Source organism: Lycium barbarum, chromosome 9 (genome assembly GCF_019175385.1).
Source record: "Lycium barbarum isolate Lr01 chromosome 9, ASM1917538v2, whole genome shotgun sequence".
Taxonomy (NCBI): domain Eukaryota; kingdom Viridiplantae; phylum Streptophyta; class Magnoliopsida; order Solanales; family Solanaceae; genus Lycium; species Lycium barbarum.
The window spans coordinates 31,435,949-31,490,458 of NC_083345.1; the positions used below are offsets into that span (position 1 = coordinate 31,435,949).

The following is a 54,510-nucleotide window of genomic DNA, read 5'->3' on the forward strand; positions in this document are numbered from 1 at the left end:
TCTTTGGATTTGAGTGGTCGACTCGAGCTCGGCTTTGAGAAGGTCATTAGCCTCGGCCGTCTCCTCGAGTTCGGTTTTCAGCTCGTCACATATCCGGGCCCTGTCCTCGGCTTTTTGCTCGAACACCCTCATCCTTTCCTTGTACTTAGCACTCTCAGATTCAAGCAGCCGATGCCTCTCGACCATGTTCACGGCATCAGACTTGATCGAGTCAAGCTCCTCCCAGAGTTGAGAGATAGTGGTTTCGAGCTCACCAAGCCTCAAAGAAAAACGAGCGTTGTCTTGGCTAAGGCCGACCTTGTCCGCTTCTAGAAGCCGGTTCTTCTCGACCATCTCGGCCAACTCATTCTTTAACCGAAAGTTTTCGACCTTCGCCGCTTTGAACTATGGTTGAAGGTTGGAAAGGGCAACAGCTCGGTTCAATTCATCCTCATTCACCTGCAAAAGGTGCTGGAACTTCTCCGTTTCTCGACCCTGGGCATCCAGCTGGCCCTTAAGGTCGTCAACTTCTTGCTGAGCGCGAACGAAGGCTTCATTAACGAGCACCACACTCTGTAAAAGAAACAGGAAGTTAAAACTTGGATAAACAAGAAGCTAAAATTCCCATTGAATTATGCAAGGATAAGCTGATAAGCTTACTCGATTGCCCGCGTGCATTCCCTCGTTAATGAGACTCTGACAGGGGACTCCGTTTATCCGAGTCCGAGACGAGGGGCCTCAGGTAACTTGCTACTCCCACCGGATGAGACAAAAAGCTGCAGTCCTCGCGGACGGTAATCACGGCCGACCTTGTCCTCCTAGGTTCCACGCTTGGGGCCGGGAAGATGCGCACCAGACTATCCCTTGCACCAGTCTCGGTGGACCGGCTAGCTGCCCTCGTGACTCGAGGGATAGGGAGATGTCCGAAACCGGCAGCTTCCCCGGTAGTAGGAGGAGTATCCGAGAACATGTCATCAAAAGTATCCGACCTTGAAGCTAGAGTTGGAGAATTCGGAGCAGCCTCAGCAGCCTCGGTAGAGCCAGGGATCTCGGAAGTTGCAGCAGTCTCGCAGCCGGGCAGTGGACCAACATCTATTGGAGCCTTGGTCTCGGGGACCGTCTTAGCCCTCTGATCGGCTTCGGCAGCTGGTGCATGCCCGGATCTTCTGGTCCTTTGCAGGGGGGGGGGGGTCTCCTTGGATGAAGCATCACCTGAAATATCAACAAATTCAATCGACCTTAGAGGAGTCGGGTAATGGACTTCTTCCCCACTTATGTGCAATGCCGGAGCAGACGGTCCTTCCCCGGCTGAAGGAAGTGATGAAATTGTGGTATCCTCCTCCGGAATAGAAACAACGGAAGGGGTCACACCGATCCTCCGGACGAGGAAATTGGGCTCTGTTTCGTCTGTTAGAGTCCGAACAACGCTCCTTGCCCTCTTTTTCGGTTTCTGCCCTTTGTCGTTTCTCCTCCTCTTGTTGGCAGCAGCAATAATACGGGACGTACCCGCTGAATCAAATTCGGGTGCTGGAGCAGCGGGTTCGGCCGCTGGCTCCGGTCTTGGGTCCACCGAGCCCTTAGGTAAACCTGAATACCGAAGATGTTATGAAAAGGAAAGGTAGAAAAAGCAATAAATTCCGACCCAAGCATAGTATTACCATGATTTTGAGCGACCCATCGGCCATGCGACAGGAGTCCCCATGTCCGTGCTTCATGGCTGTGTTGGATAAGGAGAGCACCAACCCATTCGTTCATGTTCCGGACAGCCAGAGGTATCCATGCCACGGCTGGTATAAAGAAGGGGACAAAATAGTGATAATATGGAAGTGTTTGACAAAACATTCGAAGGTAACTATTAAAAGAACTGAGACACTTACGATTATCATTCCACCTCTCCGGAAAGGGCATATAGTTGGCCGGAATAATGTCCGCGGTCCTCACCCGGACGTAGCGCTCTAGCCAACCTCAGTCTCTATCTTCATCCATCTTCGAAAAGATTGGGTTCCAGCTTCGCTTGGAAAGCTTTATTACACCCCCTCGGAACAACCTCGGAGAATATAATCGGATGAAGTGAGCCATCGTAAACTCCTGCAAGTTGTTGGCCAACAACTGGAGGCAGGCCACGGTCCTCCAGACTATCAGACCAATCTGGGCTAGGGTTACATTATATGTCTGGCACATATCCAAAATAACCGGGTCGATTGGGGGGTCGAGCTTGAGTGTAAAAGGATAGGTGTAAACGTATAGGAAGCCCTCCCGGTGATCAATGATCGATTCATCAGGTCCGGCGGCAAACACTTGTACCGAACGGTTATCCCATCCGCAATCAGCCCAGACTTGATCAAGTTTGTCCTCGGTAATAGACGACGGGTACCGTCTTACATCAAACCCTCTATCAACAACCGGAGAAGGCTTCTTAACTTCAAAATCCTTGTTATAGTTGGGTTTGGACGGTACAATGTCCAAAGCAGTGGGCTCAAAGGCGATCTTTCCCTTGGGTTGTGAAGTTGGCTCGGTTCCTTGAGAAGAAACCGAGGGAACATCAAGGGAGGTGGTTTCGGTGTTGGCAGACATTTAGAAGTTATGGAAAAGGAGATTGGCGAATTCGAAAAGGGAGAAGTTAAAAAATAGAAGTGAAGGAACAGTTGAAAAAATTCAAAATGGCAAAGTGAGAAGAAACAAAGCAGCACTTTCGATAGGAAAACAACAAATGAAGAAGTTAGCAGAGTTGGTTTTCTTTCACACAATATAAGCAATGAATCAAGGGGAGAAAACGGTTGAATCAACAAGAAATATGAGATGGAAAATGATTAGAAGTGGAGAAGAAGTGAAGTAAAATGGAGAAATGAAGGGGTTAAAGGCCTTATATAGGCATGGGAACCGAGACGGTTACAGATCCCAGCCAACCGAGGATGCCACGTGTCCCACAATCAATGAGACGTGATTTGAAACGACGTGCGTTACGGCAGTTGCCAAAGTTGGCTGCTCGGGATGAGACACGTGGCTGATGGCAGAGGGACGGGACACAACTGTTCCCGCCAAAATGAAAAGATGAGAACGAGCTTATGGAACTACCGGTTTCGTGACTCATCCACTTCCCGTTACTCCGGTAAAACTACGGTCCGGAAAGTGTGGGGACTATCTGTATACGGTAAAAATCGAATTTATACTAGACCGGTGAGACCGGGAATCGAGGGAAGAAAAAAACAAGCACGAGCATGAAGAATTTCTTTCGGACCGGAGGTATCGCACTAGAAGTGGTTGATCAGAAGAAAGCGAAGGAAATCGTTTGATCCGGTTTCTCCATAGCCGAGTTGATCGTGGCCGTTAGTCCGGTTGACCGTGGCCGTTAGTCCGGGTGATCGGCCGTTAGTCCGGGTGATCGTGGCCGTTAGTCCGGGTGTTCAGTTACACGATTGCCACGCGTCAAGACCGTTCTGCCACATTGTACTGCCAATCGTACGGGTGTTAGACCGTACGACCCAACCTTATCCTTTTAGGGTTTTCTTTATTCAAAAGGGCTCTATGTTGTATAGAAGACTCATAAGGCAAAACTATAAATATGAGGCATTTTCCTACTTTCTGGGGTTAGCCTTTCAAGATCAAGAACTTTGTAATAGCAAAATATATAAAATCTCTCTCTCTCTCTTTGATATTGGTCCGGATTTGTGTGTTCTTTAGTTTTATTTACTCATCCAATATTTACATACTACTTAATACACATATTTGATATAAATCATCAAATATCGATTCATTTGCTCACGGCAATCACACATATAGACACATATCTATTGCAGCGAATCCGTATACATTTCCTACCAATCAAATAGATTAAAATTCACCCACATATCCTATACCTCACTTACAAATTCAATTGATTATCTAAATTCGGGATAAACAGATTCTGGTATTGGTTTGCGAATGTTCTTGGCAATCTTACTTTTCAGAATCATAAGGCTTAAGCAGTTACAGCATTCCAAAGCAGCATATTTAGCACTTTCCTCCGATGGTTTAACAGTTCTGAAACATAAATCTAAATCCAAACATCCCATAGTAATTTCTAATTGTTCCTTTCATTCACCAAAGTTGGAACCATCGAACTCAATCTAAAAGTGATGGTTTTCTTTTATTCACTTTCAATATTTATAAGTGAGAAAACAATACTAAAACTCACTCTTAGTACTTTTATCAACATGTTAACACCTTTGGTTACTAAGCAATATCATATTTTTTAAATATGTCTTGGAAAAATTAATTTTTTCTTTGGGTAATAAATTATTTCATAGATAATTCTTCACTGTTTGTTTATTTTTTTTTAATACGCCATATGAGATGATTCGCTATTTGTTTATATTTTTTAATACGCCGTATGAGATGATTCGCTTATGTGAGAAACAATCGGCCAAAAGTTTTAAACAAATAACTGTTAGAAGAAAAAAAACACAACGGATCTTGGGTGTGCTATAATTCACTTGAACAAAATATATTGAGAATACATAGATATGGAAAGCAACACAAAGAGTGAACATTCTTGTACCTTAAATTTCATAAGAAATCGTCCCAAGTGATGTTACTACACAATTCAAGATACAAAAAGATTACCTTGGGCCATGAAGTATGTAACCAAACACTAGCACCTTGATCTTCCCTCTCCTTACTCTAACACTTATGTTTGCAAGATGATGGAGACTTACAAGCTAGAACTTCTAATCTGTGTATGAGTGGGGAGATGGACCAAAAGCCCTCCTATTTATGGTGTCAAGTATATATATTATTACATCAACAAGATATTTGGCTCTTTATCTTTCTCCATTAAGAATTCATAACCCACATTCACATACATTGACTATGGTTAATACACCTTTATGCCTTGAGAGTTACATAAGTTACAACAGTTACAATTCGTGTAATTCCACATAATGAATATACAAATAAAAGATATTTAATGGATAATTTATATGGAAATCATGTCAGAAAGTGAGATAACTAATGTAGAGGTTATGATTATGACACTTTAACGTGGTCATGAAGGCAACAAATTCTTACACTTAGTTCAAGTTGATGCTAAAAAGTTGTGGTTTTGCATTAGTTGTTTGTTATGGTAACACATGCTAATGTGAAAGTTGATGAAAATTAATTTGGTTTAGAGGTTACCATTGTTGAAGAAAGTGCATATTAACAAATGAAAATAAGAAGGGAAAAAATATCTAGAGGAGTAGGTTGGTCGATGGCCCCTATAAGACATTTTCTTATCGGTTAAATCGATACCGAACCGTTAAGGACAGTTAACCAATTATATAATCGATAACGATTTGAACCGATAACATATCCGACTGATAAGCAGCCCTAGAGCTAACAATCCATCCCTAGCAGCCCTAGAGCTAAGTCAGCTAACAATCCATTCCTATATGTCTTTCAAGATTTAAATAGCTTAATTTTCTCCCATAAACTATTTTATAGTAAAATCTTCATTATTGTAATTTATAATTGTCGGTTCAAGTTATTTCATCGATATGAGTATTCTGTATTTACAATGTGCCCCCATGTAAATTTTAAAGGTTGGAAAAGTGCAAGTTGCTACTACTACTTAATTATCAGAAGGGAGGCAATTTACATGAGTTTCCATAATTGTTCAAGTTGCATAAGCAATGACACTTCAATTGACCTAACAGTCTAAAAGCTCAAATCTTAGTGTGCTGTTAAGGTCCTTGACGAGTCATGCTTCTTCTCTTAATTAATTAATGTTTGCCTTTCATTAGTTCATATATATAAATGTGCTATACACATTTGTTTAATTATTCAAAAGCAGGGGCCGATCAAGCTTGTCCATACAGTTTTGTTCAAATATTTTAAAATTATTTTATTAGTTTATCAAATTGATTTATTTTTTGAACTTCAAAATAATAGAAAATTTGAAGTTTGAAAGTGTAACAACCTGATGAGTGCACCTCGAGGGTTTAACTTTGTTATATTTCATGTGGTTGGTAGTCATTATATGAGTAATATTAGTGATATTATTATTAGAAAATTCGCTTTTATATTTTGTGATGTGCAAGCATGTCCGGAAAGTAAAAACTGAAGAAAAAGGTGAAAGAATTCAAGAATATATGCTAAACATAGCAAAAGGAGATATTAAATATGATTTCTTTGAAGTCAAAGACGATATCTAATAAAGGTTCAAGCAATAGATAATGAGGAGTTAGTGTTTGGAGCCAATAATTTCTTTCTTAAAATATATGACTCAAATTTATTAAATGGTATCTCCCAATCTACCTAATTGGTCACGCATCTTGAAGGAAAATATTAGAGCATGGAGACTATATTTTAATAATTTAAAACAATTTGTTATTTGAATCCTTCTGCACAAAGTTGTGATCTTTTTAAAGCTTGCGTGGCCTTAAACTATTAGTTTCGACATTTTAATTTCTAAGCTATATAATATTTGAAATTTTCACCATAGCCCAACCTATATAAGACTTGAGCTCAACCTAATCAAGTGAATAGTGATCTTGAGTTTTAGAGCTACACATCTCAGTTTTAAACATTTTTTACTGTAGTTTTTAGTCAAGGAACAACGGGGAGTAGATTTCATTAATCGGGTTGTAATAATATCTAACTATTTTTTGAAGAATATTTCAAGCAAAACAATAATTGGAAAAAAACTTTGTAGTTGTGTAAATGGAGTATTTTTGCATCGATGTAATTAACTTTTGGGACCAAAAGAGTAGTACTCCTTTTGTCACAATTTATATGACACACTTATCTTTTTATATTTAGAAACAATCTAACTTTATAAAATAATTTACAATCAAATAATTATTTAAGACTTATTTTTTAACCATAAATTTCAAAAGTATTCATCTTTTTTTAACATTATGTGCCGAATAAAATGATATCAATTTGCTGGAATTGCAATTTGCTTCTTTGAGTCAAACAACTTTCTTATTTTGTCGCCACACTCAAGATTTTCGTAGTCCTTTTCCAGTAGATACCCCTTTGTTTGTATATCTCCCATGAATAAAGCTGAATTTCCGTGGTCCCATTTACTGATTCTCATCCAAAGCACACACTCCTATTTATACCTCCGGATTCTCGCCAGAACCATTTTAGTACTCACCCTATTTTAGGTGGTATATTTTGAGTTTTCGAAATTCATATCATATGAATTTAAATTAATATTTTAAAATGTATTTTTTAGTAAATTGATAGTGCGAGAAGATTCATAGTCTCTCCGTCCTAATTTATGTGTAAACTTTTTTTCTAGTCCTCCAAAAAGAATACATTTATGTATTTTGAAATAATTGAACTTAAAACTTCCCCTATATACTTAACGAAATGATTTTTGAACTACACAAATATCTATAGGTTATTTTAGATCATAAGTTTCAAAAGTATTTATTTCTTTCTTAAACTCTGTATCTAGGCAAATTATATCAAATAAATTGAGACGGGGAGAGTAATACTTTTCATTTTCGAGATTTTAAGATGTATTTTTTCATGAAGTTGATACATGAAAAATTGTAACTCATAGAACTTTTATGGTAGTTTTCAATTATGTTAATTATAATTTTAAAATATTAAGTTAATCTAATACTATTTAGCTTCAAGATTTAGTTAAATTGACTCCTAAAAAACGAAAAATATTACATAAATTGAGATGAGGGAGTAATGAAAATAAAAAGTGATACTTTTAGTAATATACAATCCAACATAAAATATTACACCCGCATAGTCATATTTTTAATTTACATCCGCATAGTCAATTTTATTTTTACAACATTATTTATACACACGATATACAACATTATATTAGTTGTAATCTTGTAGACAATAAATAAATCTTGTATAAAAATGTATAAAAGGGTTATTTCAGGTAATATTAAAAACATGGGCCATTTGGGACAAATATATCCTCCAAATAGACAGATTATTATTTTTCCCAAATAAAAACCAATTGAAGTAACGTAAGACTATTTAGTTGATAATTACTATTTTTACTTATATTCTGACATTAACTCCATCACTGTATTTATAATATGTTTTTGTCTCTTTCTTGCCGTTTGTCATCAGCTCGGTTTCTCTTTTTTTAGTATATAACAATTTTTGCTGTCACTTGCACACAAACAGCAACTCCACCAAAAAAAAAAAAAAAAAAAAAACTTTCAATGGGTTTGCTAATGAATGTGTTAGCAATAGCCCTAGCTGCTGGACACAAAACAAAGATACCATTTTGTATAGATGATCAAGACATTGAATTTGGAAACCCATGGTGGTTTGTTTATGCTGGTGTTTCTTGTTTCCTCGTACTATTCGCTGGAATTATGTCGGGTCTTACGTTGGGGTTGATGTCTATGGGACTTGTTGAGCTTGAAATTCTTCAAAGGAGTGGTACTAATTCAGAGAAGAAACAAGCAGGTTCTTTTTTTTTTTTTAAAATCCATTGATTTTAATTTGAATGAAATCTTGAATCTTTTTTACGTGGGGTTATTGATTAAGAAATTAATTGTAATTGTTTGTTTTTTTCAGCTACTATTTTGCCTGTTGTTCAAAAGCAGCATCAACTTCTTGTGACTTTGCTTTTGTGTAATGCGGCTGCAATGGAGGTGAGGAGTTGTTGACTTTAGCAGTTGTAAAAGGGCTAAAGTCTTAATCATAGCAAGGACATGCACGGGTTTCTGATAAATTTTTTTTTTTAAAAAAAGTTTGTTGCAACTTGATCAACTTTCTTTTATCAACTTCACTGTTTACTACTGTTTAAATGTTTCTATTGGCTCCTCAGTCTTAAACAAGTTTAGTCAGATATATGAATCCTCACTGATCTTATTTCTCCATTTAAGCTCAATTCATGTCATCGTCATATACCAATACCAAATAAAAATAAAAGTAAAAAAATAAGTTGGGTATATATAAAAAGTAATATTAAAAATGCTCTTTATTTGTACTGGCATATAAATTTACAGTAAGGTAAAAATACTCTTGGAGAAGAAATAGGTTCAGAATCAACGTACTAGCATGACTAAAACGTATTTACAAAATATAAGGCATGTTTATTTTGGCTCTTGCCTGCAATGCGTAGTGTTGCAGTTTTGATCAATTACATTTATAAGTGATACAATTTTATGAATGTGGACTTTGCAGGCTCTTCCAATATACTTGGATAAAATTTTCCATCCTGTTGTTGCTGTCATTCTCTCTGTGACTTTTGTTTTAGCTTTTGGTGAGGTAATAGACTTCCATCCACTGTATAACTGCAATACATGTATTCTTGAACTGGGAACTGCAATAATTTCATTACTTTTGCTTTGCTAATTCAGATTATTCCACAAGCGATATGCTCCCGATATGGGCTTGCTGTAGGTGCAAACTTAGTCTGGCTTGTTCGTGTTCTTATGATCATTTGCTATCCCATTTCTTACCCAATTGGAAAGGTATTTTGTTTCTCTTGTGCCACTAATAGCATTTGGTGTGTGGTCTATCCCTATTTGATCTTGTTGCAACATATTTTGGACAGGGCCATCTGTGGTAACATCTAAGGTCATAGTGGTCAAAGTACTGTAAAGGAAATGAAATGCAATTCTTTTGTTGTGGGTATCAAGAATTTGTTTGGTCCGCACGTCAGAACAATGTTATTTCATATTTCTATCCTTCCAACTCTGGTGTGTTCGGTATGAAGGAAAATGTTTTCTTGGAAAAATAAGTGGGTTTCTTACGTATTTATTGTGTTCGGTACGCAAGCGAAAAATATTATTCTAAAAGTACTACAACAACAACAGCAACAACAACATGCCTAGGATGTTCCCACAAGTGGGCTCTGGGGAGGGTAGAGTGTACGTAGACCTTACCCCTACCTTGGGAGGTAGAGAGGTTGTTTCCGATAGACCTCATCTCAAAAAATATTATTCTAAAAGTGTTTGTATATAATTTAGACAAATACTATGGGAGGTGTGAAGTGAGGATAAGGTTGTGGGTGGTGGGGGTGAAGATGAGGTGTGTTGGAGGGGGGGTGGACACAATCAATGTAGAATGCCACTTGTGGAACTTGTTTTCCCTACTTTCATTAGGGAAGTCATTTTTCACATTATTAAGGAACTTGTTTTCTTAAAGAAAATCTTTTCCAGAAATTTTGACCAACCGGACATGGGAAAATTCGAAAATGTTTTCCTCCATACTGAACACACCCTCTGTGTTTTTTATTTGTATTGCATGTGGATCTCATCCTTCATAGTCAGTAGTGTACTGATTCATAACTGTGACTAATTTTTACATGGCAGACTTGAAATCCTATACTACTGTGGCTAGAAAACTATCAGGGTTTTCTTCTACACTTGACATACGGTCTCCATTCGAGGATTTCATGCAGTCGATACTGTTGTTTACAATTTAAAGAACTTCTTTGTGAAGTTATCACATTTAAATGTTTAAATTAACATGGCTTAGGTTCTTGATGCTGTATTGGGACATCATGATGCTTTGTTCAGGCGAGCTCAGTTGAAAGCCCTTGTTTCTATCCACAGTATAGAGGTAATCCCTCTGAATTGGTGTCCATTTGCAGAAGACTGAAGTTGATTTAGCTGCCGGTCATGACCATAGTGTCATCTTCTAAAAGCTCACTATTATGCGGCAGTTTTCTCTAATATGCTACAATAATAAGTGGCTTAATATTGTTATAATAACACTATATTTTTTCTAAGTTTAGGCTGGTAAAGGTGGCGAACTCACACACGATGAAACTACTATTATTAGCGGAGCACTGGATTTGACAGAAAAGGTTTGCAGCATTCTGCTTTCACTTTTTTCCTTGTTTTTCTTTTTCTTTGGATCTGGATAGCTTTTGATAGAGCATCCGCTTCAGGCAAAATAAGGCTTAGCAGAACTTTTTAATAGTAGTTTTGCTTAAAAATGCTACATTATACACATCTTTAATTTAAGTCTTCCTTACTTTCTTAAACTCCGTTCTCAGTCAAACTAAGACACGTAAATAAAACGAGACAGAGGGAGTAATAAATAGATAGCGAGCAAGTTCATATAGGCTGCCGATATCATGTTACCTACCAAACTAGTGCTTTCTTCTGTCTTTTAGTAACTAAAGTCAGGCATATTTTTGCACAACTTATAAGAACAATTGTCTAAGTTTTCTCAGACTTGTGCAGACTGCAGAAGAGGCTATGACGCCTATTGAATCAACCTTTTCCCTGGATGTCAATTCAAAGTTGGACTGGTGAGTTTATGATAGAGTGGTCCATTTTCTTTGTTCTTCCCTTTTTAAAATTGGTATGAATACCCATCTCTGTAACTTGAATGATAAAAAGAACACCTTCCAGTTGATTTTTAAGCTTTAGAGTCTTTCCAACAAAGGCCAGCCACAGTGATCTGGCTTCTATTCTCATGCAACAATCAAAAGAATGCAATTACTTACTAATCATATTGGGGTGAGAATGAATTTCTTATATGAAATGACTCTTGTTCACACAAGTTTCATTTGTGATATCTCTATACCTCATCGTTCGTAAAAAATTCTTTTCCGTATTTGAATGGTACATGGAGAAGGAATACAAGAATTCTGTTCTACCTCCTTTGTTGCTAAGTTCTGCATTTTTCATGGGTTATTCATCTGATTTCTTTAAAGCAAGTGCTAAGATATATTAGCAGTTTTAATCTTCTAGAGATTGAGGGACTGAATTTTTTTTCTGTTGCATGAACTCCAAAGATATAACTGAAGTTTCAAGAGAGCCATATATCTTTCATAGATATCAGCTTAAGAACCTGTCATCACTTTCTCAGAGGAAACAAATTTGAAGCTTGAGCCACTATTTCTCTTTTTGGTCCTTGACAACCCAAAGCAGATTTCTTTCTTTAACAAGCTCCTTTATTCAGGGAAGCGATTGGGAAAATCCTAGCACGAGGTCATAGCCGTGTTCCTGTTTATTCTGGACATCCAAAGAATATTATCGGACTTCTACTGGTTTGTGTGAAATTTTGATCTCAAAATATTTCATTATCTATTTCCTCATTGGTGATTGAGTAAAGAATCAGCTGCGCTTTTGCTTCTACACGGGACAGGTAAAGAGTCTTCTTACAGTACGAGCAGAAACAGAGACTCCCGTTAGTGCTGTTTCCATCAGGAGAATGCCTAGGTACGTTATGTGTTGACTTTTGACATGGAGTACACTGAGAAATATAACACATAGTGTTTCAGGGTACCAGCGGATATGCCTTTGTATGATATTCTCAATGAATTTCAAAAGGGAAGCAGTCACATGGCAGCTGTAGAGAAAGTAAGCAAAAAAGGCTACAACCTTGCTTCTGATCTAGCAGGTGTCAATGGTGGAGAAAACAAATTCTGGAATGGGGACTCGCAGTTAACTACACCACTCCTGTGCACGCATGATGAAAAATCAGACACTGTTATCATAAATGTTGATAAGGTCTCGATGCAGAATCAAGAAATTAAGTTCCCGTCATTGCATCAAAATGGTGTAACGACAAATAACTCAACATTTTTAGTGGAAGATATTGAAGAGGAGGAAGTCATTGGCATCATTACTTTGGAAGATGTTTTTGAAGAACTCCTGCAGGTAATATGTTTCTTCACTGTCTTTCCCAAGGGTACCTTATGGATCAATAATATGGATTTTATCTTAGTGCTTGCAACTCATTGCAAGTTTCCAAGTGGGGCTTTTGAACATTCATTATCCAATTAGACTTCTCTTCCTTTTACTGAATGCCTTTTACTCCAGCTTTTATCATTTTCAATAACTTAAATTACATTCTACTTTTGACCGGATTCATATGGATGCAGGAGGAAATCGTGGACGAGACTGACGTATATGTAGACGTTCATAAAAGGTCTTAAGAACCGGACTTTACTTCTAAATTGCCAGTTTTTGGGTGATAATCATGGCTTGCTATTATAATTATCCCTAGTGGCATTGCTGTATGATTCTAAGTTGTTGATTTTCATTCTGGTACAATCTGTACTTCAGAATACGTGTAGCTGCTGCTGCTGCTGCTTCATCAGTTGCTCGAGCACCTGCTGCTAGGAAAGTGACAGGTCAAAAGGCTTCAGTGAGTCTCGTACAATTCCTTCTGATATTTCCTATGTAGAAAAGAAGTTTTATTGCATGTGCTAATCTCTATCATACTCGTGCTTGTGTCCTGTTGTTTATTTAGCAAATTCGAGGATAAAACTATGCCGCTGTGCAGTCACAAGTCAAATTCTCAGTGTTCCATTCTTTGATATGAAAACAAGATTTTTTTTTAATTAAAATTGTATTTATTTCTGTTTCTTTGGACTAAGCTGGTTGCTGCTGGTAAGATTTCATGCTTTTGTAAGTTATGATGGTGTGGAACAAAATTTGTCTCCCATTAATCTTGGTAGTTTGGCAGCCAATTTGCTTGGTACACGAGTGTCTTTCTTTCACTATTTGATAATTGCCTGGCCAAAAGGGCTTCGCAGTCCTGCCTTTACAGTTTTCTAGGGTATGAAAAAGCTTGATCTCAAAAAGGATTTCATATTTGAGGCCTACAAACTTTTCTGGATCTTTGACCTTCGAGCCAATTTTGACTCTATTTCGCTAACATAAAGTAGTGCATTGGTGACTTATCAACATTTTTATTCCAGCATGAGCTTCATTCTAGTGCATGTGCATGGTGTAATTGTCACAAGAACCTTCTTTCCTTTCTTTTCGAAGGATAATTTCTTATTTACGCATTATTTAAGCGGCATTTTGTTAGTTCTTCTCATTTTTTTTGAGCATAAGGAATATCGGAGAAGGTAAAAACTTTTACTTCTTTGGCACAGTGTTCAAGCATATATGTGCTGGAAGATGCTAATTTGCCATTTTTCTTTTGTTCTATAAATGAATAGATACTAGCTTTCGTTTGATGACTAAATTGATTATCATTCTGTATGTTGATAGAAGCTGGTAAGGACAGGGTATTTTGTCAGATATTGTATAATTTCAAGGATGCTAGGTAATAGATTTCTATGTTAACCCAGTGAAAAGGAGATATTTCTGATTCAGCACATTCCATGCTTGGATTATATATCATCAGAATATGTTGATTTTTTGTTTTATAGAAGAAATCCAATGACAAAATAGGAATAGATAGTAGAAGTGACGTTGGCCATTTGTATAAGGATATAGGCTTCCAAATAGAGTAACCAAATGCTGGTTGAGCGCCTAATTTGGAGAAGAACTGCAATTTTGGATTCTTCTTGAATGGAATAGTAACTTAGAAGCTCTTCAACAAGGGAGGAGCCTACATGATCTGGAAGAGGGTGAAATTGAATCGCCTTCATTGGAAAAATCATACTGTGCAAATAGGGTAAAACAATACTTTTTGTGCATATATTGTTTAATTTCCTTGACGTAAGCGAAGCTTCTAGTTTAGCGACGAAGGTGGCTAATAGTTATTTTAAGTTGCAGGTTTTGAATCCTAGCCCAGGTTTATTTGAATCTCCTTGTTAGAATTCTTGCTCCACCGTGGTTAACCAGAACTGGTCCATTGTGTCTGATTAATAATCGACATGATTATTCAGTATTTACATTATATCATCATCTGCCGTGTCTGATTTTTTGTTACAGCTAACTGGTCATAAAATTTATCCAACTTGTAATGTAGGGCAAGGAAAGCAAGGACGGAAGCCAGAGAAGTCAGTTGAGGGATAATTGCAGTAGATAATGGGGAGAGCGACCTTTCCTGGCATGAGGCTTATTAAGCGTAAACCGGACCATGCAGCTGCAGTCTGTATAAAAATTTTGTAGTCGTGTTCAGTTAATCAGGCAATGTAAATTTTTACAGTTCCTCTTGTAGTATGCGACTCTCAATAGGACCTTGTATTTAGCTCAGAGTATAGTGGCTTCTTAGACGAACTGTAACAACATTATTCTTTTCTTTTTTCTCCTAAAGATAACTTTCCCCCTACTCTTTTTTTCTTTTTTTTTATCCAGCAAGGACTTCACCTTGCCCCAGTTTGTGTAAAATGACATCTTCTTCAATATAGAAGGAATGCAACTGCGTATGAGGTTGTTGCAACGTACTAAAACATTTCATCTCCTCATTGAGTTCTTTTCCTTTTGCAAAAGTAGTTTTATCCTTAGAATCTCCATAGTAGGCGAAATTCTTCCGGAAGAGTAGTGATTTATCATTTCTTGCAACTTTCATGACTTTGCTGTTACATTGACTTGGTATTCTTGCAAATTGGTTTCATCCTTAACTTTTACTTGAGCCTATCTTGAATGGAGCTTTAGAGCAACACTAAACGTGTTTCTATAGATTACGGGTTCGAGCTATGAAATTCGCGCCTGATGCTTCCGTTAGGGTAGACTACCTACATTATCACCCCTTTTGAATGTGGCCATTCCTTGAATCCTGTATGAACGTGAGATGTTTTATCACCTAGCTGTCCTTAACGTGACCCTATCTTAGTGCGCCTTTATTACTCTTCAGGGTGTATCTTAGTGAACTGTTCAGATTAATATGCAGAAAGACGTGCAGATCACAGGTAAAAGACGAAAAGATTGTTTGAGGCAGAATAGGATGCACTGTAAATTAGAAAATTGAATTACGCACAAATGCATCCAGACACACTTTCCATTAAGAATATTTCAAAAAGGTTTGAGATTATTCACCTCTTTAGGTGTTGCGCAGTTAGTGGTTGATGAAGCGGGTGCAAATCTTGAAAATATGGTTAAAATTTCAGCACAGACGGAAAACATAAGGTAATTTATTCCAATCTATTTAAATATTAATGGTTGGAATTATCCGGTATCTTTATTGGTGAAAAATAGCTGTTACCAGCTGACTTGAATACTGAAATTACCAAATTCTTTTGACATTATTCAACTAATAATATTATTCTTACTACTTTCATTATTTAAAAAAATTCAAATTCATTAGTTTATCAACCGCTACCTTAATATTTTTCCATATATCACTAAGGCCTCTTTTGCTTTCATTAACATTAAGACGTTTGAGTTTGAATGCACATCTGAATGATTAAGATGTTGTCTCTAAATCTGAACACTGAATGTTTAAGATTGTTTTTTTTTTCAACAACTGAATGTGCAGAATGTATTTTTGTAAACATAATAAATATACAATTCAAATAAAAAAGTAACTAAATTTTAGAAAATAAATACAAATTTAATAAAATAAAAATATTATTTGATAAAAAAATGAATCATATATGTTTGCTAGTAATGATGGACATGTTTGTAGTAGTGGTGGGGGTGGGGGAGGGTTAATAGGTGGGGGTGGTGCGGTGAGTCTGAGGGTAGCGTGAGGGTGGTTAGGGGTTAAGGTAGGTGGGTGGGAGGGGGGTAGGGGTTGGGTGGTGATGATGGGTAGTGGTGGGGGTTAATGTGGAGTAGGCGGTGGTCTTAGTGAGTGGGGAAGGAGGTAGGGTTAGGGGTACGTATGGGTTGGGGTGGGTGGTGGTGGGTTGGTTAGTTGTGGGGTGGGGGTAAAGTGGGTAGGTGGGGGTAAGGGGGTTGGGGTGGTGGTGAGTAGGGAAGGGGGTAGGGGGTAGGGTTGGGGGTGGATGGTAAGGGTGGCTAGTGGAGGGTTGGCGTGGTGGTGGTAAAAATTATCCGTACAAAATACCTCTTAATGATATTAAAATTTTGTTCTAGGTCTTAGTGATTAGGGCCTATTGAGACCAAATAAATGCTTAGATTTTAATGTGAACAAATGCACTTAATGACCTAAGGTCTGAACCATCCAGATTCAGACCTCCATTAAGTGCAAACAAATGAGTCCTAAGTGCATTATACATGAGTCAAATTGTATATTTAACTTCATATTTAATCAAATATCTCTATATAAAAAATATGTTTTAATTCAGTAAAACACGGTATAAAGACAAAAAAGGAAAAATGAGAGGAAGAGTTGTTTGGGTTTGGATCAAAATCATACATATTCTTTCACATGGTGCACTAATAGTACATTATGTTTGCATAAGTGGTGCACTTTTAGTCACAATCCCAAATAAATTTAACGGAAAAGAACAAAAATGCCCCTGAACTTTTAGAAAAGGTATAAAAATACCCTTTATTCATCTATTTTGCTAAAACTACCCCTCAATTCAACTTTTTGAGAATTTATTCCCCTTGACTAACGGACAACATTGCACATGACATTTTATTACTGAAAAATTGATTTATTCTTTTAAAAAGAAATCTGAAAAATCGTTATTTGTAGAATAAGGAAAAATAATTTTTCAACATCCATTTCTTTAAAAAAACAAATGTAGTAAGCCTTTTATATATATATATATATATATATATATATATATAAAACAGAATTGGATTTTCATTAAAACATGTGGAATTTTTTTAAGTTTGGAAAAAAAATTTTAACGGGTGGAAACCCCATTTCTTTTTTAGAAAATTCAATTTTTAAATCTGAAAAACTGATTGTTTTTTTAAGTAAAATGTGCAAAAATAATACTCTATAATTTTCTTCTAGATTTAAAAAAAGATAGTTTTCTGTTTTTTTTTTAAACACAGTTTTTCCATAAAAAATTTAATTTTTTCAGATTTTTATAAAAATCCAATTTTTCACATTTTGAAAAGAAAAAAAATTAGTGTTGTCCGTTAGTCAAGGTTTTACTCGTTAAAAAAAAGTTTTCCAAATTTTAAAAAATTCTAAGGTTTCAGATTTCTTTTTAAAAGAATAAATCAATTTTTCAGTAATAAAATGTCATGTGCAATTTTTTTTTTTTTTTTTTTTAAATTAGTGTTGTCCGTTAGTCAAGGGGAATAAATTCTCAAAAAGTTGAATTGAGGGGTAGTTTTAGCAAAATAGATGAATAAAGGGTATTTTTATACCTTTTCTAAAAGTTCAGGGGCATTTTTGTTCTTTTTCGTTAAATTTATTTAGGATTGTGACTAAAAGTGCACCACTTATGCAAACATAATGTACTATTAGTGCACCATGTGAAAGAATATGTATGATTTTGATCCAAACCCAAACATTATGGATGATTTTGATCCTTTTCTCAGCTAGTATTAGCTAAAGTTATACTGTACATTCTTGGGAGGATAGCAACGTTAGTGTGCCAAAAAAAAAAAAACAGTCGTGTGAACTCGTGATCAATTGCCTGGTTGGTTTCTTGGTAGTTTCTTCCATCTTTTAGGAGCAAAAAAAAAGTTAGATAGGGCCCACAAAGAAGGATAAATGGGGCCCAGCAAGCATAGAATGGTTCATCAACCCAAGCAAAACCGACCACATTAAACTACCCGAAAGTCCATAGTCGACATTAAATGTACAACATTGTCCTAGGATAAATAAAATATCTTGGCAAGTGCTCTGCTCAAGCTTAAATTTATGAGAATATTTCATTTAGATACTTAAATTAAATTTTATTTTTATTGAATACCTTAACTCTTAATAAAGCATTTTAATTACACTTTCAATTCAAATTTTAAAAACTCCGTTGGTTGTGTTTTTATTCATCTATTATATAATTAAATTAATCACATAAAATATGTTATTTCTTTTAGTTATAAGCCACAACGTAGAAATAGCCTAGAATTCTATGGCTTATTGAGTGGAATCGAGTAATCCAAAAGTTTGATGGGATACAATAAGATATCTAGGATTAAATTTAGTTATGAATTTTATTTCAAATTTAATTCTGGATATCCCATCTTATTATGCGGTATCAAATGACCCAAGTCTGGCTGAAACATTTATTAACTTAATTCGAGTGTCTATTTCACAAAGTTTAAGGGGTTGGTATGTATTAAGAGCCTGTTTGGTTTAGCCTATAAGTTGCTAAAAATAACTTAGTTATTTTTAATTTTTTTGAGTGTTTGACTGATCAATTTATAAGTTATTTTATACTTAAAATAAACTCAAAAAAAATAAATTGGCCTTTTTGATTTAAGCAGCCATTTGCTCTAAGTCTATCATTCGTAATAGAGAAAAATCATCGTATGTGGTTGGGTTCCTTAGCGGCGTAGGTCTCCACTCTTATCGAGGCGGATACTTATAAATATAAATACGACTCTATCTTTGGCCTTTCCACACACTCTCCACTCGTTTCAAATCCTTCAATTTTTTACTAAGGTTAGACATTGATTTCTTCCGTTACTAATTTCTAATGAATTTGATGATTTCGTTAGGGGTTTTCCTTTTTGTGATATGGAATCTGAGATTATAACCTTTTTGATTGATTTACCTTTAATCAATTCGTTTTTCTAAATAGAGTAATCATAATTGTTAAGGAAATTGGCTCTGTTTTGGGTACAAAAGTCTCTACGTTTGATATCCGTTTATCGACTAACTTCCTTTTGAAAGATTTTAATAAAGGAGGGTTAGGGTTTTCTTCTCTTTTATAACGGCTTGTTTGGATGGTTGTTACCTATTACTATATTGTATTATGTTAGTTTAAACACAATGTTTGCCTCGGTTGTTACTTAAATTTTGTTGTATCGTAGTGTTAAATCCCATTGATCGGGTAGTTACCTTATGTGTGCTCGCGTCATTACTTTTCATGTAGGTTTATCCTTCAGATTGCTGAGTTCGGGAAACGATATAATCTACCCAAACGCTGTATTCATAAACATAATATAATAGAACACAATGCAATATAATACGATACATTATGAAACGATACGTAACAACCAACCAAACAAGGTTTAAATTATACTTGTGCTACGTGCATTAGAGTTTTATAATATTAGAATAAAATGAGCAGTCATAGAGCAGAATGACGAGGAGGATCTCTTTTAGGACCCAATTAGTTTGTGATTGAGGTGTAGTTAATTGATTTAATCTCAAATTTTATTTTTTTATTTTGTTATTATCAATTCAGTTCATTTGTGCTATGATGTTCTGTTATTCAATCTGAGTTTCTGCGATGCCATTTAGTAGTACTGATGCTTTCTTGGTCTCTGCCTATATTTCCTTTTTTTTTTTTTTTTAAAGCAGAATTACATCCATACCTGTCGGAGATGGGATTTAAGAAAGTTTATAAGGCATTGCAGGAGATTTTTCCTGAGGTATGATGATATGTATATTAGTTTAAGATCCCTGATATGCTCAGGTTTCTATTTGGGCTTACACTGAAGTTGCACAATTTTAGCATGTGTGCTCAGCTGTGCAGCATATATCTTTAGTACAATGAATTTCCATTTGAGGACTTCAAATGAACTCTGTTATTAATGGGTGAACGTCAAAAATTGTTGCAAAAGTCCCTTCCCCTATGAAATTATGTTCCATAATCATACAAGTCGATCAATATTACTCCCTTTCCTCTTTTAGTTCCAATTTATATGATAATCATCTCACAGTTTTATACAAAAAAGATTATTCAATACAATTTTTACAAGTTTCTAGAATGTAGTTATGTTTTAACTAATAATTTTTCATATTATGTTTCTCCTACATACGAAATTTTCAACTATTACAGCAACAACATACCCAGTATAATTTTTTGGATGATGTTTCTCCTACATACGGAATTTTCAACTATTATTGTTTATATTTTCTTCTACCACTACTTATATAATCCAAGAATAAAACTAATATCTTCTACCTTGTGCCCGTTTTGTTAGTTTAAAATGGGTCACAGTGCATATTTGATGTTTTTACTCCTGGGGATGTTTGAAACCATTTGTCTTCAAGTGTTTTAGAATCGGTTTCGATGATGATAAATAAAATAATTTGTCATCATCCTCCTCCTCCAAGAGTGTAGTAATTCCAAATTATCCATGTTAAGTTTATTTTTAGAGTTGCTGCACATGTACCAAGAAAAGATACAGTTTGGACACTCTGTTTTCTTTGTTGGCCAGGTTGATTCTCGAATTCTTAGAGCTGTTGCTATTGAGCATTGTAAGGATGCTGACACAGCCGTCGAGGTGGTCCTTAGTGAAGTTATTCCCTGCTTGACTAAGCGTCCCTCAACTTCTTCTGAACATAGTGGGGTTACTGTCAAATCATCTGAAGGTAAGGCCTAACTTTGGTGAAACTGCCTTCTTTTTCTGGTTAAATTTGAATATTAACCCGAGTTCTTGAATTCTGGAAGCTCTCCATATTCTTTGTTACTGCCTTTATCAGACTGAAGTGTTCTGTTTCCATATGCTGCCTGCCTCAGCTGCAGTAGATGCCAATGGAGCTCCACAGACTGATGCTGCTCTTCTTCACAATACAAAAGACTCAGATGAACTGCAAAATGGCTTATCATCCCAAGATGCTGGTTCTGGACATCATCAAGCAATTGATGATACTGATGGTGAATCCCTTCAGCATTATCATGATGCTGTTGGTGGAGATCATGTACCGTTTGAAGTCGATGAAAGTGGTACACCGGTCTCCGTGGAGAAGTGCGATAAAAGCAATGACAAAGTTAGTGCCTACGAATCCTGCCAAGTCACACATGTCATGTCAAATGCTGAAGATAGGGCTATAGATGATGTTTATGAGAAGTCTGCACACTTGCTTGTTGAAAATGAGAAATCTGGACACCCTGCAAGTCCTGAAGCAACTTCTTTCAAAGTAAACAAAAATGATGGAGCTGAAGTTGCAGACAATCAGCTTTGTCAGCCTACAGAAGGTGGTGTTCCGCATACCCTTGAGGGGACTGATAACTCACCTTCTGATGATTCTACTGCACTTATGCACAAAAGGATACATGAAGAAGTTTCTTCAATAGACAATCAGGACATGAAACATCCTGAGAGTCAGGTTGCGCCCTTGAATGTTCAAACTTCAACATTAAGTGGTTTTGAAAGTAGTATAGAGTTTGTGGTTGCACCAGATGTGCATAACTTTGATCTAGAAAAAACAGAACTCCATGATTCAGTCGATGCTACATCTAATAAAGATTTGGCGGGTGAAATTCTTGTAAATGAAGAAGAGTCTATGCCAAATTCAGTGGTCACAGCATCCGGTCAAATTTGTAGCATTGACCTTCTCGAGGATATGATGACAGAAGCCAAAAGTAACAAGGTACACTCTATATAATTTTCCAGACTAATTATTCCATGGAATGTGAACAACTAACAGAGGCTGTGCTAAATATGTTATTGTCCCTCTAGAGTAACTTGCCAGTGCTGATATTGGAGACTAGTTGCGTAACGGTTGGTGTATTATCTGCTTTCAAGTGAATCAAAAGACCTAATAGGCATTGTTTGGTTGGGCATATGTTGGGTTTGCTTTGGTGGTATCTGTTGTGGATTATATACATTTGGGCTTCAATCTCAGTGACAAGGCCCGTCGCTGCCTATGTCAAATGTTCATCCATTAGGTTTTATTACTGCATATGCATTTGCTCCTCTTTGTTACTGCAAACTGCTGTCAGCTGTCAATTCACTGGAATAGGCAGCATTGGCTAGTGGTTCATAATGAATGCTTGATCAATTATATATAACATCTTACTTCATCAAACCAAAAAAAAAAAAAAAAAAAGAGAGAGAGAGAATGCTTGATCAATTGCATAGTTATTTCAGATATTAGAATCTCTTTGTGATGCAAATAGTCTGTACAAGCACATCCACTACCCTTTATCATTTGTTAGTTGTGACTCTTCTTTAGCTTTGTAATACTTTGGCGTAGGGATCAGCTTGGACTTGTATCTTTCTGTATGGAACAGGTCAGTGTTGCATAGATGTCCTCCATGTTTAGAAACTTCCCCGTATTTGCTTTATCTTCTGGCCCTAACACATGCCAAAAGTAGCTAAATCATGAAAAATGGGGACCGAGAATAGAGAAGGGTCTATTTTCCTGACATATATTTTGAATTTCAATAAGGGAGGTTAGCAATTTGCTTCGGGAACTCCTGGAAGTCTAATTACAACTTGGTGCAGAAAACACTGTTTTCGGCGGTGGAGTCTGTTATCTGCTTGATGAGAGAAGTTGAACTCCAAGAGGAAGCTGCAGAGCAGGCGAAGCTAGAAGCTGCCAAGGGAGGACTGGATATGCTTAGGAGGGTAGAGGATCTGAAAGAAATGTTACAACATGCCAAGGAAGCAAATGACATGGTTGCCTTTCTCTTCGGCTAGTGTTTCCCTTTGATACGATGATTTTGTTCTTTCATCACTCGTGACCTAACAACTATGCTACACAATGTATTTTCAGCATGCTGGTGAAGTATATGGTGAGAAGGCCATCTTAGCCACTGAAGTTAAAGAGCTTCAATCTCGCCTGCTCGGCTTGGCAGATGAAAGGGACAAATCTCTCGCAGTTCTGGACGAGGTGAGGGAATGTTGTCATCTTTGTTTGTGAAAGTGAGGTGCGATATAAGAGACTCTGTAAGGAGAGTCATCCACAACTTCTCTGCACCTTGAATGTGAGATAGAAATTGCTGTATGTGAGACTGGAATTGCTAGTTTTGGCCAGTGATTTTTTTTTAAAAAAAAATTGTGTGTTTTTCAGAGTTCAATTTTTTTTTCTTCTTGTCCTAACACGACTCTCTTCTACTATTTTGATTAATACATGGAATCGTCAAAGACCGAATTAGTGTGGCTTATGTCATGCAAATATTGCACATAAATGGATTGTCATGTCCGTCTGCTTTTCAGTAACTGTCGCTTGCCTGCAATATGAAGTCGTACCAGAAGTCTCTGATATGCTGAATTATATCTCAAACATGTAGAACTGGACTGACACAAAAAGGTTACATATTGGATTGTTTCTAAGACGGTGAGATGACACAAAAACACGGGAATTTTAAGAAAGAACAGCTTCACTAATGTGAACATTTGTGTTTGTACGTCTAAGAGGAAGAATAGAGGAAAATATTCATGGTCAAACAACAGCTTTCAACATGATATGGCACCTTTGAAAGGCATTCTGCCTTCATTAGAAAAGTGGGCAGAGCTCAATTTTTCTTTGTTCTTGAAATTTTCTTGTTTCATATCTGCTGGTTGTTGAGTGGCAGCTTTCACGAGGATAACAAGCTGCTAAATCACAGATGCTTTGCTTGTTCTTGTGGTTTTCTTCAAATAGAAGAAAGGGTGGATGTAAATAGCAGTATGATATTCTTCTTTTACCTGAACATCTGAAGTTCCCTTTGTGTAGATGCATCAGATGCTTGAGGTGCGAATGGCTGCTGCTGAGAAAGAAATGAAAGCTGCTGAGCAAGAAAGACTAGACAAGGAAGAGGTAGCACGTAAAACACTCACTGATCAGGAAATCATTATGGAAAAAGTGGTGCAAGAGGCAAATGTTCTGAAGCAAGAGGCAGAAGAGAACGCTAAGGTAATGACCCTCATTATTTAAATGTATTTTGTATGCATGGTACTTCTGCAAAAAGAAAGTTGTGGTCTTATGATTTTATCTTCTTGTTCTTCTGTTGCACAGTTGAGGGATTTCCTGGTTGATCGTGGACGTGTTGTTGATACGTTGCAGTAAGTTTAACCTCTTTAGGTTGCTTTGAAAATTTGCTTTGATATTTCTGCTCTCCGGATCTGGATGGTTTGCTTGAAAAATATGGAAATGTGTTTTGACTTAAATTTAATATATTCAACTGCAAATTAATATTTACATAGGATTGGGGGAAAAAGCAGCCTTCCCGATTCACTGTATTCTTGTGTTTTGATCTGATTTCGCAGGTATACCTTGTCCATCAATATCCTCATGCTTTTCTTTCTTTGGTTTAAAATTCCTTTGAGCAAAACCATTATATTTTACTACTATTAATAAGAGGCGTTTCATCCTTGTCACAGAGGTAGAATCACGATTTTGATACATATTCATTCTTTTTCCCTCAACCATTATTCTAAGACTAGAGGGTCACATGAAGTTGGTGTGTGTGGTCTCTTTTCAAGGCCTTCTTTTTGCCCCTCATTAACTCACTTTTTACATTATTTGTCCTCATACGTTTTGGTAAATCTTGATAACTTTGGAGGCTTTAACTTCCAACCCCCTCTTACCAGAGCATATTAGTTCTTACCTTATGTTGAGACATGTTCTTATCCCACGCGCTGCTCTCTATGTCCTCTCTCTCTCTCTCTCTCTCTCTCTCTCTCTCTCTTTTGTTTTCCTTAAATCTTGATAGTTTCCTTCTCTACTTAGCTCATGCGTGCTTATAAGGAGCCTTCCTTCATCGTTTTGAGGCTTATTTTTTTAATCTTTCTACATGATTCGTGTATAAGTTCTTTTTTCAATCAGAATGATGTTCTTGTAAACTTATTGGATTTGTTTCTCCAAAATAACTTTATAGATATCAAGAAGTTGAAGTTATTGAGAACTTTCTTGGGTTAATTAGTTTGGTCATCGAGGAGAAAACATGAATCCTTGCTAATATAGTTGAAACTAGATTTACTTTCTTAAAAATCTTAAATGAGTTTAACATAACTAGGAAATGACTTCTGAAGTAAAAACTCCAGCAATGAACATTAAAATGCTAAAATCATAAAATGAGATGCTATTTTTATTGAAATATACTTATTTGAAATTTTGGTTATTAGGCTAGATTGTTACTCTGTTAAATTTATGTGTTTTTTGTAGTATTTATCTCATCCACTATTTATTATTCAATGGACCCTACTTCATGTTTCCCCCAAGAAATGTGTAAGTTGCTTTTTAATTGTTTCGAATAAAAAATAGTTGGTATAAAATATGGGGGGTCACTTAAAGACATTTCATGGATAAATGCGTGTCATATTCTTTTTTTTTTTTTTCCCTTTTTAGAATTTTCATTAAATCTAATTTTTTTCTTGTGAAAGATGTTAGTACAATGTCTTTTAGTACATTAACCTAGAGAGATCGTATGTTTCAAGAATTAGTATATTAGCATATTTTGGAAAAAAGAGCATTTAAATTTAGTATCTATGAAGAATTAATGAATTTAGGTGTTCCTTGAATTTCATGTAAAACTATGCTTATATCATCAAATTTGATTAGATTAGCCAACTTGAAACATCGAGTCATTGTGTCCCTCTGACATCTCCATCACCGCTGCCAAACTTGCTTCTTTATAAATATTTTATTCCCTTTGCTGCCTGCTTATTCTCTGTCAAACTTACTGGTTTAACATTAACTTTTTTAGAAAATATTCTTTTGCTGTGACTAAATAACTGTAATAATGATGAAGACTTATTCAATGATATATTGTTAACATGCCACCATTTTAAACAAGCAGTGTCAAATAGAACATGACAAATTATTCTTCTTTGATCAAAGTTATTACTTTTTTACCTTGAGCTTGGGGCCATACGTGGCACGGGCTTTCCACAACTAGTATTAATAAGACAAGGCTATAGAACCCAAACTGAAGAGGTTTGCATTACTTTTCTGCTCATGCTGCCGGTTCTTTTCATTTTTTCCCTTCACTCAGATCCTTATGCCACTATATCGCTCTACTTGTTAGTCATTTAAAAGACTCTCAATGATTGTTGCACCCTTTTGCAGAGGCGAAATCTCTGTCATATGCCAAGATGTGAGGTTGTTGAAAGAGAAATTTGATGATTGTGTTCCACTGAGCAAATCTTTGTGCTCCAGCCAGACCAGCTGTATCTTAGCCTCATCAAGTTCATCTTCGAAGAGTATTGTACCGGAACAGGTGCCCAAGCCTGCAGATTTGTTGCTTGCTCCAGAAAAGATGGATACAGTATCTTGTCATGAGGAGGAGCACAAGGCATCTGAAGATGTAAAGTCAGTGATCCATAACACAGATCTTCTGGATGATGGATGGGAAATCTTTGACAACCGTGAGCTATGCATGTGAATCAAGTGGGTATATGTCAGTGACTAATTGACTGCTTGCTTCAGTTCCAAGATATCTCTCATCTATTAAATAAGTTTCTTTGTAGAAACAAACTTCTTTAGAATTTCAGTTTGTTATGCTCATTTTGCAATGTTGGTTGAGAGCTATTTCAAACCTAAGTATCCTATCCCGATTTTGAAGTATTTGTACAGAACAAGTATATAAATAACACCCTATATATAGAGAAGTATATCATGTGTTTAGTCAAGTTCTCTGTAAGCAGATTACTTTGTTCTGTTGAGCTTGTCGGCATAGTATAATTATCCACATTTTTGGTCTCTATTTAGTTGCTTCGATAGTTCTAGTTAGTTAGGAATGTCTTTGTAGGAGTTCAAGTTTATCGGTGCATTCTTTATTTTTGGGGCAATAATGTTTCCGACTTAAAGTGTTGTTACCTTGTGCCCGTTCCATCTTTTCTGGAAGGTAGAGATGTCGGAGTTGAGTATGAAATGTTCTTGTAGGAGTTGAATACAGAATTCCAGTTTAGAGCTGGATCCTTTATCATTTGGACATGCTCATTTGGATAAGTGCTGTAGCCTTGTGCCCCCCTCCCATTTAGTGATGCATTTGTGTCTTATCGGTTTTTGTTTCCTCAATTTTTCTACATCATCTCATGTGCACACATTAAAATTATATAAACTGAGTAGCAATAAACTCTGATGCATGTAATATTTTTTGCCAACTTATTTGAGACTGAGGCATAGTCGTCGTATTCTTCTGTTTATCAGGTCATTGTGCCTTTTCTTGGGTGGGGTGGTTAAGGGGTATGCTAACCAGTGACCACATAAGTTTACAGTCAGCTATTATCTGTATAGATTTCGAATTGATGCCATGTCCTGGTTCCAGATCGTTAGTCGTGATTATTTGACCATGCTCGACTATTTGAGATAGTATTTCTGTCCAGAATTTGTACGTTCTTTCTGCATTAATATACTCCACTTTTACCTCGCATTATTTTTCCCCATCAACATAATGTTGTTTTCATTAATGACGAAACATCATTGCTTATGCACAACTTCTGCTTCACATATCAGTTAACAGCTTACCATATATCAAAAAAATTATTAATAACTTGATTACCTCCCATTCCCAAACTTTGTTAGAGTTGATTATAGAAATTCGCCATCTCTATTTGTCTCTACTATTCATGCTTATTTTTTGTTCAAGAATTAAATAATTTTTTCTTTTTTGCAAATGAAGTATTTTCTAATTTAGGAGGTCTCCATATCTCATAATTAGGAGGTCTCCCATATCTCTTACTTATCCTTACACTTAGATGTAAGTCTGTAACCCCTTGCTGATATTCATTTTCTTAAACCAAATTGCAAATAGAAAAAGAAGAATACTGGTCCATAAGTTATGGTTCGGTTCCAGATAATAACACTGCAAATGTAAATATAGATGAATAACATAAAGCTTCCTGTCAATTAGTAATAAGAAAAGTGTTCTTGAGTTATTATTCTCATCGACTTTTTGTATATAATTTACATTGTACATGTAACTTAACTCTCTACTCCTACACAAAAGCTACCCCAACCCTTCAAAAAGCTGTACAATCTCGTTCATATGATAACTTAATTAACACTATTAGAAATTGTGCCTATCGCAACGTTTGTCTCTATTACAACCCCAATTTCAACCCCAATTTCTAGTACCGTATAATCCAGGTGATCGGTCAGTCATGCCAGCAGAGAAGCAGGACTGTACATCTCCAAATAATGTAAAGTCTTGCTCTATGCTCTCTAACTTGCTTTGAGCCTTGCCATTTTCTGATCTTCGAAGCCCTTAACGATGACATTGAGCTTGCAAGACTAGTCATCTATAGTAGTAGTGAAAAACTCAAGATTTGAAGAAAGTAGTGTTAATTTGGAAATGAGGGAGAAATGTTTTGAGTAGTGTTTAAGACTTGGAACATATATATACAAGGGAAAGACTAAAGAGTAGATATGTGAAAGGGAACATGTGGTAAATAAAGATTCAAGAAGGATGCATGGGACATGGGTTTAGCAATGGCTTTGTCTGTTGATTCAACCCCACAATGACAGTGACTTGTTATCAAACTTGTGTCATGGATAAATTGGAATAAGTTGGGGGCCATCTCTGTCTTGTCTCTGTATTGTATGGGTACCCTACATTAACCTCTCTATCATACAGGTTTGCTGTAACCCCCAATTATAATAAGATAAAGTTTTTCGTACTCATGTGAATCATTGCAAGCCCCATCATCTAAAAACTGCATTATTCATGGTGTTATAAAATAAATACTTGTACAAGTATTTCAATGTGATATTGGACAGAGAGGAGGAAGCAATAAGAGACCAAAGAGCAAAATTAATGACACGATTCATGGCTTGCAAATATGAAAAAACTAGTAATAGTTTTCTAGACGTATATGAAGCGGTAAAATCTCGACTGGGCAGGGCATAAACAGGATTGAGATTCAACATCTATTATATATACATAATTCTTTTTACCTCATATGTATTATGTAACTTCCCAACGTGAACCTCTTTCGCCCCTCTAGTGCCACTCCTGTGATTCCAGAAATTTTTTGAAAAAAAAAATAAAAAAATCTACTCTTGTTGAAGGTGAAGTTTGGAAATAGAATAATTCCTGCCGTCGTTTATCCTCGATCAATGCAACCTCAGATGCTATGTTAAAATTCTCGATTCTAATATCAAGCGAAAGATTATGACTATAGAGGTTCTATATTTCGGGTCAATCTTACTTTATTAGCACTAGTAGGCAACATAGGGGAAGAAGTGCTACATCTAGGGTTGTGTGTTTCCTTTCGTCATACTACACTTTCACAAGCTCTATAGCTCATGTACTTATTTGCTACTCACAGCTAATTAGCTACTTCTCTACTCTTTGTATCAACGCTTCCAGGAGCTACTTGTTTGGAAGCTCGCTTACGATCATTAGTAAAATCTTTATAGCTTTCATTCTTTCTTTAAAAATTGTCTTATTTTACCATTTAGTCTTACAATTGGGTTGTTGTGTCATGCATGTCCTTTGCAATTATTGGTGCTTCATCATCCAGAATCGTATATACAAAATCGTACACACTGATTGTCTTCACAACCTATGACGTCATATGTGTAGCTCTCATATGTGTAGCTCTCATATGTACCTATATGAAATACAAGCATTTGCTTGGTGTTTAGTCAAAGAGTATTGTGAATAATATATTTTTTTCAAAATATCACACAACCAAATTCGACTAGCTTAGAGGGATGTATACAACTCTTTCTGTGAATAAATTCTTCGATCAACCAACTATATCTTGAGACTGGATCATGGACTAGGCCAATGTTTGACATGATACCAGCATTCAGATTCTAGTGTTTGCTAAGTGTCTTTTATTATATCAAAGAAGGGGTCAGGTCAAAGTTAGTTTCAAGTACGTTCAAGAATCAGTGGTCTCACGTGCACTCTGTCTCTATAGCTAATAACAATAATGTGTGTGTGTGACAATATAGTTCCATGTGACCAAACCAAACTATTAAGGTGTATGGTCAAATATCAGTTGCTGGCCACTATCAATATTGCCGACCGAGAGGTAAACCAGTTCAATGTCTTTTCAATCCCCACTTACAAATCTATTCTTCAATTATTGACAGTACGGCAAATTTCATCTAATTAATTTCCATCATATTTTGCCAGGGACATAATTCAGAATTTTTTTTTCATCCAAATTGAACTTGGTCCTCTTCGTTTACCTTCATTTACATGTTAGTCGATGATAGTGTGTGTTAGTGATTGAAAAGAGTTAATGATAAGTTTTAAGTTTTTCTTAGCTTAGAAATTCATTTTAATATTTTTAAGACCAGTGATTATACTATGGAAGCTTGTTTTCGCTTTAGTATTTATCTAGCTTGGCTTCATATGCTGATACATTAATTAGACCCTAAGCAATTAACTTGTTTTTCATAAGTAAATTCTGTAAATTTTGAGATTTACACAGGAAGAAATCCCCTGAATCCGATATCTAACCAACCAAATGTTAATTATAAGATGAATTCACCTCAATACTAAATCCGACTGAAGAGAAAATATAAATTTGCCAACAAGTACTTTAATTTGAGCAACCAAAAATCCTTAACGGGATTATCTTACAGTCCAGTAATCGCGTAATTACACCCTATACATTACAACAAAAACAAAAAACATACCCAGTGTAATCACATAAGTGGGGTCTGAGAGGATAGAATGTACGCAGACATTATCCCAACCTTTATGGAGTCCGGAACCATAATAATCCCCCAAAAAAAAAACACAGTGAACCAACATAACCCAAGAAAAAAAGCTAGTACCAAAGTACCTTTAACGCAGTATTTTATTGCGTTATTGGACTTAACCGTAACGGAGCGGTTAAGTCCTTTAACGCAGTAAAATAATGCGCTAAAGTTTTTTTTTTTTTTGGTATATAGTGACCAGTAAAAAAAAATTGGTTAATTTTTTTTTTTTTTGCTACACTTAGTGTTTTTCCCATACTTTGACCAATGATTAGTCGTGTGTCAAGACTCCGAAACGTCAATATTTTATATAGAACCTAATATTATTTTCTTTGTACAATAATGTAGGCTCAATACATCAAGAATACATAGACGTTCGGATCTTCGTTTTAGGGGTTGAAAAGATGCCCGACAGTGTTCTATTTTTGTAAGGTTATTTTAGTCAACTTTATATGTCGAGAAAATTACTCAGCTTTATTTTTGAAAATTGAGACCACAAAAGTGAAATTGACATTCACAGCTACATTAACCCGGGATTTTTACGTTGAAATCTATTGCGTATCATCATATTATAAGTAAAGAAAACTGAAAATTTCACGCCAATTTGCGGGAAAATTGAAATTGAATGGGATAACAGGTGATTTTTTAAAAATCGGCTTGGCCAAACTGCCTTGTGGTTGTTTGTCCGCATATATCTCAAAAAAATACGCAAAATTAAAACAATCTTAAAACAGACATCCGATCGCAAAGTTATGACCATACGTTTTTATCTAATTGAATTAGATTTATATTCAAAATAAAGTTATGTCTTGATTAAAAAATAACACGCTTAAATCAAAAGCTTAAAAAATAAAACACTTAAACCTAAAGTTTCCAAACAAAACTTACTTCGGGTACCTTTTCAACCCCTAAAACGACGATCCGAACGTTTACGTATCCTTGATGTATTGAGCCTATATTATAGTACGCAGAAAAAAATATTAAGTTCTATATAATATTGACATTTCGGAGTCTTGACACACGACTAATCGTTGGTCAAAATATGAAAAAAAAAAAAAACACTAAGTGTTGCAAAAAAAAGATTTATTACAATAAGATGTCGCGATCTTTTTATGGAAAAAAATACTAAGTGTTCCTTAAGTGTGTTATTTTTTAATGGGTAACTTTATTTCGAATATGTTGCGATCTTTTTAAAATAAGATTTATTATTACGAAATAGATACACAAAAAATATACTCAATATTTACTAAAACATGCTTCCACCTAGGTTTGATCCCCGGTGGTTGGGTTAACAAAAAGAGATGGCTAAACCACCAAGCCAAGTTTGTGAAACTGATGACATTATAGACATTTTTTTTTACTTATAAAGTTCACTAATGTCATCTAACTTGTTTTCATAAATTGAATTTTGAACCTTAAAATTGACATTTAAAGCATCACTACCACGAGATTACCATCTTCAAATATATTTTTTATCACTAGATTTTTACTAAAGATGAATTAAAATTGTGCACCAATTTGGGGCGAAATTCAAATTGGATGGGATAAAGGACGTTTTTCTAAAAATTGGGCCGGCTTGCGGCGGTTTACGTGGCTAGATCTCGCAAAAATACACAAAATAAAAAAAAATCACGTAAATCGGACGTCCGAGCGCAAAGTTATGACCGTTTAAATTCACCAATTTATAACTATTTTTTCTCCCTATACTCATTATTTGATAATTTTATCTTATCAATTTATATAACTACTTAAGTTCATGCCACATCAAACATCACTAATAATCGAGCACTTTTTAACCATGTCTTGGTTGGGTCCATGGTGCATGTTTTAGTAAATATTAAGTACATTTTTTATGTATCTATTTCTTAATAATAAATCTTATTTTAAAAAGATCGCAACATATTCGAAATAAAATTACGTATTAAAAAATAACACTAAACCCTAAAAATAAAAAACTTTAAGCTAATGACAACAAGTCTTCAAACAAAAGTGGACTTCGAGCACTTTTCAATCACTAAAACGACGACCCGAAGTTTTGCTGATTCTTGATGTATTGGGCCTACCTTATTAATCACACAAAAATAAGTAGGGTTCTATATTTTTTTTTTGATTAAGCACCGGGTGTCCGGGTCTCTTTGAGCCCCGACTAATCCCGGGGGTGCACAGGCCCTCGGCAAGGAGTTTCCCGCAAGTGCACCACGGGTAATTCAGGGTTTTACCCCAGTCCGATGGCCCTCAGAAATTGTTTGCACCTAGTGGGTTTCGAACTTGAGACCTTGAAAGGGAGCACCCCAAGGCTCAAGCCAATTACCACCAGGCCAACCCCTGAGGGTTGTAGGGTTCTATATAAAATATTGAAGTTCCGGAATCTTGAAGCATGATTATTCTATGCCCAAAGTACGGAAAAAGTGTGGAAAAAAAAAAGGAATAACGCCGTAAAATACTGCGTTATTGGACTTAACTAAGCCGTTACAGTTAAGTCCAATAACGCAGTAAAATACTGCGTTAAAGGTACTTTGATACTAAAAAAAATCTTGGGGCATTTTGGTTCACTGTATTTTTTTTTTTAGGTCATTTTGGTTCCGGACTCACTTTATGGGGTAGAGACACCCTATACATTGTGAATGTATTATTTATATTACTAAAATTGTGATGGGACAGTAAGTATCTCACTATCCTCAATTAGATGTCTCACGTTTCAAGCTTTGAAAGTGAAATTGTCTCTGACAGAGAATATTTTATCTAGTACTGGACTGTATAAAAAAAACAAGTGCGCGATTCATACATTATCAAAAAAAGTTCACATCTTATATCTCTCCCAGACTCGGTGTTATGGCTCACGTTAAAAGGTTAATCTCACAAAGAATGAGAAAAAAGTTGAATAATTATATTGTGATCGATGATGATGATGGAAATGTTGAAATTCCATGCTAGAAAGAGCTAATGAATCAACAAAGAGGGAACATGAAAATAACTTCCACATGGCCTGTGAGGCTGTGACTCATCAAAGAGACAAATATTTGGCCAACTTGTAAAGATAACATTGGCTTTGTGGGAGTGACATGTGTTTTAATAAGACATTCTTACACAAGGGCATTAATAGTCCAACAAGCCCACGAGCTATGTATGGATACTTCTCCCTTTGTTAAATGTTCAGCAAAAGACAAGCATAATAACTCCAAAAACCTTATCTAAATTGGTAAGAAACTCTTTCCCATTGATTTTTGATTAGATGTGACATTGTTTGTAGCTATTAGCAACCTGCCCTCTTGTTGCATTAACCTGTATGAATGAGCAGTGGTGAGTATTTTTCAAAGAATCTTAATCTGTACATACTATCAGCAGTGTATTTTAACATGTAATAGATTTGTGTTATTCTAAGCTTCTAAATTACTCACAGTCACAGCAGTAATGTTGTAACGGTGTGGTTAAAGATCGATGGTCCCGTCTTACGACAAAGATAAACGGTGACATGGAAAAATAAAAGAGATGAAGGTGTGAGAATGATCGTTTCAATGAGGTGATTTTCTTGTGAAATCTTTTATTTGTTCTTATGATTGTCGTCAGGGTGAAGTGGAGATGGAGTACCGGTGGTCTTCAAATGGCGTTTCTGAGAGTGGAGAAAATCAATTATTATGGTGGTGTTGATTTAGACAATGATGAATAGTGGATGACAAGAATGAAATCTGCGTAATTTCGCAAAGTACAATGGCAAATTTGAATAATTTGCATTGTTTAAGGGAAAATTTAACGTTTAAGGGCATATTTGGATCAATCTTTTAACAATAAGGGTGTATTTGATCTCAACTACGAACGGAGGATATATTTGGACCATCTCGCATAGTTTTAAGGGCAAATTAATTTGACGTTTTTCTCTTATAAAAAATGTCCACATGTCAAAAAGATAATGTTGTAAGTGAATAAGGGCATATTTAGACCAATCCTTAACAATAAAGATATATTTAATCTCAACTATTAATCGATGATATAATCTTCATAGTTTAAAGATAAATTTAACTTTTTTCCTGGTAAAAAATGCTCACATATCAAAAAGCTTATGTTGTTAGTAATAGGGGCATATGTTCTTAATTCCAGAAGAATGACAAAATTTTGGAACAATCTGGAAAAACATAATGTAAGAAAAACAAATATAATAAATACTGTATAAGGATACTGCTTTCAGATATAGTACAGTTATAAATTTGATTAGATGAGACATTCGGTAGAGCTATATAAAACTAGCACTTTTGTTTGCATTGTCATGTCGACACCTGTTTGATTGAGTGGCCTTGTATTTCCAGAAACGCCCTTTTAGTATACCAATTTGGGGCATAAATGGCACCAATGGTAAAAAATAATTACACAATCAAATTATTTGTTAGATAATAATTACAGCCAAATTTATTAATTAAAACTAATTATAATTAAGTAGTAGTAGTAGTAATAATAATAATAATAATAATAATAATAATAAACCTACCATCGAATACTAAATTCACGCATACAATAGGCAGAGTCATGTGCTTTAGTAGAACTATGTTGATTAGAAATTTTCATTTCAAAAACACATACTGATATATCTCAACACCTTCAATTATTAAAGCATTTCTATTATATATAAGCATGGAATGAGGACTAGCACAACTTCCCATGCTTGTACCAACAGTTTTAGAAATTGTACACTCAATAAATTCTTATACTAAAGGCTATATAACTTGTACTCTCTAACCAACTATTTTTTTTATCTCACGTGGACATGTGTCATAGTACTTAATATTCATTCCCTTCTCATGTATAGATGTATGCACTTCAATTTTAATTTTCCGACACATTTATTTCCTCCGTGCACTTTTACGTATTCACTTTTGACTTTTCGTGTTCTAGATGAATATTTATTTTCTCCTCATGTATAGACATATGCAGTTCAATTTTAATTCTCCTACACAAATTTATTTCCTCCGTACACTTTAATTTGTTCACTTTTGACTTTTCACATTCTTTAATAATTAATAAATCCTGTACCACAAGCTATATAAATTGTACATTTTAAACAACTACTTTTTTATCCCACGTGGTCATATGTCATAGTACTCAATATTTATCTCTTCTCATGTATACACGTATGCATTTCAAATTTAATTCTCTGACACATTTATTTCCTCCGTGCACTTACACTTGTTGACTTTTGACTTTTCAAGTTCTTTAAGAATTAATAAATGAAGTACTTCCTCCATTTCATATTACTTGGCCACATTACTAAACTATCTTTTTACTGAATATTTATTCTCTGCTTATGTATACAAGTATGCACTTCAATTTTAATTGTCCGACACATATTTATTTCGTCCGTGCACTTTTACTTGTTCATAAATGAAGTACTCAACATTACTAAAAATATATGTCCAAATTACTTGTTCATTTACAGAACCAAGATAAAATTAATTAAATCTTTCACATCTTATCCTCTCCGTCCCATATTACTTGGCCACATTACTAAAAATATATGTCCAACTTACTTGTTCATTTACAAAACCAAGATAAAATTAATTAAATATTTCCCGTCTTATCCTTAGTAATAAATGTTGTTGAAAATAGTCAATTTCGATTAGACTGTATTTATTGGAGAGAAATATGGGTAAGATAGTAAAATACATCTTTTACTTCTGATTTCTTAAGGGGAGTGCAAAAGGGAAAGTGACAAGTAATAAGGAACAGAGAAAGTATATATTTTACTATAATATTCATATTTATTGGTGTAATTCTCAATAGCCTTCGAAAATAATTTGAAAATGAGTAATTAAAGGGTAAAATTAATAATAAGAACACACAAATATTCACTCATTAATTCCATGGAAATTAATGGCCAGCCCCTTCTGCATGATTCTCCCCACTCTTCTTGCGTTGCCTAGCTTGATGGTCCCCATGATAAATAAAGGAATACAAGAAAAAGGATGACATTTATACAAATATGTATGCCTATAATATATGCGTAGTCGTTATCTTTATACACAATCAACATAATTGAAGTTTCATACTAATTAATAATTACCATATTAGTTTCTTTCTCTTGATATGTTAACGTGGACAAGTAAAAGTAAACAGAGGGAGTGACTTTTATCCCCGTTTTCCTTCTTTGTCAATACTTTAAACGTGAAGAGAGGACGAACAATAGCAATGCAAATTTATACCAAAAGTTATTTTAATTCTCCTACACATAATTTGTTCACTTTTGACTTTTTACGTTCTTTGAGAATTAATAAATAAAGTATATATTTTATCATAATATCCATATTTATTGGTATATAGTCTCAATAGCCTCAAAAAATGATTTGAAAATGAATAATTAATGTGAAGGGTAAAATAAAAAGAAGAATTGTTTTCCTTGATATGTTAACGTCGACAAGTAAAAGTAAAGGGAGGGAGTGACTTTTATCCCCATTTTCCTTCATTGTCAATACTTTACTTATTTACTTTCCTTTGAAGTCTCCGATTATTGTTTCTTTACATTTATAAAATGTATTATTTTATATTTTCATTTCAGAATTAAAATTTGGTGATTAATGATATAACATATATCTTTCTAATTTTGATTTCTTCGTAACAATTTGTTTTATCTATAATTGTTAATATAAAAAAATATAATATATTTTTAATTAATTTAATAAAAATATTTTATTAGTTTTGATTTTAAAAAATCTAATATATACAACAATGATTCTTATGTTTGGATCTGAACAGTTACTTAATTGAAATGGATATCAACATGTCGGTATACATATAAAATATTAAATAATTTAAAAGAAAAAATTTAGAATCAAAATATTAATTTTCCCTCATATTTTTACTAATTTTCTTTTACATCGATGAACAACTTTCATTGTCATGATAATGAGAAAAAGTCCGACTCTTTCCATATCAAAGACTTAATTCCATCAATTCCATTTTTTAATTATAACTAAAGTGATGATACATAAAATACATTTTGTATATATTGATATATATAATAACAATTAGAATGTTTTTAAAAGTTATTTTCAAACTACAAACCTTAAAGACTGGCTAATTAAAGTGAATAGACATGTTTGGCCCGTGCATCGGGCATGTATTGCTAGTATACATATACATTTCCTCTTTATGTTTGGGGGAGAAAACACTAGCCGGTTTGGAAATTCTTCTTCATTTATACTCTTCCTCCTTTTTGTCCTCAAAAAATTAAATGGCACGGTGTATTCTCCGATTCTCAAACTCAAGCATCGGTAATGACTTCGAACTTGATTCAGTTGCAAACAATCACTAATATATAAGTCCACCAAACAGGATAGAGTGGTTCTCTATATGTTCCCTCAAGTAAAAAATAGAAAGTAAATAACACAAGATATTTACGTGGAAAATATCTTGCTCAAGGGATTAAAAATCATGACCTACCAAGTAGAATTTTGTTAAGTTCACTATGTTGGAGTTTTTAAGCTAAACTACAAATCTAGAAACAAAAATAAAGGCAAGAAGATTAGAAGAAATATTTGTTGCTGGAAAGATGATCTTTTCATTTAACTGAAATGGTGTTTAAATACAGAAAAATCCAACAACTAGAGCCTAGATTTAAGCAACTACTTTGCACATGATTCCATGATCAACAAACTCCTAAAAATCAGCAACTACGTTAACACTACTGAAAATGGCTAAAAAAACAGGAAACAATCTAGCAACTTCTTTTGATCTTTTACTGCAGTAACTGAGGCAATTAATCAACACACTATAACTCAGCAACTTCCGATTACAACCTAGGAATTAAACTCTTAATCCCTACCCCTTACAATACCTCTATTGTAAGCCCTAGACACTCTTGACTAACTCTAGCTAAGAACACAATCACACATTGACTAACTCTAGCTAAGAACATAAACCGACAAAGGTTGTAGATTTGTCCTACTTTTACACTTCTTGAAAGTCGTATAGGAATACAAGTAAAGAACAAAAAACAAAGAATTAACAACTAAAAAGAACCTAAGACATAGATATTGAATACTGAACTGGTTCCTTTAGTTGTTGCAGCTTTGATCTTTGAGAGAGCACTTTGGGAGCAGTAAAATTTCTTTTTGATTTCAAATTGTTAGGTTAAGCATTGGGACATGTCGTATATATATTGGGGAGCATGTGAGAATCATGTGACAATTGATAGGGGCATTTCAACCTTTGATTTGGCCTCTAGCACACTGCAGCTGTGCTGCTGCAGTTTTGTCAGTTGGTACAGTGTCACTGCTTTACAGCTGTAGAGTTGACTGTACGACGAGCAGGGGACTTGATCGAATACCTGGTCCCTATCTGGTTCCTCGAGAGTTTGGAAAATCATCAAAAAACAAAATAACATATCTTATCAATTTCCCCCTCTCTGATGATGACAAACCCAGGATTGATATTTCCCTTAAGAGCCAGATTCCCACTTGTTCACCCTACGGATCAGGCCAATCTTCCAATCTAACCAACATTTTACCCCTTGAACTGCAACATATCAATTTACCCTTTGAACAACGTGGAATTCTTCCCCCTTTTTACATAATTGAAAAGAGTAATATATTGGCATAAGCAAAAAGAAGTTCAGTAGCATTAACTCATGGCCACTTAGGTAACACAACATAAACAGAAACAGGAACAACAAGTTCAAATAAGCATTGAATAAAACAAAGTAATTGCCCAGAGTTGATTAGTCATAATAAAATAGTAGTCTTAATCAGCACAAAAATATGATATTTAAACGACCAAAAGTACCAACGTTATTATCGAACAGGAAGCAAAAGAACAAAACAATTGAAAAGGATTTTAAGAGGCTTAGGAATATGGGGATTGAGGACAAGATAGGAAGAGAATTAAGGAAATAGAGCCTTGAGAAGTCGATTAACTCTTTCACTGGACTTTCTCTGATCCTGGACCACTTGGTCACGAAGCTCATCAATCTTTTGCCTCAACTTTTCATTTTCAACCCTTAACTCATTTTTAGCAGGCTCCACATCACCAATGAGACCAGCTCTCTATGCCTTTTCAACAAGTTAGGCTCTCAGGAGAGCATTTTCGGCCTGGAGCCTTTGAATCTCAGCAGTGGCTTTCTCTTCTACTTCAATCAAGCTAGAAATAGTTGAGTTTCTGCTAACACCACCCTTATTTTGCACACACTTACATTCCTCTAAAGTGCTCATAGTGATCATCTGCTTTCGAGTTCCCACAGTGGCTTTTCCAGTTTTGACCTTAAAGTGCTCAAAGACTCTGGTTAGAAAGAACCCATACGGAAGATCATGCTTGCCCTCTCTTGCATTAACAACCTTTATGATATGCTTTATCATGAGAGCTGGAAAACTGATGGAATTGAAGGTTTATAGTGCCTCTAGGAGAACCAGGTTCGCGATGGAGGCAATTGATCTTCTCTCAGCTCGTGGAAGTAGCTTTTTGTTAACTATCTCAAACAAGAATTGATACTTAGGCTTAAGCTGCTTCTTGAAAAGCCTTTCCCAGTTGCAGTCCCTTCCTTTTTGCCAACCAAATCCTTAAAAGCCTCAGAAGCCTTTCCTTCCGCTGTTTTTATCCAGCAGTTGGGACACCAACTATCTCACCTAGTTTTGCTTCATTCAAATCAAAGTTTGTGCTATTCACCAACAGAACCAAAGTGTAATCATCAGTGTAGCACAAATTAGCATAGAATTTTGCTACTTCTTTTTCAAACACACTAGGGGTAGGTTAGTAAAGAGTTGATTCCATTGTTGAAATTCAACAATCTCAAGTAACTCCTTCATCCCATGTTTGTCACTAATATCAGAGTCAAACATTCTGCCTGACAACACTTTTGAGCCTTTAAATTTTCCTGCCTCTCCAACTCAGAAGACTTACTCTTTTGTCTCTTTGAGGAACCAAGTTCCTCACTCATACTGCTTTTTCTTTTCTTAGGAGGTTGAGATACGCTCTTCTCTTTTTCACCCTGTTCACTTTCATCAACCACAACATCCTTTTCATTAGTTATCTTTCCTATCTCTTCAATTTTCTTCTTTGAAATCTTCCTAACAATTCAAGATTTTTCCACATCCTCTTCCTCACCTCTACAGGAATCACATCAGCAGGTGACTCAATTTCCTCATCAACAAGCCTATGTTTCACTGACCTCTTCCTTTTGTTGACAACACTCTTCTCCTTACTAGCCTTTAGAGCAGACTCAAGTTGAACTTTTTTCTTTTGCTTGGTGGTGGGTGCCTTATAAGCAATGTGTTTTCTTTCGTTGACACCACCCTTTTTCACAGCACCAGAGATTCTTCTAAACACTGAAGATCATCATCGGAATCAACTTCTTAAGAAGGACTGTTGGAACCAGTTTCCTTCTCAAGAGAAGGATCTCTTAAAGATACAAAAATGGTAGACAGTTAAAGGGTTGACAAGACCATCCAAATTTACCCTTGAGGAACTTAGTTTCTCATCCCAGATAGGATTTGTCCTGAGTGTAGAGGACTCAGACTCTCCTTGGGTTGAGGGACTAAGTCCCTCATTTAGTTCGCCCTTTTCTTGTAATTTTTCATTTCCCCCTGAATCCCTGCACTATCTCCCTGAGCCTGCAAGACATCAACAAAACTAGCCACAATCTTGACCTCACTGTCTAAAATGTTAGACCTAAACGGTTCATTTTCAGACAAAGACCCATCAAACTCTATTGAAGGCTCATTTACCCCTTTAGCACTATCAAAAGGTATGGAATTACCCAAGTTAGTTGATTTTTCCTCAGAATTCCCTTTATTAGCAGCATTTTCCTATTCCTCTATAGTACCAACACCAACAGTCTTGTGCATGTTACCAGAAGTCAATTTTCAGCAACACAATTTGATCATCTGTACCCACAACCTTAGCCACCATAAATTTGCTGGAAACCTCGACATCATCATTCCTCGATTTCCTCAGTATTTTGAGACTGAAACAGTTTGACCACTCTTTTCCAAAACGAGCTTTTCAGTAGGAATAGGGGTTGTGGAAGAGGACACAAATTTATTTAGGGTTTAGTTGTTGCGAGTCCTAGAGGGACTAGAAATCGTTGACTTTATTGGTGAGATAGTGGGGTTTCGGTCTGTGGAGATTGGAGCTTTTGGGAGTGATTCTTGCGATTTTGATTTCGATAGAGTTGGGTTTTTGGATTGTGAGAGAATGGGGTTCATTTCTGGTATGATGGGAGATGGAGGATCGAGTTGAGACATGATTAATTTGTGAGCAAGAAGACACAAAAAGAGGAGAATGTAGACGGTTTGGGGTTTAACTGTTGTGTTCAGTGAGAGAGAGAGAGAGAGAGAGAGAGAGAGAGAGAGAGAAAATGTGAAGTGGTGTGCATGAGAATTGAAGTGATAAAAGATAGATAAAAGAAATCGGGTTAAATGGAAGAGAAGGACACAAGGGTAATTGGGTGTAGAGAAAAGGTGCCGAATATCGAGTCGATTCTAGATAAAGAAAAAACATTTGAGAGTGTATTTTTGAGATTGAGGTGGGAAAGAGATTAATAACATGGCACTTTGAGCAATTTAAAAACATATAAGTACTGAAGAGACTACTAACCTGAATCACAGGAACCAGGTTCCTTGACAATTTTGAAAATGCAGGCAAAGACTCTGAGTAATGCAATGACACCTATACTTGTGTTGTCTGAAGCTACCATGTCTGTATACCTGTGACAGTACAAAAGTGAGTTAGATGCCACCAAAAAACACCTTTTAGCATTGTACTTTTACTCTTAACATAGCCAATTACTGAGGGAACTAGTGAGTGGGTAACAAGTTGAGCTTGATCAAGCCCAACTCCAAGCGATTTCTTTCAAAGTGTTCTGCTAAGTGCCTTGGTGAAGATGTCTGCTAGCTGGTCCTCTGTTTTTCAGAACTTCATACAACTCAAGTCTTTTTCAACATTATCCCTTAGGAAATGGTGTCTAACATCAATGTGCTTGGTCCTTTTGTGCTGCACTGGCTTTTTTTCCATATTAAGTGCACTTGCATTATCACACAACAGGGGCACACAGTCAATGAGCATACCAACATCCTCAAGTTGTTGTTCGATTCATAACAATTGAACATAACAAGAAACATGAACCATATACTCAGCTTCAGCAGTAAAAAGAGCTATAGAATTTTTTTTATTTGTACCCCATGAGATTAAGCACGACCCAAAAAAAAATTCACACTAGATGTGCTCTTCCTCTTTACTAAGTACTCGGCATAATCAACGTTAGCATATCTAACCAAGTAAAAATTATCTCCTAAAGGATAGAAGAGGACCAGGTCTGGAGTTCTTTTGAGATACCTCAAAGTTCTTTTTGCAGCCTTCAAATAAGATTCATTTGGGCTTGATTGGAACCTTGCAAACAACCCAACACTAAAGAGAATGTTAGGTCTGCTATCAATTAGTACAGTAAGGACTCAATGATACCCCTATACATGGTTTCATTGACATGAGAACCAGGTTCATCCATGTCTAACAGTTGTTTGATGTATTTTTGTTTACTGATCAATAGGCTTAGCATTATCCATCTCAAATCTCTTAATCAGATCTTTGATGTATTTTTGTTTACTGATCATGGTGCCTTTTAGGGTTTACTTTACTGGTAGCCCCAGGAAGAAATATAGCTCATTCATCATGCTCATCTCAAATTCACTTCCCATGAGCTTGGCAAATTCTTCACAAAGGGAATCAAAATGATATCATCAATATGAACTTGCACAATCAACAAATTTCTCCCTCTTTTCTTAGAAATAAGGTGTTGTCAATTTTTCCTCCTGTAAAGACATTTTCAAGAGGAAACTTTGACAATCTCTCAATTGCTTCCATTCTTGCAACAAAAGCAAAAGTCTCATCATAGTCTATTCCCTCTTCTTGATTATAGCCTTAAGCTACCAGCCTTGCCTTGTCCCTTGTAGTGTTTTCAATCAAGCTTATTTCGGAACACCCATCTAGTCCTAATCACTGTTCTGTCTGAAAGCCTAGGACCAGTTGCCACACCTTGTTTCTCTCAAACTGATAAAGCTCTTCTTGCATAGCAACTATCCAGTCAACATCTTTCAATGCTTTATTGACATTCTTGGGTTTAACTTGAGATAGGAAGGCTGAGAAGGCAAGCATTTTTCTAGCCCTAGACTTAGTTTGCATACCAGAGTCTAAGGGAGTAATCATATTGTGGAAAGGATGAGACCCTTATGCTTCCAGTTGGATAATTAAACTTCGGGATTCAATGGACCAGGTGTAACGGTTCGCATTTTCCCCAGGCGGGGTTAGCGCTCGGAAAATCTACTTCAAAATCGTTGGTGCTCTTTTGGACTTTGTTTTAAAAGAGTCGCCACCTAATTTTTAAGAAATTAGGAAAACCGATTTTGAAGGGTTTATTCTTTCGCCGTGAAAAATCCTTCTTAATCCAAAGTTCTAGGTAAGGGTTCTAGTGATCCCCTGGGGAAGGTGTTAGGCACCCTAGTATTAAGGATCCGTACTATACGGTTGACCTTCGAGTTTCAATGTGTGGGTATTTGCATGAACTGTTTATTTAGTGTCAATTCCTGCAAAAATCTGTCTTTTATTTGCATATCAAGTTCTTTTTCTAAAAAAAATTTGAGTGTAGTTCCCTTATATATGGGCTATTTTTTTAGTTTGAGTCCATCATATATAAAGAATATGTTTCCTCTTATATATGAGGATAGATAATCAAGCAAAGACGAAAATGTGTTATAATGAAGTATTTATGTTTTTGATTCATGCTTTGCTCCACACTTGGTCCGGGTCAAACGCATACGTACGCTAAGAACCTATTACCTATTACTTCCATTGAAGGCTGTTTTAATAAGTTTGAAAGAGATTATTTTAATTTGGCATTGGGCCACAAGTCAAATTGGTGGAGGATAATCACTAACTATTTGTTTTGGGCTTTGAAATCTTATAAGTAAAGAGAGGGAAGGATGACGACTTTTTGGTGAAATGTTGACAGATCCTAGCCAAACTTATCTCTTTTGGTTTTCAAGAAAAAGCTCAAGACTATCTTTGCAACTGTAATGTGGTCTTGTAACGGTTCAATGGGCCATGGCCCAAAAAATTCGATTTTTTGTTGGTTTGGGTTTTAGCAAAAATCACGACAGTTTCAAGATCAAGTTATAGTGTATACTTTGATTTGTTCTTATTTTACCATGATACCAAAACTTTCATTACCATTTGCAAACTGGATTTATTTATGAAAAGAACCATGTCCCCTTTTATGCTAAATGAAAACTTTGATAAATAACTTCAATAGAGAAAACTTTGATAAATAACTTCAATAGAGAATCGTTTGAGTACTAGTGTCTACGCGAATTTCTATCTCCAGTTTGTTTCCTTATATAAAAAAACACCTGTTTTGCCTACTGTTTCAGGAATTCCTTTTTTGAAAAATGAGAAAATAAAAATAGGTTATTTTTTGAAAACTTCGCAAAAAAGGAGGCCTAAAGTCAAACTAAACGGCTTAAGTACTGTTTGCCTAAAACGTCTAGTTCCAACCATTTGGTTTCCAATAATGTTGTGACTTTTACAAATACAAAGGTGAAGATAAAACATATCATATCACAAAATAAAGCAAACAAAGCTTGGGGTTACCAAGCCCCTTAACCATTTTCACCCATGGTTGGGCCTTCATAGACATATATTAGCTTCCCTTATGCTCGTACTCGGCAGAATTTGAAAGAATTGTCCTATTGGGCCTTAGGCCCAATAGGGAGGCTGTATCCCGACCCAAGTGGCCATGTGAAGAGTAAGAGAATGTGGGGGGGGGGGGGGGGGGGAGGAAAATAAAAGGAAATAGGTTAGATTGGATCCTACGAAAATTTGCATAATATACATTGAAAATATACACATATAATAATAACATTTAGATAGGAATAACCAAGCTGTCCTAGCATGATATTTTTTCCCATGATGCATTATAGTGATGTGTGGGCTAAGTGTATTGGAGTGGTACTAGGGTGGTTGTCACCCTCCTTGTTCCCAATGTCGCACAAGATCCAAGGGGTTTCATCGAACCCCAGGCATGGCTGGCACTGGGGGAAGGTTTGGCCAAACCCAAGTGATCCTCAACCTTACCACAATTAAGCACAAGTGCATAGGCAGGATCCAATATCACTTAATAGCTTTAGCTTTCATCCTAAGATGGAGTACAGATATAACTCTTAAGAAACAAGACACTACTTCATTCCTACATTCATCGTTGCCCTTTAATCATCAAGGAAACAGGAGCAGATTCATCACATCATGCATTGTATTTAGGCTAGGAATGGTTTATACCAAGTAAACTTATCAATTCCTATAAATAAAATGTACAATCATAGCAAATATCAATATGAAGTTCAATTACAAACTGAACATGCATAGTGAACCAAACAAACCCTAGTAAATAAGGAAATGCATCCTAAGTCACAGTTTACAAAGGCTAAGTATAGACTGAGCAGACAGGTACCATCATAAAGAGGGACTAACTTTAGTTCAAGCTTAAAATACAAGAATCATGGCAGATAGGTAGATGAAGTCCAGGTCCCAGTTGGATCAAACAAGATAAGGACACCAAGCAAGAATGTGCAGGCTACACTTATAATATAAAGGGGTATATATAAAATCATTTGTTTCTTTAGGTGATGTTCCTTTTAAAAGAAAAAATTGTATGATCTTCAACAATCTCAATAACTCTTTTTCAGTTTTAGCCCATGATTGTTCAAGTTTCTTACCTTCTTTTAAAGTACTTCCCTTGGTATTCAATGAGATCATGCACAGATGTTCACTGGTTCATCAGTAAGTCTTTACTAAACATTTATCAATGTGTGTCTGATTTAACTTATTCTCTTAAGTTCTAGCAGCAAGTCTACATGATTTTAGGGGGGTGTATTCAGCCAACATGCACCACCATAGGCCCAGGAAAATGCGATGGTGCCTTTTATACAAAGGGAAAATGTGGTGGATCCAACAGTGTTATGATCACCCCTTCTTTAGATCCCTTCTCAAAGCACCTCTTTTTGAAAAGACTCTTCCTGGTCATGGGGTTTTAGTTTGCCTTCAATCTCTTCCAATTATAAAGGCTATTTGCTATCATGAATCTTTTCTTACAGCCAAGTGTCTTAATAAATTCAATTACAAGAGTGTGTAAATGGTTAGGATTGTTTTAGGCTAGAGTCAAGATCATTTCAACACTAGAGGCCAATAAGTTCATGCAGGCTCACAAGACAAGTCAAATGTCATAAGCAAGTTTCTTAAGTCACTCCGCAGAATTACTCCAGATCAACTCAGGAATGCCTTAATGTGGTGCCATATCACAAACCCCACTTAGAAAAACCATGGAAAATGTACATGAGACAATCAAGGAGATAAAGACATTCAAATCTCTTGATATGGCCTTTAAAGATCAAGTCTGGACATAACTTTACTCAAATAGTGGACTATAGGCAGTTCCCATTTTATCTAGGCTGGTTAGGTTCCAACACGCTCATGCAAGGCATTTCATGTTTTAGCAACACTGATCAAAGGGAGAGCAATTTGAACTTAGATGGGAGCAATCACTTTCTTTTAAAGAAGACGACATTCAGAGTCTCTAAATAGAGCACAAAGGGAATTCAAACTATCATTTACCAAATGGCCATGAACCAAGCATTTATATTTTTTAAGTAGACTCCCCCATTTTTCTAAAGGGCATATCCTTAAGCTTTAAAACATAACAAGATTCACAGAAGTGGAAAGTAAGAGGAAGAGGGAAGATATGCATTAACTGGCAAATGAAGCATGTTTTAAACTGTCATACAAGTGCAAAGAACAAAGTGACAATTCATGAACAAGTCATATAGCAAACATTTTTAGGCTTCTGTCCAGTTCTTGGAAGACCAGTCAATTAGCAAAAGATTGACTTAAACCCCCTCCTTTGTCAAACTCTTCTTTAGACAGAATCCTACTTCACTTGTACATAGTTCAATCTGGTCTAAATAGTCTCACCCTCTTTTCCTTAGTCATGTTTTAGCAAGTTGAATTGATAGGGTAATGACATTTTATCAAACCAGTGGCTCATTGTTAATCTAGCCTTTCCTTCCCCCTTCACAGTCCTATTCCAACACCACCTAGACTTGTTCTCATCATGATTCTATCCCTGATTTACCTATTTCAACTTTTATTTTAAGTAGTGATTAATTACTGACTAAGTCCACTCAAAAACTCCTCTAGCCCTACACTTATTGCCAACAACAAACTGATCACTCTCATTAGTCAGACCTGATCAAGAAGGCACAACTAAATAGAATTCTAAGCATATCAATCTCCAATAAAGGGAGAAGGGAAACACATTCTAAGTTGTTAACCTTGTTTTAATCTTGCTCGCTTTTAAAAAACATGATACTAACATGATACTGTGCCCCACTTTAAACATCAATCTCCAGTACTGACTTAAGACACCCCACTTTAAACCAAATAATCATATACCAGATTAAACACATAGGCACAGTATCATGTTTTGTAAGGGATTTACTCTAAAGCTTACTAAACAATGTCTAAATCAACAATTACACTACAAAACCATCAACCAAGAACATTTTAGCAATACAGAATAACTACTAACTTGAAAAAAAAAGAACATAAAAGAGGGGCTGGGTATTACCTTTTTTCGATCCAGCCCCTGTCAAGAACGGATTCACAAACCTCTTGTGCTTCCAACCCAAACTCAACCACGACAAAGGGGAAAAAAAGTAAATAAATTTTCGACTAAAGAACTCAAACAGACGAAGAGATCTTCTTTTGAGTCTAAAAATTATACTTTACTTATATTTCAAGTATTTAACTTAAAATTCTAGCTTTCTTTGATTTTTTTCTAATTCTGAGACTTGTTCCTCGTTTGAAGGTTGGAGTTCTATAAATTTATAGAACCCCGAGGCTGTGAAAAACCTAGTAAAAAATCGATGTGGGATGAACTAGTTCTTGTTCAAATCATCTTTGCAAATGGAAATCTACGGTGGAAATTGACACATTCAAGAACGCATGGCCAGATCTGAGCATTGCTCTACTCGATCTGGCCCGCTTGTACTCAACCAATAAGAATCGAACAAAATACAACAACGTAATAGCAAAAATAAAGAAAAAAAGCAAAAATCGTGTAATAAATTTAAAAACTAAAAGGAAGATCCAAGATGAAAGCGACCTATACTGTGTTTGGGAACGTTTTTGAGTGAGAAATCGTTGAATCATTAATGCTTATCACGCAAAAAGAGTGTACAAAGGCTGTAATGCCTTGTACTCTCTGCCACTTTGCCATTTTTGGCATGAGAGAGAAAACGTGAGGCCTAGCGGCGCTAGGGTTTGTGTATGGGGAAAGGGAAGAGGAAGAGAAACTGCTTAGGGGTCATTTGGCCTTAGAAAATGATAAGGGGAAAAGGGGGTTATCCCCCTTATCAGCCGCCTTCTGGTCAGCCCCATTGGGCTTGGACTCAGTCCAAACGATCTGAGAGATAAGAACGGACCCCCTTTTTTGTGTATACACATATATTTCACCTATATGTTGTGTATACTTAGTGTATATGCTAGATACATTAATCATTAACTATTTAGTTTTAAAAATACTTGTCAAAGACAAAATTTAAACCATGGGGAAAAATAGGTTGCTATGTATTTATTGCAATAATAAAAAAAATGATTTTAAAAGTTGGTTAAGTCGTTGGTGGGCATGAAATTTGATCAATTGACCCAACGCATTTTTAATTATGGCCTCTTGGCCTAAATTCCATTTTTTAGAAAATAAGACAAACATATTATTTTTAATAAAATATCGACAGGATAATTTCTAAAAAAAAAAAAAAGTTAATTCCTTTAAATGAAAGGTCAATTAAATTAATTGAGACTAAGGCAAAAAGAAAATCAAGAAAAGGGGAAAGTATATATGAAAAGGGCTCAGTTTTGTAATAATTATCATTTAATTAGTTAACTATTCTAATTAAGTTATTAAAGGGTGATTTCAAAAAAATCAGGTGTAGTAAAGAAAGGTAAATAATTAATTACTTAAGCTATTTAGATTATCCAAAGTTTAGAGGTGAAAATAAAAGAGAAATGTTAAACAAAATAATTTTAAATGATTAAACAAGAATAATTCCACCAAATATCTTGAAAATTATTCATTATTTTCTAAATAAAATATTATGCATGAAATTTTTTTTTATTGATTTAAAAGGAAGAAATATTGACCTAGGCGTTTTTTGTAAAAAAATCGTTTAAAGCCATTAGAGACATTCAGCTTATTCACTTATTATCCAGGGACCCCGAGTGATTAAAATGACTTACGGGAGGTCAAAAATTAGGTGTCAACACCAGGTTCCTCCATATTTGATTCATCATTGACATAATTAGGGGCATGACTTCGTATCAAATCAAACTGAGACAATTTTTTTGGGACGGATGGAGTATTAGAAACAAATTATCCGATTAGAAAAACATGTTTTAAAGTATGTCATATGTACGTCATAGCCAAATGTTAATATGAAGAACCAAACATCTAATGATAAACAAAATATAATCCACGAATTATTACGACTACATTATAATTTTGCATTAAAATCCATATACAAAACTTGTTTTGCGAACCAAACCTCTAATAGTTAATATCAGCTTACCTACAACAAGATATTGAGGACATTGTAAGTGTAATAGATAGAGCAATAGCTAAAACTTCAAGCTAATATACACAATGTACAATATTAGGGGTTGCAGCACATGAATCCTTCAAACAAAGGCTCAAAACCATCACAAAAAGGAATGAACTTGAGAGCACACCAAGTATTAGCAAATAGAATTCGTCAAAAAGCTTCTTCTACTGCCCTCTTTACTAGACACAACCTTCTTAGTTCTCCCCTAATGCCTTCTCAATATCTCCCTGCAAGAATGTCCAAGCAAGATTTGTTACTTAGCTATCAACACCATTTAAGAATGTACAGGCAGGGTTGGAGCTTGGGGGCGCGCAAGGGATTAATTCGGATCCCCTTCACCGGAAAATTACAATGTATATATAAGGCCAAAATTATTTTTTGTGTATGTATGGTAGATGGTGAATCCCCTTGCTTCTTCATGTGTTTACTTTTTTCATATTTTGGGTCATCTTAGTGAAAATCCTGACTCCAGCTCCATCACTGGGACAAGGAACTAGTTCTTCAATTAGATTCATCATACCCAAATTCTTGTTAACATGAAAATTTTAAGTGTTAAGACTAAATCTAAAGATACAGTAACTTTCTGGTTCACAATCTCCTACATGAGATATCTGAAAATGGTAAGCAACTTGAAGATTTCCTCTGGCACTAATGTATAGTCTTGTTTCCTCTCACTACACTAAGTTGACAGATCTTCAAGGAGAATCAGAGTTTCAGATTTAGAGGCTAACAAGGTGGCGTTAAGAATCCTTAGTAACATGTCTGTATATCATAATCTTTGCAAGAAATTAATGAACACAAACAACAACAACAACAACGACGACGACGACGACAACAACAACCACCCAGTGAAATCCCACAGCGTGGGGTCTGGGGAGGGTAGATTGTACGCAGACCTTACTCCTACCAAGGTAGGACGGCTGTTTCCGAAAGACCCTCGGCTCAATAGAAAGCATAAAAAGAGGTCAGATAAGGCCAAGAAATTCAAAGCGATATGGAAATGAAAATAACGAAAGCGTCTTAAGCCATGAAGAAGCAGTTTGCAAAGGGGCAGGAGCTATCACAGATAAAATAAGATAATCAAAGTACAGGAAATAACAGATAGTAGCAGAAATCAAAGCACAAGAAATTATAGCGCGATAATACGACTACTAATATGAAAGGATAAACCAAACTAGCTAATCTGAGTCCTCCTATCTAAGGTCATGACCTCGGTAAGTTGTAACTGCGCCATGTCATGTCTAATCACCTCTCCCCAATACATCTTCGGCCTACCCCTACCTCTTCTGAAACCATCCATGGCCAACCTCTCACACCTCCGCACTGGGGCATCTGTGTCTCTCCTCTTCACATGCCCAAACCATCTCAGTCTCGCTTCTCGCATCTTGCCTTCCACCGAGGCCACTCCTACCTTGTCCCGGATAGCCTCATTCCTAATCCTGTCAATCCTGGTGTGCCCACACATCCATCTCAACATTCTCATCTCGGCAACTTTCATCTTTTGAACGTGAGAGATCTTAAATATAATAAATGCTTTACATTTGTAGTCTAGAGAATAGTTTATTAACCGTTGTTTCTTTGTCTCTAAGAAATTGGAATTCTTCTGAACAAGGACTACTATCAGTTCATGGACAGTTCTTTTCAAATTTAAGAACATGGATCTGCATAAATTTATCAAATCCTACTGTGCTACACTATCAACCATGTCCAAAAAATATCAACCATGGTCATTGGACTAAAAGGAATGGTGACTGAGGGAACAATCAACATTCGGCTTCATTAGGGAATAAAACAACTATATAGGATAATCACAGTGGTTTATCAGAGTTCTTGAGGAGAACTGATAAGGTGTCTATACTCAAAACCACAGCGACGGCAGTACACGAACTTTAGCATTAGCGTGTGTGGGTGTTGTGTTGTGTTGTGTTGTGCTGTGCTGTGCTGTGTGTGTGTACACTAGAGAGAGAGAGAAACCTTGATTGATAATGGTGGAGTGGTTGAGCCATAGCGCCGGATAACTTTCCCTTCTTTATCAACCAAAAACTTGGTGAAATTCCATTTAATACTGGAACCGCAAAAACCACCTTTGCTTGCTTTAAGGAATTTGTAGACTGGTGCCGCATTCGGACCATTAACTCGCACCTGAGAATCAAATCATTGTGATCAAAGTTTGTTGCTAAGTCCTCTGTGCAGCAATCAAACAATTTGAGCTTTATTCATATATTTATTCGAAATCTTAATTAATTTTTTTTTTTTTTTTTTGATCAAGTAAAGGTATTTTCATTCATAAACATGGCCAAACTGGCCGTATCCATGGGGTATACCAAAAGATAAAGAATCTACAAAATATGATTCTCTACAAACTCCGCCCAATCATCTATACTACAAAGAACTTTCTGCTTATTCAGAAAGAAGCTGCTTCCAGATTTGGGTAGAAGCCACGAATATGGACATGACACATCATAACTGAAAAGTTGAACTCTTCGATTTCAGATTATAATATTCTCAAACCTAAATTTTCCTAGGTTGTGCTTAACAGAGATACGACAGTTTTCAAGTTATCTGATGTAGGATGTGAAAAGGAATATACAATTGAACTGTTTAAAACCATAACAATCAAGGCTTAATTGTTTCTAGAGAAAAATAAGGTGTGGTTTATTATCAAGCCAAAAACTATAACTATTGTTAAGAAATGAAATATTGGGCTTAACTCAACTTCAAAAAGCTAGCTCATGAGGTGATGATCGTCCAAAATCATGTAAGGGGACAACAACCCATTTTCTCAACCACTACACTTAACACCTCCCAGCACGCCCATGACTGAAACTGGAGTGTGGACAACAAACATGAGGACCCAACATTGTGTAAACCAAGAATCGCAATAAGTCTCGACTCTGACACCATATTAAAAATTGAATCTTGGGTCTAACTCAACCCCAACTATTAGCTCATTAGTGCGGGTTACCCAAAGACAATATAAGAAGACAACACTCCATTTCCTCAACCAATGTGAGCACTTAACAACTATAATCCACAGCAAGACCATTATAACATCAAGGGAGAATTCAAACCAAATTATGCAAAGGACCATCCTTGCTTAGGGAAATTACGCGTTGTTGATAAATAGTCAAATATTTTAAGCATCTTAATCTGGTGATGTGGACTAGAAACTGTGTAACACAAAGTCATACATATTTCAAATATCATGCCGCCAAAAGTCGAGTAACATAAAGTATAGAACAATTTATTTAAGCAGCATTTTTAGAAGGCAAACCGGGGCTTCCTTCTTCTTCTTCTTCTTTTTTCCTTTGTGTGAGTGTTTGCTTTTTTTTGTTGGGGCGGGAAGGGGGGGGGGGGGGGGGGGGGGTGTAGCAATTATTATCACATTCTCACCCTTTATTATATCATAGAATTAAGTAACGCCAGAGTGCCAGACTAACTTTGGCAGTCCATATCATACGATAGCAATCCATATCATACAATAGCAAAGTACACTCTAATTCTAAGAGATACTTAATGGTTGTTAACTATGTAACTGTCAACTATATCATTGTAGACAATAAGCCAACCCTTTGTCCCCTAGGCTCTTCAAAGACATATTACATAAATAAATTTTGCTCTGGTTTCTTAAACCCGCTAAAACTTTAAATGAGATAGTAGCTGTCATAATTCCTCCCCGAAACTTTGAACCACAATGATCCTTGTGTCCTGCCACTACACCTCCCAAACTCCAGTCAGTATGATGGCTATCCAAGAGGAGAAAGGTCATACAGGTAAAGTAGAAGAATAGGCACCAGAAGGGAGAAATTGTCTCTTAATGTGGTCAAAGGGAAGATCAATTCACCAACCGCCATTATGATTACTAGATTTGTGAAGAAACAATCACAGATTTGACAGA

General features: G+C 35.7%; 4 protein-coding genes across 4 annotated transcripts in view; 2 read left to right on the forward strand and 2 right to left on the reverse strand.

Annotated features, from left to right (window-relative positions):
- Positions 1-8,016: 8,016 nt before the first annotated feature.
- Positions 8,017-14,907, forward strand: LOC132611047 (DUF21 domain-containing protein At4g14240-like). The gene is made up of 13 exons (XM_060325460.1): positions 8,017-8,394; positions 8,506-8,582; positions 9,118-9,201; positions 9,294-9,407; positions 10,417-10,500; positions 10,676-10,747; positions 11,130-11,197; positions 11,854-11,941; positions 12,040-12,113; positions 12,176-12,554; positions 12,779-12,825; positions 12,963-13,044; positions 14,605-14,907. Exons 1-13 carry the CDS (start codon positions 8,145-8,147, stop codon positions 14,662-14,664), a joined length of 1,479 nt encoding a protein of 492 aa, XP_060181443.1. The 5' UTR covers positions 8,017-8,144; the 3' UTR covers positions 14,665-14,907.
- Positions 14,908-18,882: 3,975 nt separating this feature from the next.
- Positions 18,883-26,906, forward strand: LOC132611048 (uncharacterized). Its single transcript, XM_060325461.1, has 9 exons — positions 18,883-19,056; positions 19,921-19,991; positions 20,784-20,937; positions 21,086-21,939; positions 22,797-22,970; positions 23,068-23,184; positions 24,010-24,189; positions 24,292-24,338; positions 26,344-26,906. Exons 2-9 carry the CDS (start codon positions 19,944-19,946, stop codon positions 26,657-26,659), a joined length of 1,890 nt encoding a protein of 629 aa, XP_060181444.1. The 5' UTR covers positions 18,883-19,056; positions 19,921-19,943; the 3' UTR covers positions 26,660-26,906.
- A 1,219-nt stretch (positions 26,907-28,125) lies between these two features.
- Positions 28,126-28,607, reverse strand: LOC132610122 (small polypeptide DEVIL 14). The gene has a single exon (XM_060324399.1). The coding sequence runs from the start codon at positions 28,515-28,517 to the stop codon at positions 28,374-28,376; it is 144 nt and encodes a 47-aa protein (XP_060180382.1). The 5' UTR covers positions 28,518-28,607; the 3' UTR covers positions 28,126-28,373.
- A 21,872-nt stretch (positions 28,608-50,479) lies between these two features.
- The window catches only part of LOC132611050 (probable glutathione peroxidase 5), a 12,249-nt gene continuing 8,218 nt past the window's right edge, over positions 50,480-54,510 (reverse strand). The window contains exons 5-6 of the mRNA XM_060325464.1: positions 52,587-52,754; positions 50,480-50,839 (exon numbers count right to left, since the gene is read on the reverse strand). Of these exons, the coding sequence (XP_060181447.1) occupies positions 50,807-50,839; positions 52,587-52,754 (201 nt within the window). The 3' untranslated portion in view covers positions 50,480-50,806. The remainder of the gene's footprint in view (positions 50,840-52,586; positions 52,755-54,510) is intronic.

Bases quoted from the DNA above. Each gene is read 5' to 3' on its own strand.
- LOC132611047 (XM_060325460.1), top strand. From the start codon at position 8,145: ATGGGTTTGCTAATGAATGTGTTAGCAATAGCCCTAGCTGCTGGACAC. The intron at 8,583-9,117 runs GTGAGGAGTTGT...TGGACTTTGCAG, and splicing joins GTAATGCGGCTGCAATGGAG to GCTCTTCCAATATACTTGGA. The intron at 9,202-9,293 runs GTAATAGACTTC...TTGCTAATTCAG, and splicing joins TTGTTTTAGCTTTTGGTGAG to ATTATTCCACAAGCGATATG.
- LOC132611048 (XM_060325461.1), top strand. From the start codon at position 19,944: ATGGGATTTAAGAAAGTTTATAAGGCATTGCAGGAGATTTTTCCTGAG. The intron at 22,971-23,067 runs GTTGCCTTTCTC...ATGTATTTTCAG, and splicing joins CCAAGGAAGCAAATGACATG to CATGCTGGTGAAGTATATGG. The intron at 24,190-24,291 runs GTAATGACCCTC...TCTGTTGCACAG, and splicing joins AGGCAGAAGAGAACGCTAAG to TTGAGGGATTTCCTGGTTGA.
- LOC132610122 (XM_060324399.1), bottom strand. From the start codon at position 28,517: ATGACTAGTCTTGCAAGCTCAATGTCATCGTTAAGGGCTTCGAAGATC.